This window comes from Chelon labrosus, assembly GCF_963514085.1.
Source record: "Chelon labrosus genome assembly, chromosome: 6".
NCBI lineage: Eukaryota > Metazoa > Chordata > Actinopteri > Mugiliformes > Mugilidae > Chelon > Chelon labrosus.
In genome coordinates this window covers 16,232,088-16,293,107 of record NC_140342.1, presented here as the reverse complement: position 1 = coordinate 16,293,107, position 61,020 = coordinate 16,232,088, and the positions used below count along the sequence as shown (strand labels likewise).

The 61,020-nt window shown below is 39.3% G+C and overlaps 2 protein-coding genes across 2 annotated transcripts; both read left to right on the top strand.

Moving 5' to 3' along the window:
* Positions 1-774: 774 nt before the first annotated feature.
* On the top strand, positions 775-13,501 carry rb1cc1 (RB1-inducible coiled-coil 1). The gene is made up of 23 exons (XM_084547438.1): positions 775-1,117; positions 2,066-2,198; positions 2,295-2,421; positions 2,508-2,678; positions 2,833-3,035; positions 3,214-3,655; positions 3,762-3,932; positions 4,015-4,199; positions 4,326-4,512; positions 5,608-5,689; positions 5,788-5,852; positions 5,944-6,047; positions 6,301-6,427; positions 6,657-8,587; positions 8,755-8,941; positions 9,760-9,868; positions 10,038-10,335; positions 11,122-11,170; positions 11,271-11,318; positions 11,778-11,836; positions 12,071-12,198; positions 12,410-12,480; positions 12,596-13,501. Exons 2-23 carry the CDS (start codon positions 2,128-2,130, stop codon positions 12,671-12,673), a joined length of 4,893 nt encoding a protein of 1,630 aa, XP_084403564.1. The 5' UTR covers positions 775-1,117; positions 2,066-2,127; the 3' UTR covers positions 12,674-13,501.
* Positions 13,502-20,451: 6,950 nt separating this feature from the next.
* st18 (ST18 C2H2C-type zinc finger transcription factor) lies at positions 20,452-60,332 on the top strand. Its single transcript, XM_084546179.1, has 23 exons — positions 20,452-20,846; positions 21,846-22,020; positions 41,271-41,386; positions 43,956-44,007; positions 44,806-44,836; positions 45,026-45,213; positions 48,849-49,556; positions 50,258-50,392; positions 51,235-51,325; positions 51,423-51,515; positions 52,029-52,237; positions 52,526-52,725; positions 54,626-54,868; positions 55,867-55,979; positions 56,528-56,590; positions 56,914-56,982; positions 57,230-57,292; positions 57,584-57,664; positions 58,944-59,165; positions 59,341-59,429; positions 59,516-59,619; positions 59,717-59,863; positions 59,998-60,332. The coding sequence occupies exons 1-23, from the start codon at positions 20,793-20,795 to the stop codon at positions 60,136-60,138; spliced, it is 3,387 nt and encodes a 1,128-aa protein (XP_084402305.1). The 5' UTR covers positions 20,452-20,792; the 3' UTR covers positions 60,139-60,332.
* The last annotated feature ends 688 nt before the right edge of the window (positions 60,333-61,020 follow it).

Genomic DNA, 61,020 nt, shown 5'->3' with positions numbered 1-61,020 from the left:
ACGATATATTACATAAAGTTTATATACAGGAAGTTTTGAATCTCAATAAAATTCCACCGGACCTGGTGGCAATCCCCAAACTACCTCCTCTCTGCAGCAAAATAGGATCATCCACACACTGCAGCCTTACATTAACCACACCCCTTCTCATGTTGCAGCAAAACACTTCACAGCGTTTTTTTCTGTTATTTTCCCAGAATTCACCTGGAATGTACAGTGACGAACATATACGGATGGGAATTTAGACACGCCTTTAGGAACCTATTTTTTGAACCAGTTCAGAGGGACTCTCATATTTATTCATTGATGTACTTTCTCAATCTCATATTGGTAGTACCCTGTATGCGACACAAAATAGAACAAATAAAGAGTAAAACTACAAAAATAAATAAATGGTGCTACTTTCTCTGACCCATGTAACCAACTTGATTTTCTGGTTAAAACAATAGTATGGAAAACCAAACTGAGAGCTGATATTTTAAATAAACAAAAATACATAAGGTTTAAAATTAACATTTCTGTTGAAGCAGAATAACAATTTCTTTATGATAATTGCATTAAATCTTACTTTTGATGTAGTACTGAAAATAGAACTGAAATAATAAAAACATGTAACATACATAAACATATACATTCAAGACAAAATGTTAAAAAAGAAGAACTTGTCAGAATGATCTAAGAGTAGGAAGATAGCCTAGCTTTCTTATCAACCCCTGTGCTTACAGTTGCATCTCTGCTGAACGGATCGTCCACTAACAGCACATCAGCAGATGACAACAACAAAACAGCCTGAGCTACTGACAGGGTGTTAGCGTAGTTAGCTACCAGGGATAAACAACTGGTGCTTTTATCCGTCTGTGACACCATCACGGCTGAAGTTTGCCAAATTAAACTTTTATTTAACAGGAATGTGTTTGATCTGTGCAACTGATCATGGTTGTCAGTCAGTCTAGTCTAGTTTAGTCCAGCTAACGTTAGCTAAGTGGCTTGCTAAGCTAGCTCTATGTATGCCAAGCTAAAACGGGTGAGCTAGCTAGCTTAGGTGCTAGCTTGTTAGCTAGCCAGCTCGCCTAGGCGAGGACCAAGACCAAGAACAGGGAGATGCGAGCAAAGTGAGGTAAGACCAAAGAAATCGTTTACTTTCCCAATTCTACATGGAGTCTCACTCTTAGAGCGATGTCCACACAAACAAGTCACGTTAACCATTTCGGCTAATCTCATTACATTTGTCAGATTAATCGACGATAGAAACTACTGTCCTGCGCTAGCCTGACAGCTGTTTTAGCTAATAGCCAGTTAGCGCAGTCAGCGGGTTATTATTGACTGGCTAGCTTGCTAGCAGGTGTTGGTGGCCACTTCTTTGGCACTACAGTTATGACTAACTGGAGGCCTCGAGGTTAATAATAACAATTAGGTAGTACCAGTCTTAAAACATAACGGACTGTAAAAGCCGAATGGCAGGAGGCCTGCAGACGTGCTGACCGTCAACATTATTAACTGCAATTAGCAAACCAGCGTTCACAGTCTGAACGCGGCGTAGCTGGTAAGTTGTTTTATAACGGCATATAACGGCTAACAGGTACTGGCAGGTTAGCGCTAACTCCAGTTTGTCATTTTTAACCTGACATGACATTTGACCAGTGAAGCCTTCTGTCTCGCTGCTCACCCTAAACAGCAACCAGTTTGGACTGTCTACGTCTTCTGGCAGTTTTGAGATACTGGCTTTGTATTAAATCGACATATTAAGTGACTGCTCGGATATCAAAAACTTGTCATTAGCTTAACCCATCGGCACGGTGACTCAGCTCATAAGTTAATTATTCGTTTGACATGGAGAGATTTACAAGTTAAATTCAAAGGTAATGAAATGACCCAATGTTAATGTTATAAATCTAATATCTTTACACAAAGTATAGTCTGTGTAATAGAAAGACAGAAACTTACATCGGCGTCGATAAAGGAGCTTTGTTACTTTAAGTAAACGTCAACGTCTCCTCTAATTAGAAGGTATTTAATGGTATCATTTAATTATAGCTATGATGTTCACGTTTGTCCTTTCTTGCAGGGTGGTGGTGAGTGACTAAATGAACAAGAAAGGCACCTGCAAGGAACTCTGGGAGATTCAACATGAAGTTGTATGTGTTCCAGGTCAACAATGGCAGCACACTGACATTTGACACTGACCTTGCTGTCCAAACGTAAGACACTGGCATTTAAACACTATTAATCAGAAATAGCAGTCAGTACATCCTGTTCATTGTGACCTAAACAAATATTTTTTGTTTTTGTTTTAGCGTACTGGAGCTTAAGCATGCCATCCAAGCCAAATATAAGATTGCAACTCAACATCAAGTCCTTGTTGTCAATGGAGGGGAATGTATGGCTGCAGAGAGACGAGTCTGCAGCTACAGTGCTGGCACTGTGAGTTTGTAAAGAATTTCCATAAACTAATACAGGTTGAATATATCTAAATTTCTTAACACTGATGTCACACTGCTGATCTTTAGGAAACCAACCCCATATTCCTGTTCAACAAAGAGATGATCTTGTGTGACCGGGATCCAACGATCCCCAAAACCACCTTCTCGATTGAGAGTGAGATTCAGGTCAAGGTGGAGGAGTCTCTACTGATGCCAGCTGTATTTCACACCGTTGCCTCGCGAACACAACTTGCTCTGGTAATTACATATATATTTTTAAGGCTGGGGGAGTTTGGGAATAAGAAATTAGTTATGTACAAGTTAAGTTATGTACATCTCTTTTTATAAAGCTACTGTATACTCCCATAAACTATGACTAACTTATAACTTGTTCCGACATATTTCTCTCCAGGAAATGTTTGAAGTTGCCAACAAACTTTGCTCTTTCTGTGAACGTTTGGTTCATGATGAACACCTTCAACACCAAGGCTGGGCTGCTATTATGGCTAATCTGGATGACTGCACTCTGTCTTATCAGAAGTTGCTCATGAAATTCAACTCCGCATACACAAATTATCAACATGACTTGGAAGAAATCAAGGTGAAACTTTCAAAGTAAGTGTTGCCACCAAGGATGTGATATTTAACACTTTCCTCGTCCTATCCAACAGGTTTGATCTTATTTATCTAAACTTTGTTAAAAAAAAACAAAAAAAACAGATGCAAGTAATATAGTTCTGTGATATAAGAGAATAAACATTATGTCCTAGTTCACCTCTTGTTATGATTGCAGGTTAGGGACAGCGGTTTCTGTAATGGCAAGGATACCGCTCCTGGAATGTTTGACACAACACAGTTACAGAGAGAGCATGGAGAAGTCCAGTTCAACCCCAGGGAAGGATTCAGATGAGACAGAAGAAGAAAAATCCACTGACTCTGTGCGCTGCGCTGCTGAAGCAAAGGAGCCTTCCAAGTTATCTGGATCCTTTTCTGCTTCGGGGACAGCCACATGTGAGCCAGCTGGAGACCGGGAAACCAATGAAATGACTGACAGCGGTGGGCTGAGGGCTGCACTACTAGACGACGACGACGACGACGACGACGACGACGACGACACTCCGGATCTCGCTAACCTGGCCTCGTTCAATGTTACACTATTAGACTGGATCAACGTCCAAGACCGACCCAATGATGTGGAATCGGTTGTGAGGAAATGCTTTGACTCCATCAACAGGGTAAGTTATTGATGAATGAATAGACGTGTCAGTATAGTGTCCTAAATACAGTGTTATCTTAATATGTGAGGGGAAAATGACTTTATCGAGATGTTGTGTCTTTCAGCTTGACCCGCGGATCATTCAGCCCTTCTTGACAGATTGCCGTGACACAATTGCCAAGCTGGATAATCAAAACATGAAGGCCATCAAAGGGCTCGAGGACAGGTTGTATGCGCTAGACCAAATGATTGCAAGCTGTAAGAAGTTGGTGAATGAACAGAAAGAACTTGCTCAGGTACGTAGAGATGAACACAGTTAAGTGACTCTCTCCATTGCCAGTTATTTTCTGAATTATGCTTACATGTGATCGCTTGCAGGGATTTTTGGCCAATCAGAAGCGGGCTGAAAACCTGAAGGATACATCTGTTCTGCCTGACTTGTGTCTGAGTCACACCAACCAGCTGATGATCATGCTGAACAACCACAGAAAGCTGCTAGACATTAAAAAGAAGTGCACCACTGCCAAACAGGAACTTGCAAACAACCTTCAAGTCAGACTCAAGTAAATATTAAAATCACTTCTTTCCTAATATGTATTGATTGTTCTTTTAGTTTCATGACTCCATTGTGGCTTACTGTTTTTAAAGATCCTTAGTCAAGAGAATCACGCTTGCGATTGTGATTTTAGATGGTGCTGCTACGTGATGCTTCATGCAGACCAGGATGGGGAGAAGCTTCAGGCTCTGCTCAGACTTCTTACAGAGCTAATGGAAAGAGTGAGAGTGGTTGAGGCCCTCAGTACCGTGCCCCAGATGTACTGCTTGGCAGTTGTGGAAGTCGTCAGGAGAAAAATGTTTATGCGACACTACAGAGAGGTCAGTGCTAAATGCCATTATTGCACTCTAATCATGCATTAAGACAGCTCTAGGTGTGAGCTCTTTTGTGTTACTGATTTTGTTCTGGTAGATGTGTTTAATAGAATATTGATGAAAACTGTTTTCATAATTTGTTTGCTGTGAGTCAATAGTTAAGTCCATTTTAAGCTAAACGGATTTAGACTCAATTGTTTTTGTGTTTTGGGCGGTACAACCTGTTTTGCAGGTATGTGAAGGACTAAGAGTGTGACAGAGTTTTTGTGCTTTCGGTGGCTGCTCTCAGTACTGTAGAACAGTGTTTTTCAACCACTGTGCCACGGCGGCACACTAGTGTGCCGTGAGAGATCGTCAGGTGTGCTGTGGGAAGTTATCCAGTTTCACCTAATTGATTTAAAAAACATTTTTTGAAAACGAATTAATTATTATCTGCAAATAATATGCCATTGTCAAGTGTCTGTGTGTATATATATCTGTTTGTGTGTGTACATATATGTATATATAAAGACTTTTTTCTTTGTGTTTAATTCCTATTCAAGACTCTTTGACAAGAATAACTTTATATTGTTAATTTTATTTATTTATTTTTTTTTTAACATTTTCGGTTGGTGGTGTCCCTTGTGATTTTTTTCAATGAGAAAAAAAAAACACTGCTGTAGAACAACTCAAAAACATTTTACCAGCACTTTGAATCTTTGCCTGCAGCAGCTGTGTACATGTTAACTCCAACTGATAATGCCTGTAGTGCTTCCCTTTTTTGTATAGCTGTATCTAAATGCGCACTACGAATATGAAAAGGCAGTAGCTATACTAACTGAATTTATTTTGCTCTCGTATTTCCTTTTTAAGCTGATTTTGTTTTTTGACAATAGTTGTTAGAACAAGCTAATCCTCTTACCTTACTTTGCATTTTGTTTTTCTTGAACAAAGTCTTAAACAGTTTACCCCCTGAGAGACTGGATCTTTTCTTCTAAAACTAAAAAAACATTCAAATCTGTACAAAGAATAGCTTTGAACTGATTGTATTTGAGACCAAAATGATTATTACTCTATGGGTATGAATTTATGTTAAAATCTTTAATTCTTTCATCTTTTCAGTGGGCTTATGCACTTGTGAAGGATGGGAAACGACTGTACGAGGCAGAGAAGTTCAAGAGGGAATCCTTTGGGAAACTCTTTAGTAAGTACCTTTTCAAAGAAGTGATATTCAAGTCGTGGTAGAGCAAAATGTGCTTTTGAATATCAGAGTTTTGACCTATTTACTGCTTGGTTTTACAGGAAAGTCTTTCCTCCGAAACCGGTTGTTCAGAGGACTTGATTCATGGCCTCCAACGTCATTTTGTGTAAGTATTATTCTATATTGTATTATCATGTATCGCAACAGTTTCACACAATTTTACGCCCATTTTTTTCTGTGTTTATTATTTGTCACAGACGCGTAAGCCCAGAAGGTTTGATGATGAACTTCCAGACATTTCACTTGACGACCTGCAGTACTTGAAATCTTGTTGTCCCTTAGAAGTGCAGCCTTTTCTTATGTAAGTCACAGTTATTGCATAAATAATTTAAACATACGGAATGCATTAGATTGAGTTGAGACTAGTCTAAAGTGCAAATTTTCTAAATTAAAAGAGGAAGTCTGATCTTCAGGTGTGGAAACTGGCTTTAAACCAAGTCATTATCTAGTGCCAAGCTCTTGACCTCTGCCACAGTTTGCTTGTACTAAAATAAAAACCACAAGCTATTTTGTTTTTATAATTCTGTCCTTGTATTCCTAATATCTTTTGGCAGGGTTCCCACCATGTGTGACTTTGAACCCTTAAATTACCACATAGAGACGCTTCAGCAGCTGGTCCAGGCTGCACAGAGTGTGGACGAGATGTCTCAAACCATAACAGACCTGCTCAGTGAACAAAGGGTAATGACATCTTTTCATGTACCACCGTTTCTTTACACATTGATATGCAACCATTGCTTGAAATGAAAACACAACTTTCAAATAAACACAAGTAAATCTGTCAACTGGACTTTCTTCTCATTTGTCTGTTATCTGTTGCTTTTTGCAGAAAGTTTTAAACTTTGTAACTGGACCTGAATGAACTATTCTTACATTCTCTGGATGATCTTCATCTGTTATGTCTTTCCAGGCATCTTGCAGTCAGAGTGCCCAGAGATCAACCGTAGTGACGCCGCAGTCTGAAAGCAAACATGGGGCGACGACACCGATGTCCTCCAAAACGCCATCCTCTCTTGGTCTTCAGGGAGCCAGCTGCCAGCCCATACATGTTCCCGTCCCAGCTCCTCTAGAGGACTTATCTCCAGACAGCATCGATGCGCAAACCTTTGACTTTGAAACCATTGGCCATCCGAACATGGATCCGGTCCTGCAGCAGGGGTCCCTTGACTTGGATTCTCTAGCAGAGAGCCCTGAGTCTGACTTCATGTCTGCCGTCAACGAGTTTGTGATCGAAGAGAACGTGACCTCTTCGAACCCCATGAGTGACCCTACTAGCCCTGAAATGATGGTGGAGTCGTTGTACTCGTCAGTTATCAATGCTATTGACAACAAGCGAATGCAGGATACCACCATACTGGAGAGGGAGAACTCAAGGATCACTGTTCTCAAACAAGTTATAGAGAGATATCGATGTGCTGCAGAGGAGTCCCAAGCCAACTTTAGAGGTGTAAAGGATGACCTCTGTCACTTAAGAGGGGTAGTATTAAAAGAACAGCAGGATTTTGGCTTTGTTCTGCGCAATATGACCACAGAGGTGCGAAATATTGTGGATAACATCTGCCAGACCCATGCACTGGAGTTGAAAGAGCAGCATCAGAGTGAACTCCTAGCTCTTCGGCAAGAGCTTGAGAAGCGGGTTGAAACACTAACAGAGGAAAACCAAGTAAATCAGAATATTGTCCGAGATGTCCAGCGGGCAATGCTGGAGCTGGAGGGGCTTATGGAGCGCAAAGAGAAAGAACTCACTCAACTCGAGCATGAGAAAGAGCGATGGGTTGAAACGGAGCGTAATCTGACTGACAGGATCAAAAACCTGGAGCAGATAATCAGTGATCAAACTGAGGAGATCAAGAAGGTCTCAGCCTCAAGAGACTCTTTGACCAGTCAGCTTGAGAATCTGCACTTTGAGATTGAACGCAGTCAGCAGAAGATTCGGCAGGAGTTGGAAGGTGTTGCGCAGACCAATTTAAAGGAGTTGGCGGACAGAATGAAGCAGGAACACAAGGAAGAGTTGGAGACCTTAACAAAGGATAACAAGGAGGCTCTGGAACACCTTGCCACTGAAAATAGTACAAAGTTAAGTGAGGCAGCTGATCACCATGCCACCGCTATTAGAGAGAAGGACAAACAAGTGAAGGACTTGGAGGCTCGCGTTACTGAGCTTGCAGAACTCCGCTGCAAACTAGAGGTGGAGCTAGCCCTCAAAGAGTCGGAGACGGAAGAGATGCGGGTTTTATTTGAGGAGGCCAAGATGCAGCAGGTGGAGGCTGTGAAGTCCCAGGTAGAGGTTGAGACAAAAGCCCTTCACGAAGAGCTGGCTGAAGTCAAAAGACAACTTCAGGTAAAAAATGAAGAGTATGAAGTGGACCTAGCAGAGCTGAGGACTCTCATGAGGATTGAGAAAGACCACTGCATCTCAGAGCTGGTGGACAGACACGAGGAGGAGACTATTCTGCTGGGCAACAAGCTCTCTTTCCTGCAGCAGCAATCCCAGGATGCTAAGAGGAATCACACTGAGCAGCAACAGAAACTTAGGGAGGAATTAGATCAGCAAGTGGCCGCTCTAAGTGAAGAAAAAGAAAAGCAGTTGACGAGCTTCCAAGAACTGGAGCAGGAGTTGAGGGCTGTTATCAGCGGCTTGCAGGCAGAAAATGACCTGCTCTCCAAAAAACTAGAGCAGGGCAAACATGCAATTGAGAAAAAGGCGGCGAAAGAAGAGGCCACTAATGTTACAGCACCAGATGCCTTTAAAGAGCTGGAGAAGCAGAAGGATGAGATGGAGAAGAGACTTTTAGACAAAATCAGACAACTTGAGAATGAGCTTCACGAGAGACAGAGAAGGTGAGTGTTTAATCCATTGACACGACACAAATTGAACTCTTACTTTTGCTTTCTGTGGTTTTCTTATTACATCAGCTTGCATTAAAAAAATAAATGTGTGCTGACATACACCGTTTACGTAATTCCTTCGTTTCCTGAATTAAAATTTACTCTTCGTTCTTTTTCAGTAATGAGGGCTTGCCGCTGCATGCTGAGGGGCGTGCAGATGCAGGAGCACCTCTGTCTCTGGACTCGGCAATACAAGAGCGCCTGCAGCAGGAGAGAGACACCCTGCAGACACAGATAGAGCTCCTGGAGAAGAGGAAGAACGAGGAGATGCAGAACCTCAAGACGTCTCTAATCGCAGAGCAGCAGGTTTGTGTTTAGGCTGCAGAGAGGCTGTCGGGGTACTGTTTTTGTTTTTGTTGAGCTTTGGTCATAACTACACCTTTATTTAATATCGCTGTAAGAAAGCATAAGACAGATAATTGTCATAATTCATCTGATATTTTTTGCTAATAATGGCTAAACACTAGAAATGTATTCGGGTAAGCAAATACGGAAGCCTCTGAAAGGTTTATTCAGCACCTCTGTAACCTTTAGGAAAGTTGTCTGTGCTGCATGGCTGTCCTGTTGTAGCTCTGTCTAATAATCTGGCATATGTGCAGCACACTGAATGCTTTCCTACCTACATTTTAAGCACTGCGTAGTACTTACCGACCATTCCTGACTGACCATTCCTCAGCCATTTGCATTTAATGTCAAGTTGAGTCTAGCATATCTACAGACACATCTCTTAATTAGTCTGTCCAGCAAATCCATTTTTCTGTGCTGGAACTAATTTCCTGTCTGTGTTGCTTGCAGTTGCAGCAAAGAAAGACTTGTACCTCTTCGCTCTGTTGTGTGATGTTTTATACGATGTGTTTACTTTACTTGGGCACATATGGCCTCGCTGTAGAAATGGCCACATGATTCCATTGCATTATTATTATTATTATGAGAGCGGACCTAACCCCCAAGCTGCTCCCCCAGGCGCTACCCAAGTGGCAGCCCACTGCTCCGAGTGTATACACTGCTGTGTAAATGAATGGATGGGTGAAATGCAGAGAAAGAATTTCCCCATGAGGGAATCGGTAAAGGAATAATTCTATAAATATACTCATGAATATTATGAACCTTATTTGTTTGTCTAGACAAATTTCAACACCGTTCTAACCCGAGAAAAGGTGAAGAAGGAGCAGATCATCAATGATCTCACGGAGAAGCTGCGGAACGTCACACAACAGCAGGAGAAGGACAAAGGTGAGTGCTGTACTGAACGTACTGAGTGCATTGTGGAGGGTGTAATCAGGGTATAATGGAACAAGCCATAGGTGAATATTGTGTTTTGAAGTTCCTCATATTAAAAATAAATAAATAAATCCAGATTTGAATTTAATCCTGTCAGTAACATTCATTTTGCTTATTGCAGCTCTGATAGAGACGTTGTCCGAGGACAGGGCTAGTGTGATGCAGGAAAAGAAGCACTTGGAAGAAGAGCTGAACCGCCTGCGCAGCACAGCACTGGTCTCCTCTGCCTTCTTCACCCCTAACCCTTCAGCTCAAGAGGTCACAGAAGCCGGAGCCGCAGCAGCAGCCAGAGCTCTGCCTGTGGCTGGGGCTTGTTCGTCTGACCCCCTGAGTGATACTGACAGACTGGCCTCTGTGGCAGCGATTCAAGAGGACGAACATGTTGATTCAGCAGTGGAGGCCAGCATGGTGACCGTCCAGTAAGCACCAGCTCTACAATAAACATTGTTGTCTTTATAGTTTGCTGCATGTCCTAGTGACTAGTGATTTCACATGATAAAAACACACATTAACACTCTCATGAAGACAAGTTACTGAGGAGAAATCAGGGTACGACAACACATTTCCATGTTGTCTTACTCTTACTAGAGTCCTGTTTAGTAATACATGCCATTGAAGAGATTTTTATTTAGGTCAGAGCAGTTCAGAGCAGACAATCTTTCTTTACAGTGTGCATTAGTGTGAATTTTACAAAAGGCCTACTGTTAAGCTGTGGAATCTGAATTAGATTTCAGTTTAAGTTGAATTTAATTATTTTTATGCAAGAACTTACTGGTGCGAGCATTGAGAGGTTTGAGTGTGAAACTCTGACAGGCGCAAGAAATTATTATAATTTCTGTACGCTTCCATTACTGCAGTATTTGGATTTTGCTTTCTCAGCATTTTAGTCTTACATATATCCAAAGCAAAGCAGACCTGAAGGAGGCCGCAGTTATATACAGTTAGGATTTTATTGAATAGATTGCCAGTGACAGAAACAAACCTTTGCGTTATTGAAGAAGAATCTCAAGAGGCCTTTGTGTAAACTTTCCAAAAATGGATGGACAGGAGAAGGAAGGCAGGCTAGCATCAGACAGTGTAAGTCTTTCTTTTATTACCAGTGATATTAAGAACAGTTGAGCAGTCATGAGACCAAATTTGATCCGGTTGTCTTAACGTTTTATTACATTTCACTAATATATTCATATCTATCTTTTTTGTTGTAGTGATAATATGATGTCAGAAGAGAAACAGCGGATAATCTTACTTGAGAGGGTAAATATACGTACTGCGTATATATGACATTGCATTTGATCGCAAAGTAAACTATGCTTATGTATGTCTCTATGTGTTTAATCTATCTAATATGTTGCAGACTTTACACATGAAGGAAGAAGAAAACAAGCGCCTCAGTCAAAGACTGGTCAGTTTATCATCACTGTGAGCTATGTAACACTTGCTCCACTAGGTGGCAGTAGCATCAAAGACTAAAATCCTGACCCAGGAGGCTAAAGAGCTCAGTGAAGGAAAATGGGTTTTATGATGAGTGTCATTAGAATGTGTAAAGTGATGATTCTTGATGACACACAAACATTTATATTTAATATATGCGTTTCTTTTAATATTTTAAAAGTTGTTTTATTCAATTGTGATACTCAGTAATACGCAGCTTAGATTAGACTTTATTTTTATGCCATCGCTGAGTAAAAGTAATAATTCTAATGACCAGGTTTATTTCTTTTTCTTTCTTTTTTTTTTGTTTTTTTGCAATTGCCCAGTCAGACAAATGTTTAAATAAGTCCCCTGGAAAGTCAGCTGTAGTCAGTATTGTTAACTCTTCTGTGTAACATCAGTAATGTTGCGCTGATGCTTTTCTTTGTAGATGTCTCAGAGCATGTCGTCTGTGTCGTCACGGCATTCAGACAAAATCGCCATCAGAGAGTAAGTGAATAAAAAAAAAATTAATAATACCTCATGGCCTTAGCATGTCCTAGCTGATGTGATTTTTTTTAAAAACATTTGTGTTGGCAGCTAAAACTCTGACCATCATTACATGCAGTATAATTATACACGTTATTATGTAATTACCATTAATGTGTTGTCTTTTCTGTCCTCAGTTTGCAGAACTCGGTGTCACCATGCCTTTATCTCTGTGTCCCTCTTTTTATGTTTCAGTTTCCAGGTTGGCGATTTGGTCCTAATCATCCTGGATGAAAGGCATGACAACTACGTGCTGTTCACAGTCGGTCCCACCCTCTACTTCCTCCACTCAGAGTCTCTCACTGCACTGGACCTCAAACCAGGTCAGCTTCACCCAGACCTCTTGAGATCATTATGAGAACTGTAATTATTTACTAATAAATAAACGAGTGATTTTGCATCAGTAATGACTGGAATTTTAAAAACAACTGATGCTGTGTGTACATGGGTCCTCGTATGTTTCTTTATAAGCGTTACGTTGCACATACGAGTATTTATTAATGGTTTAACGAGTTGATGTGTTTTGTTGTTTAGCATCAGGGACCTCAAGACGGCCGTGGGTTCTTGGAAAGGTGATGGAGAAGGAATATTGCCAGGCAAAAAAGGTACTATATAGTATATATAGTTGTGATTTTTATAGTTTGATTCATTAGCTATATCTGTAATGTTGTCGTGTCAACGGTCTTCTTTATTTCTCACAAATCTCTTTTTCTTCTCTAGGCCCAGAACAGGTTCAAGGTTCCTTTAGGAACCAAGTTCTACAGAGTGAAAGCTGTTCCATGGAACAGAAAAGTATAATAGCCAAGTAATGAGCTAAAATGTATATTTATATTGTTTAATTTTTGAACAGAAATTTCACATCATAATTCATGACTTGAAACATGGAAAGAAGATCGTCATCATGCTTTTTGTTTTGTTTTTTTCTTTTTTTTTGCTTTTCAATTCAAAATCCCACCTGCTATCACGTTTTTGTTTTCTTTTAAACCCGGATTTGTTATTGTGGACCAAATGCTATTAACCTTATTAGGGCATCGCCCTATACACTGTGGCATTATGCCATTTGACCTGTGTGTGAAATTGAACAAAAATTGGATGTTAAATATTAGTTCTCATTATCAGCATTTGTCCTTTTGTGGAAAATACTGTGTCATTATCAACATAATTAAATAAAAATATACATTTATTATAAATGTTTATGGAGGAATGTTCATGGCATGCATATTGATATATTTTCTTTGATTTACTTATCCAGATAAATGTTGTAGTTGGAAATGTAGTTAATGCTGTTTGTTACTCACAAAGCAGTATGGCCCTCTGTCAATACTGAACTGTACATTATGACTGACTGACGGACACGGTCGTCTTTGCAATCCTTGAAATGCACTTTCAAAAACAATGCTTTTGTTGATTTGAAAAGGGAAGTTAATTGAGCTGTCAGAACTAAGTAAATATATCAGCACAAACTTCTCACTATCATAGAATATTGATATGTAGAAAGGAAAACTTTGTGACTGTGTTTCATTATCGGGAGACATTGTATATTACCCATTAAATCACATGTAACAATAAATGACTGTATTGTAAAAGATAGAGTTTTGAAACAATAAAGGATTGATCCCAAATGCATCATTGATGTCCCAATTATTATCATATCTTGGAATTATATTTGATTATATAAAATGTGAACAATGCAGTTGGAGTCACCCTTTAATATTCACTAGCAGGTGAAATTTTATATTGATGCATGGACAGGTTTATTGCACAGCAGACAACTTCTGATTTTGACCAAGATGTGTTCACCTGCTTCATATTGAGTTTTCTCTTAATAGCTAGAATAAATGTTTTTTAAAAAATAAGTATTAAATATACATAGTGGAGACATATATAGCAAATAGTCTTTATAATGTTGCTTTAAGAATTTTCTGGGGATTCAAGAGTCAATGTGGAATAGCACAGTATAGTGTATTCATTTGATTTAGCGTTTCTGCTTTTGTGGAAACATTAATGTTGGCACGCTGCTGCAGGAAACAGACTTCAAAAAGGCTTCATATCGGGGCCCAAGAACGATGCGGCCCTCATGGAGAAGGAAGCCCACCAACATCACTTTCCCAGTTCACAGCGGGGAGCATAGCAGCTCTCCGCCGAGCACTCTCTACCATGTGGGTCTAGGGGTGTTTTAACAATGTTTAGCTCTATTTTCTCCATTTAGCATAAGCCTGTTGTCACATTTGGATGGCTCCTTCATAAATTGATGGTGTGATTCCTACAATTTCGGGACAGGCCTGAATGACAAAATATGCAACACAACATTCGATACCGAGGTGGCTGGCAAGCACCAACCATGTGCACTGGACAGGCTCTTAGTGTAAATGTTTACAACCCCCCACTGAGCTCAGTGCTGCTGGGAGTCACTCTCATCAGGCTGAATGGGATTTAACGTTGCCATGTGTAGTCTCTTGCTAGTTCCACCATTAAAACTGCCTTTGACTTGCTGTCAGACTTTCTTTCTGTAACATTTCACTACTTGTCTTCAGTACTCAATCGTCAAAACGGGCTGTTGTTGAGCAGTATACATAGCAACAAGGACATGTGCATATTTAATTTAACACATTACAAGTTACAATCCTATATATAATATTAGAGTTTATTTACTGAACACATTAAGATGTATATTACAAGAAGAAAAGGAAACAAAATACAAGTATTTTAATACATGAATATAGTAAGTAGTAAAAATGTAGTTCTACTAAAGTAAAAAGAAACATTTGGTTACAAAGGTACAGCAATGATTTTTTAAGTTGGCAGGTTCCAGGGTTGAGCTTCACTTGAAGAGAACCTGTTTTAATCAATGATAGGGCTATCACAGATAAAAAAAAAAAAATCATCTTGCAACTCTCAAATGGACATTAAGTAAATTAAATGTTCTTTTTGTCTGTTTGTGGTTGCTTTGAAATGTGTTTGCTGTCTGCTGAACCCCTCAGAATAACAGCGTACTCACTTATTCACGTTACATTTTCATGCACAAGCCGTGACCCTTCATTTCTCACTGTCACAAATGATGGAAAAAAAAGTTCAAAAGTCACACACACCTATTAGATTGCGCAAAAGCAGAGATTCATCGCGAATACACTTTGGTAATTGTAAAAGCACAGGTATGTATTAATGCTGCTTTCAAATGCCATCAGCTGAAATTCAAAGACACGTTATCACAGCTTTTCTTCGCGTGTCAACACATGCCGGAGCCACTAAATTAAGGTTTAGACGAGCAAATGTGAAATATCAAAACGATGTCAAAAGACGCCTCACAAAGAATGTCTTACGTTGTAAGATCTCGCCCTTTGTCGCTGATACATTCTGTGTACCAAGATAATACACAAGTTGTGTTTGATTTTCCAATATCTCCGACACTGTACGAGATAGATGGTGCAGCAAATAAACAAGCATTATTTGCGGAGTAAATATATGCATGAACTTGAAATGATGGATAAATGAAAATAAATAGGAGAGCCTTAACACAACATTTATATTTTTGAAATCTAAATGGGAACGAGTGTGTTGAAGAAGAGCCAAGAGGCATTAAGGCTGAAACTGCAAACCAAGGAGTAAATCGACTTAATGCCATCACATTTCCACCCTATTCATGCCTAAGAAAAGGGTTAGGGAAAGAGATTAGGTTATATATCTGCTGTCAGGGACTGAAGAGACCAAGTAGAGAACTTCACCTAAACAGAATGATGATCAAACAGACATGCTTTAACAGACATGCTTCATAATCTCATCCGTTATTGTCCCCCTCTCTGCCTTGACTACAGGTTCAGTGGAAAATCTTAGACAGGGGCAGATTAAATGTGTGATGAAATGTCTGAGAAATATGTGAGAATGCGCAATACAAGGATGGTTGATTTTCTACCCACATGACGAACATAATCACTATTAGTAACACATATCCACATAAATATGATAATTCAAAATTTAAACACGTTTATTGGGTTCATATTGGAAATCACAACCATCTGATGGCATAGTTTTATGGATAATTACCGCCATAGAGATAATGCAGCATATGAAAGAAAAGCTTTGAGGCTTCTCCACTCACTGGGAGGAGAGTGCGTAGGTTTAGTTGTGCATCTGAGCAGCACCCAAAAGGCAAATGTGTGGAAAGTTTTGTGACAAGCATCCAGGCGTGTGGTTAACAAGATTGCATCTGGTGAGCAGAAAGTGTAGGATATAGCTTAACTACGTATTTAAAGGGGAAATTATTTTCACATTAAGTTCAATGCCATCAGTAATCCTTCCAAATATAGAAGGAACTATTTCATTTTCAGCGGGAAAATAATTATTCAAATACCCTATAGTGCAAATCCCCTTAATTTAGTGCATGACACAGTTTTTGATTTCCTACCACAGAACAAAGCGGAAAAGAATCCAGTAAACACTGAAATCTGTTGTCTTATTTTGGTAATCTGGCTGCTTACTGACAAGTAAATAATCAATACAAATAGTTCTGAAGTGTCTGAAAATAGACAGGCGATTTAAACTGTAACTAACAGCCATGCATTTTCCAGCTGCAGTGCAGTGTTGAGGAAATGACACCAGCTTTGATGGGCTGTATAGCTTTTGAGATGAGCCTCTTTATGCCGCTTGCAGTTCCATTATGGCTTTGTTCGAAAGCTTGTTTACCTGCTGATAACATACACTGGTGGATTCAGGAGCACCGATCCAAAATCTGCTGCCAAAGTCACTCAAGTCTCATTGTACTGCAGGAGGGGAAGAATGAAATGTTTATGCGGAGGGGAATGCAAATGCTAAATGTGAAATCAAACTATGGGACCAATAAGGGATCAGAATAACTTTGCCAGGTTTTATTTTTAGCCCAGTTGCAATGCTAGCTTTGTGGAACACTCTTCACTTTAGCCTCTGTGCATCTGTGTGCTTAGGTTTTACTCAGTGGAAAAATGCTGTTCCAATTGAACAAAAACGTTAAAACTGTGGGTTATTATTTTTCCAAATAGGCTGCAGTGAACATAATCTGACGCCACCGTGCTACACATGACTCTGATTAGACTGAAATGTCCTATCTGACTGAAGACAGCCTGAATAGGAGGCTGTTTGTCTGTGATAATGCTAAATATCAAATAACCAGCAGATCAAAAACTGCTCATCAAATCTCATCGTTGTACATCACTTGAATAATTTTGGATTTCACTGTTAGAAAAGCTATGGTCTCAGGTCAAAGGAATAGCCCCTCGGTTTGCATATTAAAGCGGATTTGCTAGACCTCTGTTAGCCATGCATCCCCATGCAGGCAGGTCTCCAGGGGGCCAGCAGGGCCCCACAGACGGGCAACTAGGGGGCCAGGTGACCCTGTCTCTGAGGTTAGCAGGAAACACTAAAGAGGGATGGGCAGGGAGCTGAGGAGCCACTGAGTGCGAGTGTGCAAGGCTGGTGATGGCAGCTGTCAATGGTTTGGAAGGAGAAGCAGACAGATTGTGCGTTCTGTTGGTGCAGCCAGTTCGCCACCTGGCAGGCTTTTCCTTGTTAGAACTTCTTGCTGTTTCTGTTCTCATCAGAGAAATGTTTTTCCTCTTATCCTCTATGTTCCTCTATGGGGAAGTTAAATTTGTCAGAGTGTTTAAAGATGTTTAATGAAATGCAATTGTTTAAAATATGCCCTGTGCATTGTGCAGGGTTGCCGCCACTCATGTTTGTGATCAAATGCAGTCAGAAAGCTACACTTATTAATGCAAACCTTGCTTTGTGTGATGAGCTCCATAATTAAAATAAATTAAATTTACTACATGCAGGAATAGTAAATGCCTTTTTAGTCTTGACCTTATGCCTTATTATTTAACTGTTTTTTAAGAATATGTTTTACAGGGTAGGATTTGCTTTGAAAAAAAAATAATCTGTAACTTTCAAATCCCATCATAGCCATAAATACTGCTCCGTGTTGTTCAGTTGTTTAGAGGAAAAATGCAAACGGAAACCATGAACAGCTTAAAAGTACATTTAAAAATCAAATTTGGCAGTCAGTCCTTGTTCCAACAGGATTAAAAAAAAAGTCTTTCATTTGATATAAATATATGCAAAGAGAGTGGTGTGGTGATCTGGGTGCCAGAGGTGGCGCTTTACTCTGGATATTCTGGCTTGGGCCTGTAAGGGACATAAATTAACATGAATTAACACATGCATGCAATAAGAAAATAATTAATTCAAGTTATCAGTCACCTCTTCCATTCCAGGAATCTGATTGACAAGATAAAGTAATGTGCAAACTGCTTTTCAAAGCTAACAGCCTGGAGCACCCCTCCTATTAGTTAGTCATTCCCTCAGTATCACACCCGGAATCTGTCATTTCACAATTTTCTCCTATAATGCATATGTGCCGCTCTCACCACTCCACTACAGCAACTGCCATCTAACAAGTTGACACAGAGAATGATACAATTCACGTCCAGTATTCAGTTCCATATACAGCAAGCATCTGAGGCAGACGGGTCAAGAATATGGTACATTCTGTTCTCTCTCAAAATTGCTTTTCCAGGACTCTAGAGGAGCTAGATAAAGCTCCCATGATATCCCTGAAACACCTAAGAGGTTTTGTGGATTTAAACCCCTCATCAGGTGTAAACATAGTTGATAGTAATGAAATTATGCAATATTTCCATTCTGAACATTTGTGTCTAATTTTTATAAATCCTAATGTGATTCTTGATAGCCATTTGAGTACTCATTTAACAATTATATCCTAAAGGTAGACAACACGTACTCACTTAGCACATAAAACACTAAGGCCTTAGCAGTAAATGTACAGCCTTCACATACAGCATATAGCTATGTATAATTCACAGTAAGATAAGATAAGATAATATAAGATAAGATAAGATAAGACATGTTTATTGATCCCACGTATGGGAAATTAACTTGTCACAGTAGCACAGAATTTGTCAAAAATATATACAAAACAGTGATGACTTAAAAATTATCAGGGGAGACACGGCCTCGATGCCATGAACATGAAAGATGAATTATTTAAAACAGTTACTTTCATAAATATATATGTTTTAAAAGTGCTGTTTTAATTGCTGACATAGAGGCAGTATGATTAACTTTATCTTGTCCACTGTGCACAGTACCAAAAAAAGTTTGCCAAGCTAGTGCAATACGATAGGTCCATTACTGGAAATCCACAACAAAAGAAAGAGCAGCAACACATTTTTATTAAAAATGCAGAGTTTCTACTCACTTGACAGACCACAAAATGTTTAGCAGCTTTATATAAAAAGGTCGACTAAACAATCTTAAATTTTTAGCATGTCTGCTTCATTAGCCTGTTAGCAGTGACGCCAAAAACATAAATAAGAACCCCCCGAGAATACAAATATATTTTGTAACAGTTGCAACATTCTCACAAAATGAATAAATAACTATCATAAAATTAAAATGTTATAATTTGAAAAACATCATCTGAGTCTGTTAACATTGTCTGCTATGTTAGCTGGTGATTCATGATACCAACAGTTTAAAACTGTTTAATTTGGCATTCGTCATGCTTCAGTTAACCAGTCTGGTATGATTTAGTTATTTCAATTATTAAACTGACAAAGCTCATTTCAAGTTAAAGCAAACTAGTTCATTCGGCTAATTAACGCTAGCTACACTGCTAAACTAGTTAGCGCCAGACTTTTTTATCCTGTTATTTGCCACCTTGTAACTTGACCGTTTTGATAAGGCCAGAGTTTTCAGCAATGGAGGAAGTGAATGGTAAGTTAATAAATAGTACTTTATATATATATATATATCTGGGGAAAATGGTGAACTTCCCAATCGCGTCTTATCCTTCTGCCTTTGCATTTCCTACATTGCTACCCAGCCGCTAGCTTGCAGTTAGCCGCTAGCTTGCAGTTGGCTTGCTGTTAGCCGCTAGCTTGCTGTTAGCAGCTAGCTTGCTCTTAGCCGCTAGCTTGCTGTTGGCTTCTAGCTGCCAAGAACAAGCTCCGTTTGAATGTACCAAGTATTAAATCATGATAAATACGTTTCTTTGACATTGACTGTCAATGAAACATTTAACTTTTTACTTTGATAAAACGTTTAATTGTCTCTGTTGTGTCAAGTTCTTTACAGTTTAAGTGGCTAGTTAATTTTGTTAGCTATAGGTGCTATGCTTACAAACGATCTAAACCTTACTAAAAGCCTCAAAGTAGGCTATAAGGCTAGCTATCAGACACATACATTTATTTATTTTTATTTGTTTGGATTAGGCTTTGACTGACATGCAAGCAGCATTTAAATACTGTAGCTGACTGAGGTAGAAGTGATTTTTCTAATTTTACATACTGTTAGGTGGCTTATTTTACTGCATAACACTTCAGTGTATTTTAAACCACCCATTATGTTTTCACAGGTTTTTAAAAGTAGCTAATACCTGCAGCTGTTATGACAGTGGGCCAAATGCACTACTCTTTAGGCAATATCATTGTGCTATTAAATTAGTTTGAAGAAATATTTGTTTGATACATTTGCCAACACGTTTATGAGGTGTGACCAAGCAGGCTTAGGTAGAGGAAGCTATAAAACCAAAAAGCACACTTGTCCGATTTAGGGATAAATAAAAGGAAAAAAAAAAAATGCCCCAGAGAAGGACAGTGTGCACAAAAGTAGTTCTGTTGCCTGTGAGTGTGGTGTCAGCCGGTCCCAGTCCCTGCAGCCCTCACCGTGCACTGTGCAGGCCTGATGGGAAACTGACTGCAGCTCAGGACATGGCCTCGTTTGTTCACGGTCCCCCCTCTCTGAAAAGAGTTATGCTGTCTGTTTTGAATGGACAGCGTTTTTCTTTGTGTGCTCGATCAAAACAGAGGGCAAAGTTAGTCAGCAAGTTGCATAGCTTCTGCATTCTGATTCTTCAAGCCTCTTTTGTATGAAGTTTAGCACAATGTTTTACACTGTGTTTGACCTGAATGGCGTGCTGGAGGTAGGAGCATTTTTCCAAACTACAAAATAGAAAAGGGTAGAACGTCATTATTTGCAATCAGATATTATTCATTCATGTTTCTGTGGTAGTAAGTAAATGATCGTATGGGGTTAAAAACCTCGGCTGTAATACAGAAAATGACAGAGTGCGGTGTTGCTGAAATATTTATATGCTTTTATCTGATCTATTTCCTAACCACAAGGTATTTGCCTGTGAATCCCTGGCACTTTTGATATTACCTGAAGGCAAATGGTATATAGATTTATACAAGTTATTTACAACAACAGCCAAGCCATTCCTCTGGAAACTAGGCTGCAGATCAAAGGATTGTTTTGATCTCTACTTAGCATATTTGTTTAACCTAGCCAGTGATTCTGAAAAGTGCACAAGCTTTTCGGTGATATGCAGAGCACCCTTTATCCGTCTTTTTCTTCTGTTAGCTCTGGATTTAAGTACTTTCTGTATTTAGGAGACAACTGGATTTGCCAGCTTTTGAAATTTAGTTGCCCACTGCTAGCAGACTTGGCACTCAGAAATAGATAACTAGGTATGTTCCACTGCTAATCCTGATCGGCCTTGTAATAGTATTTGCGGACTGTACAGCACTCAATTAGGGCATAATGTGCTATTTTTATTTCCTTTAAGTTGGATTAAATGTGAAAACATGTTTGTTTTTTCTCAGTTTCCATCTACCGTTCACTGTGCTGGTACTTTGCAAAGTATTGTTTTATACGCGTTCAATCAGTACCACTCTCTCCACACAGGATTGCAAAATGTCAGGAGGAAAACAATGTCCAAGCGCTCTCTAAAAAAAGATGCCAGGGCAATCAGGAAATTTTCTGGAATGCTTAAGAGAATGCATATGCACACAATGCCCTAATTCTCTCTTACTTTGGGTTTGGGAAAGATGAGCCCAGGTTTATTGAGAGCCAAAAAAGGGGGCAGATGGCTCACAAGAGGGATAAACCTGGGAAGTCATGCTGTAAATGTGTTTTACAGAAAACAATGAAAGGAGCGGACAAAGCGATTGTGGCAAAGTCCTTTGGAAAATGGAAAAGCAGCTCTCTAAGGTCCAGGACCATGGAGAAGCCGGATGAGCCGTCCGAGGAGAGTAAGGAGGAGAGCCTTTCCAACTGCACCTGTGAAGCCCCCCAACTCGGCAAGAAACCAGTTGGTAAAAGTACCTTATTTTCTTATTTCAATTCCATTCATACAACTGTGCCTCTCAGCTTATTCTGTTTCTTGTGGCAATTTTAATTATTACTGCGGTGACTTGTATTTTTTTTTTTGTTTTTTTTTCATTTGACTCTCTGGCCTGCCATATCCGGTGAACAAACAAACCACATTGTTGGGCAGGAGAATTCCTTTTGAGGGAAAGTGTGTCTCCGATGATACAGTGTTGCCAGAAAAAGACAAAGCAAAAAATAGCAAACACAAAAACAGTCACAGGTGCATGGGAAAAAGAGAGAACCGAGTGAATGGTCACTGCGGTCCCCAGGAGGTCTTTCAGTGTTAGCCAGTGCGGTGGGTGGACTTCTGACAAGGACGTTGGTTAGCAGCCAGGTGGAGTGTGTAACTGAGAATGCTCCTGTTTATTCTTTTCACATGCTAATGTGGCTCCTATGTGACTTTTATGCGGCAAAACTTTTTCTTGGAGTTAACATTTTTGTTGTTTCAATACCTGCTCTTGTATCACAGTGGTGGACTGATTCAAAGGCGCCACGCTCTTTTATATAAGTTTGGGCCTGTGCCAGGGATAGAGATACATGCACCGTGCTGTACATAAAGACAGAAAAACACAGGGATTTAACATTTTAAGCAGAAACAGGCTCAAACATTTGGCTTTTAAATAACATATTGTCATTATTCCTGTTAAAAAAAATATGTTTACCTTTAAAGTATATTAATTGATATCACTCTGGATTCCTGCAGGAGGTATTTCAGTGTTTATACAAAAAATGGTATTGAATCTATGTTTCTGATTATTTTATTTCTTGTAGCATTTTCTCTTATCTTATTTGTAGAATATTGTCTTCCATATAAGGTTGATTCCAATATCTGATAGCATTATATCCTTCCAAAAACTCTGAAATCAGGCTTCTGACATGCTCTAATGAAAGACTACACGAGGACCCGAGTTCTGAGCAAATGCACCCCTATGTGGTCAAAATAAGAACAGTGGGGTGTTTGGATGAAGCACACATACCTTGCCGTCTTTTTTGTGTCATTGTCTCCCTTTACAACAATGCTATATGGTAAAATGCACTATTGCAGTAAACATAGTATAAATATATGTTTTGTAGTGTTTTTTGAGCAGGCCTAATGTCTAATTCAGGAGCACAAAAAGGCAACGTGGCCTCACACTATGGGCCTTTCCATACCTTGTATTGTACAGTCTGTAAATAGCTTCAAAGGCACTGCATCTGCCATCTGCACTTCTAGGAACTCTTCTGCATAACCATTAAAACAAGCTGTCTCAGAGGACATCATTCGTATTTCAGCCTCAACCCTGAATTACTGTGTGTTCATTATAATTATAAGGGAGGAGTGTTGCCAGGCTAGCCTGCAGAATGCCAGGTGCACACTTTCATAATCTACCATTTTAAACAACTCAGAGCATTAACAACAGTATCTACATGCTATTCAGCCATTAGTTCTCTTTGGCTTTCATGCACAAACTCACATCAGTCATCTGAGCATTTTGTATGCTGCCTCAGACATACAGGAAGAAAAGTGCAATACTTTGTAGTGTTCCATTTTCCTAAGCCTGCTTAGGTTATGTGACTGAGCCATGCTGCTGTGTGAAATTTTATCCCGATACTGGCACTGTATCCCTGTGAGGGAGTCTTGTAAAATAGGTTTACTTAGCGCCTTTGCTGGCATTTTCCGAAGATAGCAAATGCACACACAGTGTCCGTGATCGGATTAACTGTTCAACAAAATGATGTAACTCTTTGTATTTCTTGTGTGGCATAGGTTTCTCTGCTTAAGTTTAGTGGTCATCCAAGAAGAGAATGGAAGCACTTGAAATCCAGTCAAAGCATTATAATCCATATATTATAAATATAAAACATGACAGCCTTGCTTAATCATTCTTTGTCGCATAAATGTGATATATGAGTCCCTGTGCGAATCATTCACCCTAAAAATTAACTAGATTTTTTTCAGATATTGCCTCAACAACAATCCTTAATTAACATAAATTCTAATTTGTAAGGCATTTAATTTTGAACTTTGCCTGGTGTTCCTCTGTCGTGTCGAGGCACAGGATTTAAATTGCATGTGATAAGTGTGAAAGATTTTTTTTAAGCATCCAATACAGTATAAAGTGAGCTATGCCAAGTACATAGAGAACATGAATTTGCACCTAAGGACATATAGCTATACATCCAGAGTCACAAGGTGTGTCAAGACAAAATGTTAATTACACAATTTATGACAGAAATCAGCTGAAATATCTCCATGGATCTCGCTTATTTACATTTTAATTACTACTATTACTTATTCTTATTTTTTGGATGTGACCATAGCAAGCCCAATTCCTCCCCTACACTAGAAAGAAGCAAAATGACTGTTTTCCACTGGAGGTTTAGATGCTTGTTTATCACTTTTAAATACCATCATCTTTGCTGAAATCCCCTCTCAAAAGAACCTTTCACTTGCTGGAATAAATTCAAATTAAAATTTAAATCCCTCTTTGCATTTCTTCAGCCTTTTTTAAAATAGCTGCCTCCTTTTAGAAAGCTGTTTATGTAGTGATCTGTTCATAATCCAGTTTGTTTCTCAACAGCGAAAAACACAGAAATCGTATTATCACTATCTTGGAGAGATGATGCGAGAAATCAGGAAGTATAAATGTCTGGATCTGGGGAAGTTTTCAAAGTTGTAAAGCTGAGGAATATGGCAAAAGCCTTTCAAATTTGACTTGCAAATATGCAGAAATATAAAGTATATTGTGCTGTGAAATCTCAAACACATTTCACCAACCTTTTGCAAAGCTAATGTGAGGATAGACAATATGTGCTCATTCAACAAATACTCAACATTTTGGCATGTTACTGACAACATGTAGATGGTACTTCTCATATAGTCGGCTCATGAGAAACGGTGACATGTGTGACATACTGCTATTGAAGTGAGAACTAGAAGATTAACCGTGGCACAGTAGCTGACAAGTCATGTGGATCTCTGCAAACAGCTCTTTCTAATCTTAAGAAGTGCTCACCTTCCAATATACTGAGAAAAACAATGTCTAATCAAAAATGCAACAAATATAAACAGAAACAGCAGACATTTACATGCAATGCCTTTTGATAACAATCCATTTCAGATTTAAAATGACGCAGAAGAGGCCATAGGGAAATTTAATTTGCTCAAGCTAGATTGGATTTATTGTTTGGAAACAAATTATAATTGTGTCTCCAGAAAGTTAACCAAGATCTAAACAAAAGGAAATCAATGACCCACCCCCATTAATCACTCAAAGCCAGCTACTTGTGCTGTAGAAACTTACTTCATAATCAATTTCTTTGTTTTGCTCAAAGGCCATTTGCATTTTAGTTCATGTCAGCAAGCTTCCTGTATCTGGCGCAATCAAATATCGCAAGCCATCCACATTAATGGAGTTTTTTCTATTTATTCAAGTGCATATCTCTGAATACTCAAGATGATTTTAGCTTATTATGCATACGGCCTGACAAATATTTTGTTGGGTGGTAGACTTAACTTTTCTGATGCCTCTTGTGCTTCCAGTGTCATAGAAAAATGTTTTGGTTTTTTTGCGGGGCATCATCAAACACATTCTTCTTTTATTTTTAATGACTGACATGCAATATCTGATCCTTAGGATATTGCAATTTAGCACCCTAGGACTTCTGAGACCAGACAGAATTGCCTCCTGTTAGTTGTGTCTAGACATACTATTACTGCCACCAAGGTCATTATCAAAGCACACATTATACACACCTGTTACCATTGTTTAGATGCTCGTTTTTGGCTGAACATTCGAGGAGCTCCTATCTCTCCATTTATAGGCGTGTCTGCTTTATTGTCTGCCTGCCTGAGTAGAAAAGATGTGCAGGGACCCCCAGAGACATCTAGATCTGGACCTAACCTCTCAATGACACAACAAAGTCAGTCCACGTCCTATAAAAAGGCAGACATCGGCTGACCAGTCAAGCATTGATTTGTTAAATGTAAGCAATCAGTTGCTGTCAGTGGAGGGCAGAACAGTTGTGACTGCTACCACTGATTTCAGAAATTTAGATCTGCAAGGTATAAACATAAATATGAAATGTAACCACACGTGTAATGTTTCAGGAATTACCAGTGAATGTTTCTTGCTTTTGTTCCCTTTATAATTATATCTATTTATTTCTGCATAAAAATGACTTAAAACATCAATTAATGTTTACACAAGTCATGAAAGTAGACAATGAGAACCCAATCAAACCAATTAAACAGAAATAGTATACCTGTGCATTTATTTATTCAAGAATATTAATCATTTCTATATATCTTTGAGTTGTGCAAATGTAAGTGAACCGTTGTTTTCAGCATCTGGTGTCACCCCCTTGTTCAGCAATAGCAGCAACTAAACATTTCCGGTAACTGCTGATCAGTCGTCTACAGTTACTTGGAAGACTTTAAGTCCATTCTTCAGTACAGAGCCGCTTCAGTTCTGAGATGTTGGTGGGTTTCCTCATATGAACGGCTTGCTCCAAGTCCTTCCACAACATTTCTCTTGGATTAAGGTCAGGACTTTGACTTGGCCAGTCAAGAACATTAATCTTGTTCTTCTTTAACCATTCTTTTCAGAATGACTTGTGTGCTTGTGCTTGTTGTCTCTCTACATGACCCAGTTTCTCTTAAGCTTCAGCTGATGGACTGATGTCCTGACATTTTCTTTTAGAATTTATTGACACAATTCAGAATTCATTGGCCCTCCTGGCCCAGATGCAGCAAAACAGGCCCAAACAAGGCCATGTTTCACAGACAGGATGAGGTTCTGATGCTGTAGTACAGTGATTTTTCATCTCTCATTTAAACTAAATAATTCCACTTTGCTCCGGTATGTCCAAAAACAATTTCCCAATAGTCTTCTGGCTAGTCCACATGATGTTTAGCAAACTGCAGACAGGCAGAAATGTTCTTTTTGGAGAGCAGTGGCTTTGTCCTTGCCACACACCGTGACTGTTCCGTGTTTTCCTGATGGTGGGTTTGAGAACATTAACATTAGCCAATGTGAGAGAGGCCTTTAGTTGCTGAGAAGTGACCCTGGGTTCCTTTGTGACCTCTATTAAGTGTCTTGCTTTTGGAGTGATCTTTGTTGGTGGACCACTCCTGTGGAGGGTAACAGTCGTCTTAAATCTCCTCCATGTGGATTTGTGGATTCCAGACTCTTAAGAGATGATTTTGTAACCTTTTCCAGCCGGATGATCAACAACAGCTATTTTTCTGAGGTCCTACAAGAGCTCATTTTGTCCATGCCATCATACACTTCTACAAACATGTGTTGTGAAGACCAGACTGTGACAAATCCCTGATTTTTTAAACAAAACAGGGCACTGAAAGACACCTGAGTCTCATTACATTGATTGGAAACACTTCTGAACAGATGGACTCTAATTTGGCCTTGAAATTAACTTGTAATCCGAGGGGTGCACTTACTTTTGCACCTCACATATATGTAAAATTGACTTATTTTCTTGAGTAAACAAGACTACTTTCAAGAAATCTCTTTATGTTTTGAGCCATTTTTATGCAGAAATGTAGAGAATTCTGACATTTAAGTTTGTCTTGACTAGGGCAGATGGTTTCATTTGAGGGCAGAAAATGAAATAGTAATTTATTGATAACTAATAGATTCTACTTTTCATTAGAAATGATAAGATAAATAATACAGACCCACAGTGGTTGTTGATTATTCAAGTTAATCATATTAATCATCGCAGTGATTAGTGTTCACACTAGTACACACAATGTGCAGACTTACCGACAAAACTTGAGTTTGGTCCCTGTTATATTTTGTACAAAGGGTATTTTGACAGTTAATCACAGTTAATCACGGTCTCATTTCAGGACAGTAGCGGTAGTAGAAGCAGCAGTAGTAGTGGTAGTAGTGTGGCCGTGACTGATACTCTCATTCAAGCCAGACATTGGCTGATATAAGTCAATTTCGTGCTTAGATTTTAGCAATCATACACTCTCATTTGAGGCTAGTAAATATAGAAAACAAATAATATCCACTAATGCATGATGCTTTTCATTTTTACGGATGGATAATTTAGGTGACCAGCCATATAAACAATAATGAAATTTAACCCTGTTCTGTGTTGTCTTAGAGAAGACATATTTCCAGACATTCAACATAAAACCTTGGTCATCTTTCTGGTCTTTTAAAGCTGGATCTTTGGCACACTTTTGGCCATAAAATACCACTTGAGTATATTATATCCAATGAGAGGGGAGATGTTTGGCCAACAAACTCAAATATAACCACAGCCCTAGTTCCAGAGGCGTCAGTTCAAGGCAAGATAGAAAGCATCCTATATTTGTCCATAAAACATATCAAATGTTATTGAAGTGCCTTCAAAGGACACTGAATAAACATATTGTTAGGTTGCCCACGGTCACACACACAAATCACCCCAAAGGGGATTGCTGGGAAGTAATCTAATCATTTCTTTAAACTGAAACACAGTGACATGCAGTGTAGATAATGATCCCCATGAAAAATGTACTGTATTTTCAAAAGAATATTCCCTGTCTGTTGACATTACCATAAAGATAGTTCTACATCCTGGAGCCATATCAACAACATGTACTTGTGTTTGGTTCCTCGTATTTGCATATGCAAATAATTTTTTTAAATTTTAATTCAGTCCTTTTATGTGACTTTGTGTGATGAACAAGCGGCATCAAGTGGTTGCACAATGAGGGTTCAGCACCACCAAGAAGAAGCGTTTTTGTGTCATTTTAGACCAAGCTTAAAGCATTATGGCTGAAATTAACCACAGTTTAATATGGATTTTTACACGTCTATCACATTCAATGGCACAGTGAATATGCATTGTTGTTTGGATGTACGGGCTGCCATGCGAAATTAGTCATGTTGCTTTGTTGAAATTACGGGGCGGGGTGTTGAGTGAGGGGGTTTGTTGAAGTTATACTGCTGACATTTTGATCCTGCAGTGCATTAGAAGAATTCAGTTAAACATATTTGTGTAGGTTTCACGGGAGGAAGGTATAGTGCTCAAAACAACAGGGTGCTGTGACACCTCACTTTGCTTACATAATTTGCAGCAGAATGCAAAAAGCTTTTAGACACAGATGTGACCCATTGTAATACCTTTCTAAATGCAATCAAACACTTTCTACAAATATGAGCAGGACTTTTTAAATGTGAACCTTGTTTGACATGTAATTTTGTCCAACCCACTCCTCTTTCATTTCTCCATCAGCTCTCTCCAGTTATGCCCACATTTTCAGTAGATGAAATAGCTTGACAAAACACTAGTTTATGTTGTGTGTCGGCTCCGACTGAGTCCTCTTTTTTTTTTTTTTTTTTTTTTTAGATTTGAACAGATGTTAGGGCCAAAAGAAAATGTTACATTGTGTAATGGTGTAGTCTTCAATATGTTGCTTTCTCTCACAATTTGTCAAGATTGCTTAGCATGAGTTGATTCCTTTTGTGTTTTCCTCAAACAACTGATGTCTAGTCCAGGACATGAAATAATCATCCCTAGAACAAGCTTGTGGTGCTGCCACTGCGAGATTGTCTGCATCAGCACACACAGAACATGTTATTGGATAAGATGCTTAGATAGATGATTCTTTACTTTTATATGTTTGCACGATTATCGGGGCACAAATGGTGGAAAGAGGCTAAAAGAGAGCATGTCTGCTCTCTTTGTATGTCTCTTTCACAGTGTACCATGAATTGGCTCTTGAAGACAGTTAGAAATTAGACTTTCAAATGAGGCATTAAACAAGGTGATGATCAACTGCCAAACCTTAAGTAATGATATTCTCCATCCTCAAGTCCCCAGCCTTGCATAACCAAATGCACAAATCACAGAAAAAAGAACTGAAAATTCATTATTATTACATATTGTGTTCACACGTCAGTCCCTGGAGACCGGGGGGGACATCACCGACAGATAAGCGTGTTTGGGTGGCCCCAACCATCAGCTGGGGAAAGGCTGCGCTTGGATCTTGAGGGGGGCCCCCTCATGGGTATCACTTATTTTAAATCCTGAGCCACACCAACCCACCCCCCTCTTCTGCCCCCCTCGCCCCAGGCTCCACCCAGAAGTGTGGTTGCCTTTGTCATTGTAATCTGGCCCTGTTTGCTAAACGCTTCCACTGTTTACTCTCTGCTATGGGGGCTTGTATGAACAGGAGTCAGCAGGACGCAGGGTGACATCACTTTGGTTGGGGGGGTGTTTGAAAAGCTGCATTTGTGATTTCTCGGGGCCCCTTTCTTCTTTTATTCTTCCCTGTCTCTATCCAGGCCTGTCGAACGCATGAGCTAACTCAGGAGGCTAACATGGCCTACAGGGAGGAATTACACCTAATTACTTGAATAACTGCTAGGCAGCAGCTTTCTATAGTCACCAAAAATCATTTCCAGGTCTCTGCCTTTTACTGATAGCTAGACTTCTTATGACAGAAAACCTCAGACAAAGCTTTTACATTCAAATTATCCAGGAGAAATGAAACAGACTGACAGGTACAAACATTAAAAAGGAGGGAAATCAAATTAACAGACAAGGATTTCATATCATCTATTTTTGTTGTTGCCGTAGCGATAAAGTCGCAGACATTGAAACTGGTCTGTTGAGCCATTGTTATCATCCCTGGCCATCTGCTGCTGAGGAGTGACATTCCCTCTCATTTGCATGATGAGTGATGTATGAGGAGCTTGGGAGGGCATATGCCCTGGTCTTACGACAAAGCAGGAGAAAGTTTTTTTTTTAAAACACAGGATCGATATATGAATAGGGCCGGATGAAGCAGTAAAAAAAAAAAAAAGAATAAATCACCTGAGTGTGTGCGTGCTCATGTGTGTTTGCCCGCATGTAGGCTGCATCCTCGGTGAGCACACACAAATCTGTGGTGTCTGTGCATGTGTCTGTGTGAGTGTACGCGCGCATGAGTAGAAGCTAGTGCGCGCATCTGCCTTCTTGTGTGCCTGTTTGTGTGTTTTGCGGATGTGGGAGTAGAGCGAGGAGGGGGGTTGGTGGCTGTTGATGTGCAAATGTGCATCATGTTGAAGGGCTGTGAATGGGGAGGTGTGACGTAAAAAGGGACCCGAACGCAGGTGCTTATCTTGAGGCTGTCAAAGGCACAGTATGTCATATTCCTGGGGACTACCTTTCAAAGCCACAGCACCAGCTCAGCTATCAAGAGACTGGGAGAAAATCAAACTTTTTGGATCACAGCACTAGGTTGGTGTCAAAGTTCTTTTTATTTAATATACTGTCAGTTTGGTCAGCGTTTATCACCACTGATACGCTGTATCGCATTTGTGAACGGCAAGCCTTTTAGCTCCTGCTGTTAGATGCTGTCCTAGGAAATACAAAACAGCTGAAATGTACAAGTGTTAGAAACTTACAGATTTACACTCAGATTTTACTCAGCTGTTAACTTGTGCTCTACGGATTTCAGACGATTATGTGAAGGAGAAAAAAAAGAACGATGCTGGCAATTGTTTTGAATTGTGTCAGGGGGTATTTAGAAAAACGTTGCACTGATGGTGAATATTGTTTGCCTGATACAAATCAGTGTTCTGAAAATCTTTGCTGGAAAGCGAGCGCAGCTTCTGTCCAGGTTTCAGACAGTTTGAGAGGAGATTAAATGGCTCAAACTGCTTTTTGAGAAGCATGACCTATTTTTGATCATCCAGATATCATGAGATACTGTCTACCTAGATTAAATTCACAGCATTTGTGTGGAGTATAAGCTTGTCTTAGAAGAACACATGTTCGTATTGTGTGTAGAGACAAAGCATTGTCAGGTTGCCTGTGGCTTTGACAGTGACAGCTGTACATACAAGACCACTGAGCCTAATGCACTTAAACATTGACTCTGTGTTCCAATAACATGTTTGAGCAAGTCAGTCAAGTATTTTATTGCATCCTGCTCCGGCTTTCTATATTGTATTGTAAGTTTGAAAACAATATGCTAATGCTGAATGTAGTTTGACAAATAATAAATAATCTACAAATCAGCTTTTGTGTTATAGTCCGAGGGCAAGACTCAGATTTATACAAATTCAGCAGGGCCAAAAGCATTACATTCTGCTCCGGATTTCTGTAATTATTTGCATTGTAACCGTGGTAAAGTTTGTAAACTATATGCTAATGCTGAATGTGGAGGGACTAACACACAACACAACAGTGAACTTTTGAGTTAGACGTGGGCAAGACTTAGCTTTGAACAAATCGTGTGGGGTCAGAGCACTCAACAGTCTCCAGAGCAACTATTGATTTAGGAGGATGGTTGCTGGTTAGAAAAGTTCATCATTTACTAGTAACTTGCGGCACACTAATGGCTCCGAATCTACTCGTATGAATCGTCTTTAAGTTGACCCTTGTTAAACAAAAGTAGGATTATTTTTTTAAAAGCTTACTGTATGAATGCGAAGTCCCCACAGATATGATCACAACCTAAATGTTGCTCCTCTTATTCTTTTGATTATGTAGATAATATTATTAGTATGAAGAATATCCGTCATGTTAATTGCTACATTTTTGAGAGATGTCGTTTTCTGTCACTGAGATGTTAAATATTTTTATGAGGACAGTTTGCGCTGGTTCAATTCAAAATACATTTAAATGCCAGTTGTCATTCTGCCTCCATTTAATCATAACTCCATCAGCTTATTTCAGTCAGCTCGCATCTCTTAATAAACACAAAAGACATTAGATAATACAGCATTGTGTAACAGCGTCAGCGTCTCAATAATCCTCTGAGATAAGTTTGGCAAGTTAAACAGAGATTATAACATATTAAAGAAAGACAGACGTTATAAAGTTAGACCTCGGCTAGTGTTTTTAATAATAGAGGCAGCACAGGCTGTGGTTGGGCTGTGTGGTAAAGCAGTGATAAGTAAGAGGTATTATTCCTCTCTGGTCCACACCCTGCTCTTCAAAGCACAGTTAGTTGCTACACAACACATTAATGTAACCTCTGTTTGCCTCCAGGAACTGTCCAAGGTACCTGCTGCCCAGTAAAACTGGCTTCACAGACTCATTCGCATGGCTGCAACACACACAAGATTTATGTTTATTTCCACTTATTTGGCGAAAAACTAAAAGTTATTCAAGCTACTGAATAATTTCCAGTGGCTTGTTGTGATTGTAAGTCAATTGCCGCCGGATGGTCACTTGTAAACGGCGAAATCGCGCACAAAAAAAAAAAAGCTCAGTACACATGTCAGTTTAATACACAGTGTGTTACCTGTTTTTCCCCTCCTCAAACTTCAGTTAGTTAATCCAGGAAAATGAATTATGTGGATTTAATTCAGCAAGGTCTCAGAAATGATCCATCTGCTGTTGAGCAGCTGGTGAAAGGATAAATGTAATTAATTACTTAACTTTTGAACAGTATTTCAGAAAAACTGTGCTGTTTGTGTGTCCTGCTGGGAAAAAAAAAATAAATAAAAGTAAAGCAACAGTACCTGAACAGTACCTACATCCAAATGTATTTTCCCTCAGCACCGTGGCTTCTTTATTCTAAACAGTGTTTCCATGCAGTCTATAATGTTGTTTAAAATTAGCCAGGAATTTCTAACTTAAAATAACATTAAAGATATCGCTTACATTAAAATTCAGCCTATAATAAGGCAAATATTATAATACAAATACAGTGATGTGTATAGAATTCTAGATAACATCATCCTCATTATATAAATTAAGTAGACTTAGGCTATCTTTGTCTAATTTATTATTTTATGCTGGTGCTTTAGAGGTGGACTCATCCTAACCAGACTTTACAAACTAGGAATTTAATGATGGTTGTAGGATTTAAAAAATGTTAATGTAATGTTTAAGTTGTGTATAAACTCAGTTGTATTTTGTAGCTTGTTTCTTGTACTATTCTAACATAATGATCTAAAAATGTGAATAATGTTGAATCAGGCGGGATTTTCCTAAAAAGAAAATGAAACAGAGAAACCCTTTTAGTGAATACTTATATTTGCTTGACAGGGCAAGACTATGAAATGTTCTCAATTAATATTACATGGGATTTTTTTCCGCCTTTCTTTTTTCTAAATATATTTCTGAATTTACCTTGATTGTAATGTACCTCATTGGCTGTGGTTTTGTTTGTTGGCCTAACTATAAAGGATCTGCTTATACCCTTGTGGGTTGGGAAGAATTAGGATTTATGAATTTATTTCCTCTGTTGTATTGTTTAAACAGCTTTGGTTTAGTTTTGATCCCTTCCTCTTGCCTTTGAGGCTGTTCCACGGTGTCAGCTGTTGACTGATAGTAAGAGAACTGCCTCACAGTGTGAATGAAAGAAAACTAGCGGTTGGTAAACACTGATAAGGGATAAATAGAAAGCGGTCAGGCAGAGATAGTTCTGTGGGAGCCCAGATTGTGTGCGGTCTGTTAAAATGAGATTCTGAGCCTGTCCTTTTTATTCTTCCTCCCCTCCCCTCCCCTCCCCTGTGCGGCGTTTGTCTGGAAAATCTCCAGTGACCCGGCTCGGCAGTCCCAGGCTGCAGTATTCTCTTTTTGTATTTGTTTTGTTTTCTAACAAGGGTCAAGTTGGCCAATAGACATGTCCCTGATGCTTATAGACAGCTGTCATGACTTCAAGTGCTTACAATAGTTACATTTTACATGCATTCATGGTTCTGCACCAACAAGCACAGCAGCAAGAGATTAGTAAAAAAAAATTAAATCTGTACCTTTTGTTAAATTAAATATATCCGCTGTAATTTAAGATTGAAAAAAAGCTGCAGGATTACATCTGAATATATATATATCCAGTATGTATGTCTATAAGCGTTATCATCAAGTCAAGGTACATGTATACATCTTAAACACATATATTTACACATACATAATATGAAGAATATAAGTCTCATTTCTCAATTAGAATCACTCTAAGTAACTATTAATTCATTTTAGGAGTTACATGTTTATTTTTTTTTTTCCAGTAGTAGATTGATTTTTTTTCTCTTTTTTTTCTTGGAGGTGAATTTATCTTTTATGTCATTAAAAAGACCTTCAGAGGTCTTATGCTGAGGATCACCATGTGGTGTATTTACACAGAAAATAATTCAGCCCATTGTAGCCCAGCAGCTAATGAGATTGGTTGTTAAGTGAATGACACAAAGGCTACAAAAAAAAAAAAAAAAGAAAAGCTTAGCGTTTCGGGTGAATATCACAGTGTCCCTTCACACACACATACTCTCCCCGACCAAACACACTCTCTCAGCAGCGAGATTCTGGACTACCCTTTACCCCACCTCGATATCCTTCTGCTCCGTCTCCTCCCCGATGTCTCTCTGAGATGCAAAACAAAGGCTAAAAGGGGGCATGGTAAGTCGAGCTCGCCATTCTGCCCTGTCGGACATGTTAACACGAGAGCATTTAGATGTAGGAGACAAGTGATTCTGTTTGTCTTAGTAAGGATGTGCTGTGCTGTGTAAGCCTCAGGCTCAGATAAGTAGATTCATGGCCAGGTCAATAACACTGACGCTGTTTTGTGTGACTCAGAATCAGATCACTACGTTTTGCTTTAACTTCAGAATTGCTGCTGAAACTTTTCTCCTCGTGCCTTTCTTTAAGCCACTTTTGTTGTCGTGTATTTGAACTTTGCGTTAGTTTGAATCGGGCTTGCTTTTTAATCGCAAAAATGTACAATGGCTGATATTTTTATTGTTGGTGATGCTTGAGTAAAGCTTCACTTAGTGCTATCCAAAAGCTTATTTTAAAATGTACAACAGAGAAAAGCATGACAGCACGGGAGAGGGTCTTGTTAAGCACCCGTGCTCAGTTTGTATTGATTGCTGAACTGCTTAGATAGTCGCTCAGAAGTGAATAGATGTTGTTCCAACACAAACATGCACATTGTGAGCACTGTGCAGATATCTTTTACCTCTCCTCCGACTCCTTATTTAGATCTTCAGAATAGTAGCACTCGAGCATCCGAAGTGATTGCTGCAATACAAAATTTAAGTGCATTAGCTTATCATGCTCTTCTGTTAGGCTGGAAAGTGGGTTAAAGTCTATCGTGTATATTAAACCATGGACTTAACTCAAATTTACATTTTGTTAAAGATTACTCCTTTTATTGATGCATATAATCATATTCATGGACCATCTGCTGATTTGGCAAGCGTGGATCAAACTCACAAAACAGCCCTGCTAACCTTTTAAGTACAAAATAGTCTGGCTTAACTCTGCTAGCCCAGAAGTGTGTGTGTATGTGTGTGTGTGTGTGTGTGAGTGTGAGAGATTGTATGGATATTGGATAATACTTAATTTAGATCCTCCAGGCTGCTCGTGCCATATTTTATTTTATCATGATCGCTTTGGTAGCAGACCAGGACTTGTGTTTGAACAACTGAGCAAATAATGTTTGTCTGACAATAAGCAAAGCAAAATCTTGCTGTAAGGAATCTGATTAAACTCTTGACCACGGCGTACAGCTCGGAGTTTATACCCGTCGCCATGGTTACCTGGATTTCACAGTGCAGCATTGCACACTTCCACCTGGACGGGAATGGCTATACGGGTCTCACCTCTTGACTGTAATAAAACACTGCTCCGGGCTTCTCTAGTTGTCCTGATAACTGATTTAGTCCTGAACTATCTCCCAGTGTGTGTTTCACAGAAATAGGAATTCACCACTGGGCATCCTTACTGCATGAAATACTTATGTTCGACTCATTCCAAACAAAGCTTACGCAGATTGAGAATTCATATGCCAGAGGTAAATCCGAGTTAACACGGATTTATACTGGCATGAGTTAAAGGACTAGAGTTTGTAATCCAGGTGGCCAAGGGATTTTACCATACAGTGACAAAAATCACTTAAAACTCCCCCAACATCCTGAGCCACTGAGCTCAGTAAGCAGACAGATTGTTCAGAATTGATGACAGCACAACTATATCAGAGCCGGACTCTGTGTTTGTGCATGTATGTGTTTATACGCATGCTCGCGTGAATGTATGTACGTCTGCGTGTGTGCATATGTGAACATGTTTGCTTCCTATATGCACTCAATTAGCACTAAAGGGGCTGTTTAGAATGAGACCTTGACAGATTGGCATTATATTCCTTTATCAGAGCAGGGGAGGTGTATTGAGACTCCTGCCTTTGTATCTGCGTAAACATCAGTAGCACAAATACAAATACAGCATCCTCCGTTTCAATAGTCACCGACTGATTACTACATCGACAGAAGTCACTGTATTATCCAAATAATTCACGTATTTGAAGTCCTTGATCACCGTACCCAAAAATGGGTGAAAAACAAAGGTGCAGCTCTATATGCATATGGGTTAGAGTGTGTGTGACTGTGCACAGCCATGTGCACATGTGCACATGTGTGTGGAGGACAGAGGAGCAGAGATAGAGTGGAGTTGTTTAATGACAGGAACAGCTGACTCATTTAGAGAGAGCAGTGAAAGGTAATTAACCCTGGGAAAACTACAGCTGCCATGCGAGCTGTTCACTTCAGCGCAATCTGATTAGGAATCACTGCTCGAGTCCCTGACTCCTTTCAGACACTGTGTGTTCGAGGTAAACTTTTCCCTTTGCCCCGGAGAGCCCCGGAGCACTGGAGACCTGCCTTTTGTGACGGGGGATTAGCTGGAACGGTTACTACGTTTCTCCAAATTGCAGACCACCTGGTAGCATTCATGCAACCTCCTCCATGAAAGGGGCTCCTTGGGCAGGAACAATGAGCAGGATTACTCTGCTCATTGTTACACCGGGGCTGGAACTTCTTTTTCCCCAAACACCTGTCCCCAAATTAGACAGGTTTAAAAAACCATGTTCATCACAACAGAATTCAAAGATTCAAACTAACATGAGAGTGGTTCGGCAGACTGGAGACTTGCCAGTGGGCGAATTCTCTGCCGATCCATTTATTATGCTATTGGTGGATAGTGCAGAGGAAGAACATACAACATTTTATTTGTCTCAATATTTTGGTGTTCTTAATTGGACTGAAATTCTCAAGTAAAATAGCATATCAGCAGAGACGCCTTTCATACGATAAGGAAACTAAAAGCAGCAGAAATTTGGTCAAAAAGAGAAATTGGTTCTTTGATGTCAGAAGAAACAATCTGGACTTGCTGCCTTTGTGTGGTCCGGCTCCAGATGAACTCAATTTAGAGGGAAGGGCTTTGGGATGACTTTGGAAAGCGATTACAAGATTCATAAATCACCTCGGCAAAGGTGTCACCATCTGACTCTTTTATGGGACTCTTGCTAACTCCGTCCAATAACAAGTTTCCCCTGTAGTTATGCCATCATAACAAATCATTGAAGCGATAGCGGCTAGCCAGGCTCCTAATTGTCTGTTAAGAATTCTGTGAGCTGTGTTCTTTTATTGAGGCATCTCTGTCTTGGAGAAGTGATAAGATGCCAATACGCTTCTCTATAAAAGTACTCTTTGGCAAAAGGCACAAACACTTTGCTTGGCCGTCAGGGTAGCTGTGAGGCTGTTATATCTGAAATCGCAGTTGACTTCAAGATTTTGACTGTGTCTGCACGAATCCAGAAACCACCATTACACGGAGGAATGCTCATAAATTGCTGGCAGAATCTTTTTTTTTTTTTTTTTTTTTTCATTTTGATAGGGAATATACATATACACAGCACGTATTAAAACCCACAAATTTGTCTTTCACTGAGATCTAACTTACTTTGGATTCCACTAAATAAACTCATGTTAACATGTAAAGCACTCGAGGGAGTTAAAAAAAGTTCTGCATATTTTGTCTTGATTCCTCTAAAAATATTACTGGTAATTTTACATCGTGAAATTTAAGGAAAGCAATTTAAACTTAAATTTCGACTCCTCTTTGACCTTTCCTAAAATATATCTCAGCTATTCTGATGTCCAGCTGGCATTTAGGCACAGGACATCTGATGGCTCCCTGGCCACCTCATTCAAATTGACAAAAATAAAAAAATAAAAAGTTGTTTATCTAAATACTCTCTCAACAGAAGTTGATTTTAATCTCTGACCACAGCTTAATTTACTCACCACGAACCCATTTGCATCTCAATGAAAAATGACAAAAGCAATCACTTGTGTTCGGTATACAGTTTTAACCTGCTTTCCACGCAGTCCAATCAGCTATATTTCTGCTAGCTTACTTTTTAGCTTCAGCTACACGGGCTGTATGTTTCTGTGCACACACGCCCCGAACCTCCTATAGGGTAAATATGCATTGTGATCACTTCACTGTATCCTCGTAGACATTCATTACAAGGAAATATGAAAGTAAAAGGTGCTATCTCCTGCCGTTTGCTCTTTATTAAACATAAACAGAAAACACTTAGCATGTAAAATTAATGTGAAAATTATTCCCGGGGTAAACTATAAACACAGAAGTTACCCCGCACATTTACCCTTTTTTTCTCCTTCCCCTAGATCAGAGTGTAATTGCCAGTAATCAGGTCTGTTTGCTGCTGATAAAACCACTCTGAATGCGAGGAACCCTCTTTGTGTGATGACTCAATTATGCCAGAAGTGGCTCATCAAACCTGGCCCATCAGCTGCTTTAATAAATAAGGAGGAAAACTTGCTGCAGGCGCATTATAATTCCATTCATTCCATAATTAAATCCATTCCAGTTTTAACCCTTCACTCAGTGTGCTTCTGGAAGAGGAAACAAAAACAAGGAGTGAGGGGAGGGGGTGAGTACACACCAGACAGTGACCTTGCACAGAGCACCCATCCGTTCCCTATAATTCAAAATGATACTGTTGACGAAAGGTTAAGAGAAAAAGGCTCGTGGAGAAAAGGATGGGGATCAGTTAAGACGCGGCTCCTGTGTTTTATGTATGCATTGTTTCCACACACAGTCTTAGACAGTAATTATATTAAAAGAGTAATCTAATCATAACAGTTGGTTGGTTGAGTGTGCAGCACTGACATTTTGAAATCTTATTTTGTGTAATCTCATTTGCCTCTATCATCTCGCCTGTACCCCCTATCTAAAGGAAATGTAAATAATGTAATTAATTTTATGGTCTCCAGAATCTTACTTTGCGACTCTGTCCTGCTTTATTGGTTTCAAGATGAGGTATCAGAGCAGAGTTTTTTACTCCATCACAATAATGTCTGTGTTAATTACATGAGAGCGTCCCAAGTGCACGGATAAGCTGGGAACAAGGGGACACAAAGACTCAAGGTCAGTGATGAATATCCACAGCAGCTGCACAGTATTAATAAGGCATTATATGAAAATAATAATAATAGCATCACTTACAACAAAATGTGAGTGTGTGGTTAGAGCAATGTCAGGAGCGTCGGGGTGTTTTACAGGCATTTGCTCTCCACCATCTCAGCTTGGATCCAGCCTCTCTGATAATGGTGCGAGGCAATGGTTATTCATGATTGCTGGACTGGGAAGGTCTCTCTCTTTTTCTGTCCCCAGTCGCAGCCCATTCTCTCCTCTGTGGTGGGAATGCTAGCAGATGGGGTTAGGGGGGAATGGGCTGGGCTCAAGGACAGCTAGCAGCCAGATTAACACGTAGAAAATCTCATAGACCCTCAGCATCAGGCTGCCTCCTTTCCCCCCTGAGAGATCTGCCCTAGACGCAGGGAAACAGTCCTCTGAGAAGCATTATTTATGTTGGACTTGGGGTATATGTGTGTGTGTGTGTGTGTGTGTGTGTGACGCGGGGTGGGGGCATAAATATGATTCAGCAGATGACGAACCAGCCCGCATAGTAGTGAGTCTTTTTTCATATGCTAATGAAACTGAGTGAATAACCCCCACTCTTCCTCCCCCCTCAGTTTTGTTTTTCGGGGGAAACGCTCTGTGAGCTATAATTAAGAAGACGTGTGTGTGTGTGTGTGTGTGCGTGTGTGTTTTTTTTTTTTCAAAGCTAACAGAAATAAATAATTCCATAATAAGATCTGTGAAGTGAAGAGGCTTAATGTACTCATTGTGTTCATCCTTGTTTTCCCTCTTGGATGTTTTGTATTAATTAGAAGCAAGCAATTTGATCTCTGTCAAGCAATCAATTTGCATCGTGTTCCTTATTCCATGTGAGGTATTAATATGCTCTTTCCACCTTTTTCTGACAGCCACGGTGTAAAATGACGGAAAAACCTTCCAAAAGTTTAGATTTAAAGACCTCATTTCCAGTTATATAAAAAAGTTCCATATTGCAAACTAAAATTTGATGTGTCTTTGTGTCTTTCTCTTATAGATAATGAATTACATGATCACTTCCTGAGAGAAAACAAGCGTGAAAGCGTCAACCAGGGTGAACAGTGTGGATCTGGCATCTTATCCTACGGAGCGCTCGGAAAACTGCAATCAAAGGTAAATAATCTGGGCATACGTGGCGCTGAAAACAAAAGATAAAGTTTTACAAGTATAAAGTTTTGTTAGGGACAAATACATGATTGCACAACAATGTTTCAGATAAGTACAAGTGGTGGAGTGTCAATTCTCCTTTGACCGTGAGGATCACATAGTGAGATAGGTTTATACTTATGCAGCGCTGTGGGTGGCTGGTAGATAATATACTCTTTAAAAGGTATTGCTGAATGTGCTTTTTGTAAAGTGCCTTTAGCTGTCATGTGGCCTTAGCTGAATTTGAACCTGAAAACTTTCTTTGAAGCCATTATAGAAAGCATAGAGAGAACCTTGCTCTGCACAATTTTATTACAAGGCCCCTTGGTTTAAAGTAACCAAGGTGTAACACTGATCTGTTAGAATGAGGACTACGTAAAGACGATAAGAAAATACAGGAAATATCGGATATGGAGAAGGCTCCACAGTGTTATCATCAGCAAAAGTGATATATGTAGAGGCCTTATTATTTGGAAAAGTGATACTAACAATGCCATTTTTCTTTTATGACATCTGGCATATAACTGATGTTTTTTTGGAAACTAAACAATATTTAATACAAGAAAACTAGCCAAAAAGATACCAAAGGAAGCAGCATTTAGAGGGAAACAAACACAATAGATTATCATCTTCACGATATGATATTAAATATTAAAGTTTTCTTAAATTTACACTTTTAGTAAGTTATCACATTGGTTATTATGCACCCAGTCCAGGTAAATATATATATTTTAAATTCCACTGGTAACATTATTAGTTGCATTTCAAAAGATGGTTGTATGCATATATATATAAGGACATTGCTGAATTACTATTTGATAGTGTAATACAAACCCTTCCTTAAACCTGAGTACTGCTTTTAACTGCCAAATATGGTGTAAAAAGTATTATCACTTCCCTGTCACATGGCCTTGATAAAAACCCTTTATGTCTTTAATCTACGTCATATAAAGCTCTGTAAAATATATTATACGCTGATCAAAAGAAGGCAACTTATATAAGGTTTTCAGCCAGATTGTTTTGGTGGATGTCAAATAAAAGCTTCCATTTGACCATGAATGTATCTATTTGTTCTGCTTTTGTAAACAGCATCACATGTTTGTCCATGTTGTTGCCGTGCCAGGAGTACGGACCAAGGCCTTCCTTGTTCCTTTGTTACTTGTCACTCCTTGCTCTGCAAATTAGACATAAACTATGTGCTGTTAAAATAACCACTAACGATGCATCAATGAATTTGTGACGTCCTTTAAAACCAATTCTCGACAAGGGGACGGTTTTAATTTTCTTAACTGACTCAAACTTAGATGTGTGAAACTGAATACTGTGTGTTTAGACTCCAGTCAAACAAAGACTACAGCCTAAACCTCACTGAAACGGTTTTTCATTTAATATAAGTTGAGTTTTTAAAATTGCAACCGCTACACATTTAGGCAATTCCTGTAGTGTTATTGTTACTAAACCCCGTGGTAGCAAAGCTGAATACAATATAATGATTAACTACTATTTTTTTTATTTTTTTAAACATTTATGTGAGAAGGACACATACAAAATGTCACATAAAGAAAGAAAACAAACACCCGGGTAATATTGTGAGTCAGTGGTGATATTTCAGTCCACTGATAACATCATTTGAACTTTGATTAATTCCCATGTTACAATCTCAGGTTGCACAATGTAAGAGCAACATTTTGCCTTGAGAACATCACATTTATACAAAATGTTAAAGCGTGTCTGTGTGGAAAAGTGTTACAAACTAATGAGGTACATTCATTTTTACAGAATGTAATCTATAGTGTTTGGGAGTTGTTTGTCTCAATAGGCTGTAGTAATCAAAAGTAATGAACCTATTATGAGCAGGACCTCTGAGGGCCCGGCGTGGCATTAAGAGTGTGGCACATAAAAGGTTTATTAAAGGAAATTAAGGTCCATCACTGCCACACCTGCTCCCCTATTATAAATGTATGACAGGTCAGTGCCTTCAATCACAACAGCAAACGAGAGAGAGGAGTCATGTTTCCCATTACCAGGGAAAAGTAACAGCATATCCTATGACTCACAGATTTCACTGGCCTGTGACCACTATACGCCACCATCAGCCTGGAATAATTATGTTTAATAGGTTTTATTTGGGACTCACAAGCAACAGCCAGCGAGAGTGGATGGATTTTAGCAACTATTTTTGTCTAAACACACACTATGAGTTGCTGTCTGCACTTAAATGTCATTATTTAGTGTCATTCCAATTTCACTCACCTTTCAAACTTTTTCTTCTAACATTATACTTTATGTGTTTGCATATTACTGATTTTTTTTAAAAGCTCGTTTTGGATGTTGTTGTGCACAAGAATTGATTTTAAAGCTCAATGGCTGCGGGTAGCACCGCAGTTTACAAGCCAAATAATCACAATGATCTGTTAAGTGTTTAAGAACGTTCCTATTGTAAATGTAATAAGCTATTATTATTATTATTATTATTGTTATTAAAAAATACGTTAAAACCTGTATTTTAGTGGCTCATCTATTCATTTATTTACAGATGGACTCTGAAGGCGAGGAGCAAACCTTGAAAACGTGCAACAGCAGCACAGGTGAGTGCAGCTTTCAGTTCTAGTTTGCTTTTAACTACACGCATCCACACACTCACACACGTTCCACTTATCACCATGGGTTAGGGGTATCAGTTCAACAATCCAACTTTATAACTGTCAATTTTATGTATTATCTTACCGGTCTGAAGAGCACTGCAACGCCATTTCATTATTCAGAGGGGAATAACTTCATTAAATTGGAACACTGGCTCAAATTAGTTAAGGAGTGTGTATATATTGTGTGATTGAAAACCTCTAGACTGGATATGTCATTATGCAAGTGTTCAGGGCCTCTGAGGCCTTCCTGCTCACGCTGGAGCTATTACTACACGTGGGGAAATTCATGAAAAGTGTTATTATTGGTTGTGCTTCATAGGAGTAGGGATAGAACTTGTGAATGAGATTTATGCAGGCCCCTGGGAAAATTGATTTACCCTTTTAGATCATGTTGTCAACGCTGTCAAAGGATGTGCTACTGTTGGTTTCCCAGAGAATGAAAAGCTTTTCAGATCAATGAAGAGACCACTTCTGCATCCTTATGCTGATTATACCCGATGGCATTGTAAAATCTGCGGTAAAAGGTTGGATCAAGCAGTATTAGCCCAGGTTCTATGATCGCTGAAACACTATCTGCAAACCAAATATTTACTGTGCACCGTAAAATTTCATTAGCAATAGCCCAAAAGTAGGGAGTTGCCTTGAACCTTTGATGAAGAATATGTTGACAGATGTTACACTGCTGTAGTGGAAATGTAAACAGGAGTTTTTATCTGTTATTTCTTGGCCTTCATTTCACAGGACTGGCCGACTGCATCACTGAGACTCACAGGTAAAATTTTATGATGTCAACACAATTTTTCATCTTTATGCCAAGGATTAAAAAAAAAAAAAAGAGGTGACGATTTTAACATCATATAAAAAGACTCAAAATTTAAAAGGCGGGGTTTTAAAATGAGTCATCTGAAGCTTCTGTTGACCCTGTCTTGCTTTTTGTCCCTTTCCCTTTTCCCTTTTCCAGCCCATATGGGTCTGTGGCGAGGAAGAGGAGCGCTCAGGAAGGGGTGCAGGGTGCCCCCGTCAACAAGAGAAAGTCCCTGCTGATGAAGCCCCGCCACTACAGCCCCAGCGAGGCATGTGAAGAGGAGAGCGAGGACCTGGCACCGCCACAGGACAAAGAAGAGCTGAGGAACATTGACACTCCAGCAGGTAAACAGATGTCCTGTTGTTTTGTCTGTTTTGATGAACAATTGACGCTGAATTTTAAAATCCCATCTGTTGCATTCATATTTCCCTCCCTCTGCCATCAGCCAGCAGCCGTAGTCATTGTGCAGTGGAAGTGAAAGACTACACTGCTGGGTCCACATTAGTTGTGTCTCACGTCCGCAAATTGAAGTTTTGACAGCTGATCTGCCATGATATTTTTGGCGTGGCTTCACCCTCTTTTGATGAGGCCAGATTTCAGACCCCTCATCTGTCCTCTTTCAATAGCCAGTCCAAACCCCATTGAATCCATAGAATGAAATACTGAATGGAGGCGTGCACCAGTTCACTTAGATTTAAATTAAACTTCCTCCATTCTTTTATGTCAAATTTTATTGAAGCCGCCCATTGTGAGAAACAAATGATTTGTCACCACTGCTTGGCTGGTGCTCCAATAATTTACTGTTTTGTGTTTTAAACAAAGATTTTCACTTTACCCACAGAAACACTTCATCAACAACAGTTAAAAATTGCTTATTTTCACTTATGCCACTGTCCTTTTCACGAGGAAAAATGTTTTCTTTTTTCCTAATGAATTGAATTTTGTGCATTTTGGCAACAATGACGGTGGTGTACATGTGCATTCTCGCCCACTATAATCTGCACTGATTTGGTATATTTTTAACGATGTAACTAAGCAACAAACGTAATTGTCCCTTTCAAAAGCTTTTGTTAGGCCCTCTAACACAGTCTAATACATAATTAGGCATAATGTCTACAGCTCATTATAGTACACATGTGTGTAGTTAAATGGACCGGGAGAGTAGCTCACTGAATTGTGTGGATTCATTGGAAATGGAATTTATTTGTTTCCTAGGTTCATATTACATTACAATTATCAAAGTAATTCACTGTGTATCATCAGTTCTTTCTTTTGTTGTTGTGTATTCCAGATACTTTTTACCAGTGATTGACTGCTGTATATTTTTCCTTTATTTAAACCTGATGTTCAGTAGAGTTGCTTTAAAACAAAATGAAATCCAGCCAGAACCAAAAATGTCTGAAGCGTGTCAAATGAACATGAATACTGATAAACATATTCAGAACATATTTTGCGGTTATTGTCGGATTCAAGGGGGGCTATTTTCTGTGGAAAAACAAAAATTGGAAAAGTGGTCTGGAGGCAGTCAGAATTTTTGCAGTGGGAAGCTGGTCATATCTGCATTTTAACAAAAAGGGAGAAAAATAAGCCTCTCGTTTGGTTGAGCCACGCTGCGTTCAACTCCAGCCAACTGCAGCCCTGCTGCAGAGTGCTGGTAATGGCTATTCTGGAGTACAAACTGTTCACCTGTTCCAACACACAAACCACCGGAGGGATCCAAGTTTTTTTCCTCCATCTCTTTCCTTTTTTCACTGCACTTCTGTGTCTGTGTGTGTGTGTGTGCGTATATGTCTGCGTGCTTGTCTGACTGTATGCGGCTGTGTCAGGCCTGGGAGTCCATCTGGATGAAAAACAAAACCCTTGTTGCTTGCCTCATAAATGTAAATACGTGTAACTGGCTTTAATTTTTCATTCAACAGGGTTTGTCTTTAGACACCTCTTTTTACATATTTTTCACAGCAGGGAATAGACACTAACACATTGTGATGTTGCCCGGTGTTAAATTCTGTTGGACAATTAGAAAAAAAAGAGGAAAAAAAATGTTAGCTTTATTTTATGAGTGCTACATCGTTTCTGTCGTGTTTCAAAGCTCTTTTGCTAAGGATTAAGTTTCCGTGTAGTCGTGGCTAATGCTCGTATCTGTGTCGTCCTCTGCACTGTGTGATCTGATTCTCACAATCCGTCTCTGTCTATCTTCTCAATCTAACGAATCCTACTTTTGGTTCGGACTCTAATGTCTGGCTACTTAAGAGGATATAGCCTGCTAAAAGTAAAAACCCTCGCAGTCCAAAGAGCTTTAATAGGGCATAAGTTTGAATGGTTTTGGAGGATCAAGAGAGATTTTGTTGAATCAATCCAGATGATAGCTTTCCATTGTTAATCACTGACCATGACTTAATATGATCAGTGGTGTTAATAAAGTGTTGTTTCAGATGCATTTTGAGGGATAACTCTAACCCTCTTTGTCTGTTCCACTGATCAGACTTTCAGGCTTCACACAGTCTTTCTGTACATATGACTGGGATTTATGCTAAAAGACGGAGAGGCAAAGGCCAATGCAAATTAAATTATTGAGAGCACTCACCAAAATAAGCTGGAGAAAAGAGATTATGGGTATAAAACGGGTGTAAAATTTAAGAAGAAATGCATTCATATTTTGTTCATCTGCAGTAATGCTAATACATACAGTATATCATATATCCCCTATATATAACATTTAACAATGTAATTCAAAATAAAAAATAAAATCCTGCAGCATGTGATTTTGATATTTCTACTCTGAAATAATATTACAAACGGTTAATGTAGAAATAAGACCCAGAAAAATGGGTTAGTCAAAAAAGCGAGAGATGTTGATGTATGCACGAACACAGGCACTAAATGGCATGTAGAATATAGAAAAGGCTTGGATCAGCCGCGACTCCACATAAATCACACACATTAAATGTGTATAATTTCAACATTTCAACCTTAAATAAAACACCTGTTTTAATTTAAGTAACGGCTTCAGTCAAATGCACTCCTAATAGCTTGATAATTTTCATTTTCATTTCACCTTTCAACAGTTTGGCAACCCCTCATTTCCCCTGTAAAGGTTCTCATAAACATTGTGTTAAGATTAAGATAAAAAAAAAAATATATCTAATCAAATTAAACCAAATACTTGCATTTTTCAGTAATTACGGGTCACGTTCACTAAAGGAAGCCGCTCATCTCTGTGGGCGCTGTTGGCGGCTGTGACTTTTTATCTAACAAATATTATTGTCAGGTTTTTGACTGAAGGGTATAGCTGGCTTCTCCTAAACAAGGTTTCTGCAGCACAGATACGCAGGGAAATGTACTGAGATTTCTCTCTTTTAGCTCCATGCCTGTGGTTTCCTCCATCTGTGTTTTCAGGAATCCTCTTCACTTTTCTCATCCTTCAAAACAAGAATTATGTGTTTTTAAAATCCTTTTATTTTTTTTTAGATAACAACATGTTGCTGCTGAGCTTGCTCTTAAAAATACACATAACTAATTAAAAACTGATGTTTTCCGTCCAACGCGCCGCAAATCCGTTCATAATCTTGTCCTAAATCTATATCGGGTTCTTGCTCCAATTGGAGACGACAGGGAAGTGGAAAACAATCGTGCTCCTCATCTCTAGGTTTCATGTTGAAGTAGCAGAAAGCAGTGTACAATATATGTCATCTAAAATATGCTTGAGGAATTGCTTGGAAATCTTGCAACCTTATGATTATCATTTCGGTTACCACATGTATTCTTATAAATCCTCTAAATGGTTATAAAAACATGTTTTTCCTCAAGATATTATTCATAGAAAAGTAACACAAAATCTAAAACCTTAAAAGGATTTGCAGAAGATTACCAAGGACATACAATTCTTATCCTGTGTATGACTGAAGGGTCACAAAAGAGGAAGTTTAGTATGCTAAGACTCAAATACTTTGAATAATCCGCGTTGTCTTGTTTTTTGTAGATGGAAACTTAAGCGCAGTCAATGGAGTGGCTAACAAACATGGCTACCATGATGTGGCAGCCAAGTCACTTGGGTGGTGTGAAGTTACATCTAATGGCTCTCCTCAGTGCGAGCCGGACACATCTGGACCTTTACTGGATGAAGATGATGAGGAGTTTCTTAATAATGAAGAAGAAGACCAAAGTCAAGGCAGGGTGAGCGGTACATCATCACCGCAGAGTCCATATGGTGGAGACATGAGGGAAGCTGAGTGGGAGCCCCTATCTCTGTCCACCAAGGTGAACAGCTCAAACTGCAGTCCATCCGCCGCCTCTGAAGACCTTTCAGGCAGGAACGGCCACGTGAAAGAAGAGCCTCAATCAGAATTAGGTGGCCCCATGGGTAGAGCGAGCATTTTTCAGGCCGAAGCTTTAAGATACAGGCTGCTCCCCACAGAGGAGGACAGCGAGGGGGAAGTGGAGGCCGAGAGGCCGCCTCGGCTAGACAGCTGGGCTCTGGGCCTCCACGAGAGAGGCCTCGAGATGAGCCGAGGGAGAGTGAACCTGAGCTTGTTGGAGCAGGCCATAGCTCTGCAGACGGAGCAAAGACAGGTCCTGCACCATGCCTACAGAGAGATGGACCGGTTCCTCATAGAGCAGATGACCAATGAGAGAAGGCACCATAGGATGATGGAAATGGACAGCCGACTCAACTATCATGGAGGAAAAGGTATAAATGTGAAGTACTGATATAAAAAAAGATAAGAAAGAAAGAAAAACAGTAGCTTCGCACATGAATCTCCATCCAGTCTAAATCAGATGGACCACTTGTGATTTGGATGATTGGGCGCTCAAAAAACATTTGAAATGAATAAAAGAAGGAGAGGGGGGGAATCAGAGGGAGGAAATCCTCTTAAGGTCTAAAGACATTTTGGCAACAAGTGAAGTAATAAATAAACAGACTAAAATAAAGAAGAACAAAATTTTCTGATGGAATTGCTACTACTCAGAATATTGGATTTTGATAGGAATCAACTGGATATTTAACCATGACCATAAGTCTTAAATCCTCCTAAAGTACCTCTCATGTTTCCCTCTGATTCTTCAAATGACTGCAGCTAAATGTGTAATCCTAGATGTAATCTTTAGATAGATGGGCATTAAGAAGTGAATGTTCTGTGTTAAACAGCAGCCTTAACTAAAATGACAGATTAAAAGATGCATATTGTGGAAAAAACAGTGTCTGACTCTACATGATATTTCAATCTGTTGACCTATGTATGATATACGTACGATAAGATCAGTACAAAAGGATTTAATGCATATTCCACACATTATTTCTTTGTTTCTACATGTAAAGACAGAAAGCTGCATTAATTTAGGTCAAAGTGTATTTATTTATAATGAAATATTTCCTTTCTGGGTCTGCAGATTCTCCACGGACAGATAAAAAGGACATAAAGTGTCCAACTCCTGGTTGTGATGGCACTGGTCACGTGACCGGCCTCTACCCACATCACAGGAGTTTGTCTGGGTGTCCTCATAAAGTCCGGGTTCCCCCAGAGAGTAAGTCACACAAGCAGTTATGTGTAACTACACAATGCAATGGATGATTTATACTCACAAAAACTGACAGTTTTACATTTACAATCAGCCACAGGAAAATGAAATCCTCTTAGCACGAGCTCAAACACAAGAAAGCCCTGTTTATACATTTAGTTCAATTCAAAGATGTGCACGAAACTTTTCAAACAAACCTAAAGGATTTGTCCTTTCTTTCTCTTTTTCTCGTAATGTGTTGTAATGCGTGAATATTGAATCCTTTTTTTTTTTTTTCACCCCCACGTTGGCGATTGTTAAGTCATTTCAATATAACTCAACAAACATTGAACATTAAACAGTAATGTTACAAAAGGAACAGAAAAAGTAATTAACTTTTTCAAAAAAGCACATGCTCTTAGACTGGAGGCAGTATTTGCAAATCAAAGGGCTAGCTAACGCAGTATTCAAAAATAAATAGACAACTCCAACAAACTAATTGGAGGATATGTGCAGAAAGGAAGTTTCTAAGGATGCAGAGCGGACCTTTAACGACGCGTTTGTTTTGAAGAATATAATCAGCTGTCTTGTTACGCTTCTCTTTGCACTAAGCTATTTACATTTCAGCCACATTACAGCACAATGAGAAAGCCGCTTGCTTTTTTTTCCCTCCTGTCTCAGTAGGATCTTTGCTCCATATAAGCTCTAATGTAGCAATTATTTAAATCATCATTTAATGTATAAAAATGTTTTATTTCCAGCGTGCATCTTAATCTTTAAGCTTGATTACGTCTCACATGTTGAATTATTTTGAAAAAGTTCCTTTTTGCTTGTCTGAGCTTATGTCATCTGTCTGTCTTCCCCTCTAGTCCTGGCCATGCACGAGAACGTCCTCAAGTGCCCTACGCCCGGGTGCACAGGAAGAGGCCATGTCAACAGCAACCGTAGCACCCACCGGAGGTACAGCCACCAGAGAAAGCCATTAGAAAATCTGCACTGTGTTCATAGATGAGTTACAGTATTAGGCTAATGTGTTTGATTTCCTCCCTACAACCAGTCTCTCAGGCTGCCCCATTGCTGCTGCAGTGAAAGTCTCCAAACCTCAGGACGAGAGCCTGAAATGCAGACAAACCCCTGACCGCTCACCCAGGTATAATACCAGATAAAGTTGGGGATTTTCACTGCTCTCAACGTGCAGAAAAATAATTACAATTAAGTTCTGCAAGCGCAACGGAGGTTATGCAGAAAAGTGATAAACACTATTATTGTTGAGAAGAGTGTGGGATATTTTTATTCACTGATCCCAGCAGAATGCATAGCCCATATCAAGCTTTCCAAGCAGACATAAGCAATGGTTGCTGGTCCTGTGAGTTCTTCTCTATTAGAGATGATAAAAGAGCAGAACTCTTTGTTCCCTGTGGATATATCATGGGCAGGATGCCCACTCCTACTATATTAATTAGTCTGGCAACCTGGCTGTGGATCTACACCACGCATCAGATCCCAGACTCTATCTGTAAAAAAGCGCTGGCATCCCTCAACGGTTCAAAACAATGACTGCACTTAACTGCTTTATATTAACTTTCTGTGCACCTTTCTCACAAGTTTTCTCTTTTTATTCTTTTGCATAATAAAACATTTCGATCTGTTCGCCTCCTTGCAGAGCCATCGGCTTAATAAAGAAGTTTGAGATGAACCAGTTGAACTACAGGCTCTCTCACCCGGTAGCAGCTTTGCAAACTAGCCTCACAAAAGACATGGACAAGTACAGCAGAATTCGCTTTGATTATGCCAGCTTTGATGCACAAGTCTTCGGCAAACAGCCTCTGATGGGGACCAACCAGGACCAGGAAATGCCCCATTTCCCTGATTGTAAGTTTGACCCACAAAATCAGAGAATAATTTTTAGTAAGAAGGTGATGTAGGTGAATAAATGGGCAGCCACAGAAAGAATGTTAATCTTCATTTATATATCACGGTACATCATGTATATTTATTAATATTTCATGTATAGGTATCTTTTTTGTATCAGTGGCAGATGCTAAAACCAATCATTCTCAACATAAAGCTTGCTTTCTGATGCTCTTGTTTACTTTTAAGTTTGGGTGTAACACCTGGTGTCTCAATAACTAAATTATCTGCTAATTATTTGTCTTTTAGCACCTCAGCAGTATCCTGGCTTCCTCGGGGCTCCAGGTGGCCGCCTGCCCACCTCTGGTCAGCACAGCCCACCGAGTCAATTCAAAAAAGAAGATGGTCTCCAAGCGGCAGCAGCGACAGCCGCCATCCTTAACCTCTCCACTCGCTACCGGAAGAACATGGAGGCTGTCGCCGTCCGGCCCTTGGCAACCTCCACAAAGGTAATCAAATTAGACCACTTGGAGAGGTATTTAATGTGGTCATTTTAAAGGAACTCTGATTTGTGTATAAAAAGGGAAGACATCAAAAGACAGAATTTGGCAAAGGAAGCTTGGCACTCTGGTGGCAGAAAAACAAGGAGGTTTCCTCTCCGTAAAGCTTTAATGTACACAAATGAAAATTTGTGTAATCTCATCAAAAGAAGAAATACAATCAGCCTTCTTTCCCAATTACAACTACTCGTCTTTTTTTTTTTTTTTTAATAAAACATGTGGTACTGTATTTTGTTTCGACATCAGCTGGCATGTAAAAACCTTGAACTGTTGTCTGAAAATGCATCGTGCCCGCTGCAGATGGCAGAGGATATTTTGCTTAGTTATATGATCCAGCATAGGCTGTGTGTCTACACCAGATAGTCTTTAAAGGCATCCTACTGGATTAAGCCAATTAGATAAAGGAGTTAACATCTCCATAGTTTAATTCACACAAAATGAAACGAGTGCAGATCCAAAATCTCTTCTGCTGTCATTACATGGCATTGTGCTCAACTTTTTCCCAACTCACTTCATGATTAATATTGATCACATTCTGTGGGTTACATACATGCACACTGTACTGTAGATGATTCAAGGTTTCCACACCTACACAGCACAGATCCTTGTCTCCCAGCTTGTTGAGCCGAGAATGTGGCCCTGTACCAGGTACCAGCCCACTGAATGAATAAAACAGTGTTAGCAAGTTAATCATCTGTTCTCGTTTACAGCTTAGTTGTCTCGGAGAGACGTTCAAAATAAAGAACAGCTTTCAAGCCTGAAAAAAAGGGGTCCATATTTAGGGTGTTATATGATGTCGGATGCTTTAACTTATATGCATATTTGCAGCATATTACGCTTTGAAATGTCACATAGAAAAAACACCAAAAGCTGCCATTTAAAGCGTGAAAAACAGCTAATTATACTTATTTAACAACGCCAAAGGATTCATTTAATTTATTTATAATACAAAAAAAAAAAAAACTACATCCAGAGTTTCAGGTTTTAGTTGCAGCTGATATTAAATCACAACCTCAAAAAAAAAACACCTTTTAGTTTTAAAGTAATATTATTTTATAGGCACACACATCATCAAATGGCTGGTTAATTAAACGGGACGGACAGCCACCTGCAATGTTCATGAAAATCATCCCCTTTAATTATTTTGAAAGGCTTCCTCTTTGTTACAAAAACAATGATGTATGGGCTTTAATGAAACATGTGCATTGAATAATTGGTTTCATTTATGGAAAAGAATTTTCGACATGTAATGAAGTACAACTTTTAATACCATAAAACAGTCATAAGTCATCATGCTATTGCTCTTCAGCACAAAAAAAAAAACAAAAAAAACCGACAAACACATCTGTCAGCAGGGAAACGTATGCCACATTAAGCTTTTTAATTTTTGCTATAATAATGATGACCTAAAACCAGCAACACCCCCACCCCCAGCTGCCATCTTGGTTGTGTGTCCTAGAAAACAGATGACACAGCTGTCACTGAAAAACTACACACCAGTGATTATTATTTTGTTTTTTTTGTTTTTTGTGTTCAGCAGAATTAATGCTGGCTTAGTTTAGTACTTTGTCTGGTGCAAGATAACGACAGTGTGTATTATTTAAATGTATTGTTTGTTTGCTCTGCGTTTCAAGTCGTCTTTCATGTTTACAGAGGAATGTTATTGGGTTCAAGTTTTACCTTATCACTGCCGTCATATTAATGGGGAAGTGAACTGTCTTATTTACATTCCTAGGAGTGTAATTAGAAAATGCCTTCTATTTTTATCCTCCGCTTGCACTTAATGCAGTCATGTTTTACAGCGTACTCTTTGTATTACGTGTTATAAACGTAACTTTTTGGTCTTCAGGACATGCTCATTGAGGTGGATGAAAACGGCACCCTGGACCTGAGTATGAAGAAGTGCAAGGACACTGTAAAAGCCAACACACCTCCGCAAGACCCGCTGTCTCCGTCTCCTGAGTCCACCATGGCCAAAGGCGGGAGCGTGCTCATCAGCCCCGCCTTCTACCAGCCGCTGTGTGAAAGAGACAGCTGGGAGAGCCCCATCCCCGTCAACTTTAGCAAAGCACACGTTCTCCAGGACAATGAGGTAGAAAAACAAAAAATTAGATGTGCATTTTACGTCCCACAAAACAGAGATAATGCTGTTGTACGTACTGCCAAAATACTAGAAGTCCTTTCAGCAGTCATTCAGATTTAACTATTCAATTATACCTTCTGCAACTTTCCTGTGAAAGCAGCTAAACTCTCAGTGCTCTCGCTCTATTTTCCCTATAATTGTTACCAGATTACATTTTCTTTCAAGAAAGCTGGAACAAAAAGGACTTTGAGGAATTTATAGAACTGAAATAAAGTGTTTATCTTTTATTTACGTTTAGTCACATGTCAGATTTTGTCTAAAAATCATCAGACTAGTCACATTAACACTAAAAATTCTTCAACTCGTGTAAAATAAACACTTAAAACACCCTAAAAAAAAAACCACCAGGTTGCGAAAATAGACAATAAATGCCTCGGTAATCTTCCCACTGACTGACTTTCAGTGCCTGTGAGAACACTTGTGGTGACATTTTCAAAGACCAAGCAGCAGCTCAAGTCAGATCTGTTTAAATACAAAATGTATTAAATGTATTTACACTGAGGACGAATGCTAATCTGCTCTCCACGTATCATTCTTGCCCGGGGGCCTGAATGAATCTTAATCTGGGCTCCAAATGTTTCTTTTATTTTATCTCCCAGGTGGTATTCATTTGTAGTAGATATCGCGAGTTATCACATTTGCCCTGCTATTGAATCATACGCAACATCTGGTGACAGCACAGTCTTGTCTGTGGAAGAAATAAAAGGAAATCCATACGTCACGGCCATACATCAAAAAACACTGCGTGGATTAAGTATGACTTTAAATGGATGTATGGTTTACAGTAGCCTTAATCTCTTTGCTCTCTGCACTCTAACCTCCAGGACTTGTTTTTGTTTTAAGAGTATTACACAGAGATTTAATTAATTATTCACTTTTAGGTCATTGCAGAGTGACGTTTGGTGTTTTGGACAGTGAAGGTCATGTTATTACTTTTTCTTTCTCAGCCGGAGGATTACGATCAGGTCTCCTTGGAGGACCAACACTATCAAGGAGACGGCAGTATGTTAAGCCCCAAAGCCAAGCTGCTATTACGAGATTCAAAGAAGGAGCTTTTGAGGTATGTGGGGGGGAAGGGGGTTAAAGAGTGAAACGTCTCGCAGCATCTTTATTCAGCCACATGTGTGTAATGTGATCTTCCCTGTAAGTTGGCAGATGGTCAACAATAAAACTCCAAACCATGCATTTGTTTAAAGTGGGTCAAAACAAACTCACTGTGTTACATATGATTGTAACTGTCTACAGGTTCATGTGGAGAAGACATGTATCTGTTTGAAAGTGAGTTTTCTCCCTGTATAAGCTTAACACCACTCTTGTAGTTAGAGTGCATGCTCTGCTGGGTCTCCCCACGACAAAAGTAGGATCCTCTAGTCTCCTCAGCTCAGCACCCTCTCAGACTTGCTCAGTGTCGTTCAGAGACACATTAAACTCAACGTCGAGCAACGTAACAACAATTTTTTCTACTAAACTTCCCGCTGTACTAACTCTGTTCTCTCTTTAATGCCAGTGAAAAGGTTCTCAGTGTAAAAGAAAGATTCAGTTGAAGCTTAGCAAAGTCTGTGGGAAGTGGAGTAATCTGCGCATTAAGTGCTTTGTGTTCTCATGCAGCTGTCCGACCCCAGGCTGTGACGGCAGTGGCCATGTGACGGGGAATTATGCATCGCATCGGAGGTACTGTAATTAATTACACTCTCATTAGCACCAGCTAGCAGATATATAGACATGGGTAAACAGTGCTTATTGTTTAATTATGCTGATTGTTACATCTGAAAACGTGTCACATAGCGTGTAGAGTTTTTAAATCACATGTCATTTTTTAAAAAATGTGCTGACATGAAAAAGCTTTTCTGGTGAAGAGGAAGCATAATTGTGTTTTCAAATAAAAAAAAAAAAAGTATAAATATGCATTGAGACATTCATTGTATTAAGATTATTTAATTCAACTGTGATCAAAGGGTGAATTAAAATGACTGTTAGCTCTTTATCCTCTCTAGTGTGTCTGGATGTCCCCTGGCTGACAAAACACTCAAATCACTGATGGCAGCCAACTCTCAGGAACTAAAGTATGTGTTCTGAAAACTGTTATTGTTGCTAAAGGATTTTAAGCTAGGCAGCTTGTTTTTGCATCAGCTTGCATCCTTCCCTTTCCTTTCCCACCACACATTATGCACAATTCCTATGCATTGATGTATTCATCGTGAAGCTGTTTGCTATCTGTACTACTTTTCTCCATATTAGCATGAATCCACGGCACTGCTCGCAGTCGTTTGCTGTAAAAAGCACCTGGTCTCTGTGTCTCTCAACCTGCAGGTGCCCAACACCTGGTTGTGATGGATCTGGACATGTGACTGGGAACTATGCTTCGCACAGAAGGTAGCTGAGAAAAATCATCACAACTGAGCATGAAATACATTTGTCAGATGCATGGCATTCAAACAGATGGTGAAAGTCTCACTTTATGCTGCAAACATGCTGCACTTTTTGAGTTTTATGTGTCTATCGGTTCATTTGGCTGCCTGTTTATCCATCCATCCTTCCATTTATCCACCTATCTGTCTATCTATCTATCTATCTATCTATCTATCTATTAAGCCTGTCCATTTTTCATGTGTTAACTACTGAATAGATTTCCTTCACTAACTCACTCTCTCCAACCTTTTTCAGCTTGTCTGGATGTCCACGTGCCAGAAAAGGAGGTCTGAAGCTCACACCAAACAAGGATGACAAAGATGAACAAGAGCTTAAGTAAGAGTATTTTCCTGTCAGATTTTTTTGTTTGTTTGTTTGTTTGTTTGGGATCATGCTTTAGTGCCTGAGGGCATTATACCTGGATGCCATTAAGTTAAGCAAAGAAACTAATACTTCTCTTGTCCTAACATTAGTGAATTATTCTCTGAGGATTAACAGTGTGGGTTTTTTTTTTGTATTTGTTCCTATTTCCTGAATGGAATATCTAGTTTATCACTCCTCAGTGCTGAGTGCTTTCTTTATAATTATAGTATGCTAAGAAAACATTGAACTGCCGATGGCTTTTTCAGCTTAATCATTGTTGTTTGTGAAAGTGTTATTGAAAAAAGAAAAAAAAAAAAAGATAATGTGATTGATTTGCAGTTTAAATCCAAAGTCAGATATATGAGCCCTTGTTTACTTATACATCTGGACACTGATTTTTTCTTTTTAATTACTAATGCAAGGGCATGAGCTTAGGAATTAGACTGGAATAGATCTCATACACATTAAGAGAGAAAGGGAGAGAAGGGGGGAGGGTAGCAAATGTCCCCAGATTATTGTAAATAGTGGGCCATATGGCATGCCTCCATTGTCCGTGTGCCTTGCATCGAGCTACCTACCTGTGTAAGTAATGGGACTGGTGTTGTTTTGTCCTCTAAGTGCTGCTGTGCTGTCGAGTAACAAAATGCTGAAACAGGCTTTTTGCAGCAGCACTTTACAGCGTGCGTGCCATTTGTATCATCTCAGGCGACCTTTCACCTTTATCAATAAGGGAAAGGGTTAGCCACCTCCAAATTACATTCTTTCGCATGAGGGGATACATGACAATTATCTGTAATTCATGTCACTCCATTACTGACCTGCAGAAAACAGGCCCGAAAATGCAACTGACAAACTCTTAATGAGATTCAGCGTCGAGTTGTGCTTATGTTTTCAAGCACAAACACCACTCACCTCAAAATGCGTGCCCCGAACAGAGCACTCATTCAAGTTTTAGTGGATTAGTAACTTAAAGTCAATGTGATTATTCGAGTCCATTTCTTTGTTTTTAATCAGCATTTGGATGGATTAATCAACTTAATGGTTAACAAATCTTCCGGTCTAGTTATTGAAAGAGATTTTTTTTTAAATGAGGATGTTTTTCTTTTTTTTATTTTCTATTTGGTGCAGTTTTTCCAATAAAATAGTTTCTTTTGTTGTGAGTTATTTTGTTTAGTCTGTAGCACAAAAATGATTAGAATCCCCAGTCGTGTTTGCAGGTTTTAAATGTCTGTTTTCTTCGTCTCTCTGATAGGTGTCCAGTGATTGGATGTGACGGACAGGGCCATATATCGGGAAAATACACTTCCCACCGCAGCGCAGGCAGTTGTCCACTTGCTGCCAAAAGACAGAAGGAGTCGTCCATCAATGGGCTGCCCTTTGCCTGGAAGGCCAATAAACAGGAACTGCCCCATTGTCCCCTGCCTGGTTGCAACGGCCTTGGACATGCCAATAATGTGTTTGCCACTCACAGAAGGTGAGGTCGCCCGTCCTCCATTTTATCTCTTAACAATACTGCTGGTCGACATGTTGCATTCTTACTGTACAATGGCGCCTGTACGCCACTTCACAATCTCTGTCGATGCTAATGTTTTGTCAGCTTGGTGATGTTCTCCTGCCCTAAAATTGTCCTTTGTGGCCCGCTGAACTAGCTTGTCAGGTTGCCCACTGAATGCACAGAGTATCAAGAAAAAGCACTCAGAAGAAGAGATGATGACTATCAAACTGAAAGCCAGCAGCGGTAAGCTACTCTGACATAAAAGAAGCATAAAAGAACCAATGCAATCTGTTGGAACGTGATAAATCAGATTATATCCTTTAACCCAGGTGTTGAAAACAAGGACGATATTCAACATTTGGATCACGAAATAAATGAACTGAATGAGTCCAACATGAAAATAGAAGCAGACATGATGCAACTCCAAACCCAGGTAAGTATTTACTCCAACGAATTCATTTCAGACTCAAAAGGTTTTGGGCCCCTGCTCGCTTAATTTGATGAGTCCCCTTTCGCTTTGTACCCGAAAGCAGATCTCGTCTATGGAATGTAACCTGAAGACAATTGAAGAGGAAAACAAGATGATCGAGCAGCACAACGACAGCCTTCTGAAGGAGCTCGCCCGCCTTAGCCAAGCTCTCATTAGCAGTCTAACAGACATTCAGCTGCCTCAAATGGTACAGTAAGCCTTGACCACTGACTCCACTACAACTCATTATATCTAACCTGTCCTGAAAGAAATCTCATTTTCTTCAAATTGTCATTTCTGCTGTGCTGTTTTCACTAATAGTCAAACATGTTTTTGTTGCAGGGACCCATCAGTGAGCATAATTTTGAAGCCTATGTGAACACATTAACTGATATGTACAACAACTCGGAGCATGAATACTCTCCAGAGTGCAAGGCCCTCTTGGATAATATCAAACAGGCTATTAAGGGCATCCATGTTTAAGCTGTAGAGCTACCAAGAGGTTTCTTTGACTTGGGATAATGGCACTAGATAGCTCTATTTTACTGAAGAGTGCTGGCTTGGCTGCATGTATAAGACAAGGCTTTTGGAAATGTGTTTGGCATTTCCCGGTAAATACACTGCACTGAGAAAATTACCAGCCGGATTTGTAATGCTTTTACCGTTTCTGCATTCACTTGATATGTTTATCCTGGTGAGATTTTTTTTTTTGTTTTTCTTTTTTACCCCCCTTCTTGCACTTAATTATTTTGTATGGTTTGCTTGATTTTAATCCGTACGTGTTCATGTCATTCTTATATTATGGCTATTTATTATTATATTTGTTCATCAGTGTATTTATTTCTTCGATTTTTATTTATTTCTGGAATTGTAAATGCTTAATATTTGAGAAATCTGTTTGACTTTCTGCACATTGTAAATTACATAGAAGCACATTCCAATTTCATGGCATACTTTCGCCATCTAGTGTTGAAAAACTTATATGATTATTATTGTTATTATTACTATTATTATTATGATTATTAGACCATAAGTTGGAGCTCCCTGCAAAGTGAAAACCTACCAAAACTACTTAGCATCAATATTTTTAAGCATTGCTTTTGCTTTCGTTATTGGAAACTGAATGTATGGTAAAGACAAAGTGAACACTGAGATGGGAAGAAAAAAACAAAACAAAACAAAACATTGCAATGCAACTGTACTGTACCTTTTTCTACTCAACCAATAACAGCTGAATGCAAACAGGAGGTGACACCGAGTAAAGATGCAACATCGTTCGGTGAACTGAATGTCAGACTCAGCTCTGCATAGCGTGCCACAAGAAGAGTGCAACAAAAATCAAAAAAACTCACTTTGTCAAGATGT

Excerpts from the sequence above, each read along its gene's own strand:
- st18 (XM_084546179.1), top strand. The coding sequence starts at position 20,793 with ATGAAGTTTAGCACAATGTTTTACACTGTGTTTGACCTGAATGGCGTG. Across the intron at positions 51,516-52,028 it reads ACCCCTGACCGCTCACCCAG|AGCCATCGGCTTAATAAAGA; the intron begins GTATAATACCAG and ends GCCTCCTTGCAG. Across the intron at positions 56,983-57,229 it reads GCCAACTCTCAGGAACTAAA|GTGCCCAACACCTGGTTGTG; the intron begins GTATGTGTTCTG and ends CTCAACCTGCAG.
- rb1cc1 (XM_084547438.1), top strand. The coding sequence starts at position 2,128 with ATGAAGTTGTATGTGTTCCAGGTCAACAATGGCAGCACACTGACATTT. Across the intron at positions 3,933-4,014 it reads AACAGAAAGAACTTGCTCAG|GGATTTTTGGCCAATCAGAA; the intron begins GTACGTAGAGAT and ends GATCGCTTGCAG. Across the intron at positions 5,853-5,943 it reads GGCCTCCAACGTCATTTTGT|ACGCGTAAGCCCAGAAGGTT; the intron begins GTAAGTATTATT and ends TATTTGTCACAG.